The sequence below is a fragment of the Tiliqua scincoides genome, chromosome 8, assembly GCF_035046505.1.
Source record: "Tiliqua scincoides isolate rTilSci1 chromosome 8, rTilSci1.hap2, whole genome shotgun sequence".
NCBI lineage: Eukaryota > Metazoa > Chordata > Lepidosauria > Squamata > Scincidae > Tiliqua > Tiliqua scincoides.
The window spans coordinates 47,704,122-47,771,508 of NC_089828.1; the positions used below are offsets into that span (position 1 = coordinate 47,704,122).

The 67,387-nt window shown below is 50.0% G+C and overlaps 4 protein-coding genes and 1 pseudogene across 4 annotated transcripts in view; 4 read left to right on the forward strand and 1 right to left on the reverse strand.

Annotated features, from left to right (window-relative positions):
* The window catches only part of LOC136659325 (apoptosis-inducing factor 3-like), a 15,370-nt gene extending 7,493 nt beyond the window's left edge, over window positions 1-7,877 (reverse strand). Inside the window, exons 1-8 of the mRNA XM_066636462.1 lie at window positions 7,819-7,877; window positions 5,745-5,854; window positions 4,715-4,824; window positions 3,350-3,394; window positions 3,156-3,237; window positions 2,949-3,061; window positions 2,277-2,363; window positions 496-587 (exon numbers count right to left, since the gene is read on the reverse strand). Of these exons, the coding sequence (XP_066492559.1) occupies window positions 496-587; window positions 2,277-2,363; window positions 2,949-3,061; window positions 3,156-3,237; window positions 3,350-3,394; window positions 4,715-4,824; window positions 5,745-5,854; window positions 7,819-7,877 (698 nt within the window). The remainder of the gene's footprint in view (window positions 1-495; window positions 588-2,276; window positions 2,364-2,948; window positions 3,062-3,155; window positions 3,238-3,349; window positions 3,395-4,714; window positions 4,825-5,744; window positions 5,855-7,818) is intronic.
* A 10,835-nt stretch (window positions 7,878-18,712) lies between these two features.
* On the forward strand, window positions 18,713-26,083 carry TLCD2 (TLC domain containing 2). Its single transcript, XM_066636463.1, has 4 exons — window positions 18,713-18,882; window positions 19,242-19,324; window positions 23,116-23,198; window positions 25,715-26,083. Exons 1-4 carry the CDS (start codon window positions 18,713-18,715, stop codon window positions 26,081-26,083), a joined length of 705 nt encoding a protein of 234 aa, XP_066492560.1.
* Window positions 26,084-29,527: 3,444 nt separating this feature from the next.
* Window positions 29,528-56,101, forward strand: PRPF8 (pre-mRNA processing factor 8). The gene is made up of 43 exons (XM_066635267.1): window positions 29,528-29,620; window positions 33,640-33,754; window positions 34,542-34,710; window positions 35,498-35,662; window positions 36,366-36,584; window positions 37,272-37,484; window positions 38,088-38,213; window positions 38,297-38,402; window positions 38,737-38,927; window positions 39,364-39,483; window positions 39,578-39,767; window positions 40,886-41,005; window positions 41,425-41,559; window positions 41,655-41,784; window positions 42,312-42,508; window positions 42,607-42,813; window positions 42,910-43,073; window positions 43,868-43,994; window positions 44,108-44,300; window positions 45,412-45,599; window positions 45,760-45,998; window positions 47,056-47,202; window positions 47,337-47,547; window positions 48,047-48,163; window positions 48,255-48,502; window positions 48,591-48,770; window positions 48,964-49,099; window positions 49,322-49,491; window positions 49,597-49,726; window positions 49,912-50,058; window positions 50,295-50,455; window positions 50,573-50,764; window positions 51,210-51,447; window positions 51,540-51,668; window positions 51,826-51,939; window positions 52,128-52,301; window positions 52,439-52,632; window positions 52,804-53,043; window positions 53,371-53,512; window positions 54,254-54,394; window positions 54,751-54,890; window positions 55,054-55,256; window positions 55,714-56,101. Exons 2-43 carry the CDS (start codon window positions 33,655-33,657, stop codon window positions 55,866-55,868), a joined length of 7,008 nt encoding a protein of 2,335 aa, XP_066491364.1. The 5' UTR covers window positions 29,528-29,620; window positions 33,640-33,654; the 3' UTR covers window positions 55,869-56,101.
* LOC136659815 (5S ribosomal RNA) lies at window positions 50,796-50,919 on the forward strand (annotated as a pseudogene).
* A 2,359-nt stretch (window positions 56,102-58,460) lies between the features above and the next one.
* Window positions 58,461-67,387, forward strand: part of RILP (Rab interacting lysosomal protein) — a 15,980-nt gene continuing 7,053 nt past the window's right edge. Inside the window, exons 1-6 of the mRNA XM_066636026.1 lie at window positions 58,461-58,542; window positions 60,460-60,580; window positions 63,074-63,195; window positions 63,393-63,584; window positions 63,736-63,887; window positions 65,016-65,138. Of these exons, the coding sequence (XP_066492123.1) occupies window positions 60,463-60,580; window positions 63,074-63,195; window positions 63,393-63,584; window positions 63,736-63,887; window positions 65,016-65,138 (707 nt within the window). The 5' untranslated portion in view covers window positions 58,461-58,542; window positions 60,460-60,462. The remainder of the gene's footprint in view (window positions 58,543-60,459; window positions 60,581-63,073; window positions 63,196-63,392; window positions 63,585-63,735; window positions 63,888-65,015; window positions 65,139-67,387) is intronic.

Sequence of the window (67,387 nt, forward strand, 5' to 3'; positions counted from 1 at the left end):
CAACCCTACATATCTGATATGGGGATGTAAAGACTTTACAGGGTTGTAAGGATGACAAGATTCTACATGCAGAATATTACCTAAATGGTAAATATGATTCACTTCCAAGACCTCCCATGCTGCGTTCACCTCTGCCAGTGGAGCCTCATACAACCTCATCCTGCCTGACCCCTTGCATAACAGGGGCTTGGCACATCCACACAGGAAAAGGGGTGCCAAGACCCTGGCAGGCATTCCTGCCCTGCCTTCTCCATTCACAACTGCAGCCAGCCCTGCCAGTTTATCTTTTTCGTTCACCCATTGTTTGTGCCTTTGCCCTCTGGCAGGGAAGGCCTTGCCCAGTACTAGGTGGGGATGGCAAGCTGATCTGGGCTTTTAAGAGACCCAGGTCTCAGCACTGGGCACTCCTTTAGGCAGAGATGGGGGCGGCATTAGGCCTAATAAGACCTAATTGTCCACAAGGAGCGCCCCTCCTGCTTTGCAGTAGCTGCTTACCTGGCACCTGTGGCGATGAGCAAGTCGTCATACGCTTGGGACGTCCCATCACTGAATTGTGCCTTCTTGCCAGACACATCCACAGAAACTACCTGCAACCAGACAAAGTGTGTGCGTGTGGAATAGCAGATGTGCGGCCCATTAATCCCACAAGGGACCTGTGCAGATGAGTCAGTCATCCCTTCATTTTCCTTATGTGTCTCCTGCTCCTCACCAAAGTGCTTCATAATCTTGAAAATGTGCAGGGGTGAGGAAAAAGAGTCCAGGTAAGTCCTTCCTCACCAAACGGGGACTTTTGCACGTGTTTTGCACTGGTTAGACTAGTGTTGGGCTTCAGCTGGAAAGATCTAGGTTCAAATTCTTACTTTGCCATAGAGCAACCTGGGTGACCTGAGGCAAATCCCAGCCTCTCTGTTCTCACAGGCTTGTTAGAAACCAACAGCTAATTACAACAGTGAATTAATGTAAGCCACCTGCAAGGCAACATTCTAATAAATGATGATGGTGAAACCGGTTTCCTGAGAAGAGCTTGCATCTGCATTAATCTCTAAGATTGTCACTTATATCCCTTAAGGGCTCTTGGATGGTAGCAAGATCCTGGCCTGTGTGTTTGGTTAGCAAATCCAGCGAAGAACTCTGATGCAGGAGAGGGGGGATTTAACCCATTCTCTCTGCTGCAGGCTGGGGACTGCTGTTTGCTTGGGGAGGGAAGTGGCCATCGATGCTGAGACCAGCGAGAGAATTTGTGCTTATGCCAAGGGAAAGGGAACGGAGCCACTGAGTGCTAGAAATTGACTGCACTGGAAAGAGCAGGGTCTCTCAGCTGGGCCTTGGGGGAAGCATCATGGTCAAATAATGGTGGGAGGTTTTCAAGGAGAGGCTGGCTACATCTTGAGAGTCCTTTTCTCAGGGCAGGAGATGAAACGTGATAGTTCCAGGGTGCCCACCCCTGAGCCCCTCTCCACACCCTGCCTTCTCTTCATACCACAACTGAGAGTCAGGATGGTGTAATGGTTGTGGTACTGGACTTAGACCTGGAAGATCGAGGTTCAAATCTCTGCTTAGCCATGAAGTTTCTTGAATGGCCTTGGGCCAATTTCTCTCAGACTTAAATACCTCAAAGGGTTGTTGTGAAGCAGGAGTGGATCCAGGGGCTATAGGTGTGTGCCCCCCCACACACAAAAACTGACACCAGAAGGGAAGAGCACCTACCAGGATGGGAAACAGCCAAAGCACAGCTGGGAGCCCAGGTCTACCTGCCTGGAAGAGGCAGAATGGGAGCCCAGGTCTACCCACCAAGTAGATCTGGGCTCCAAGTCAGGACTCTCAAGTCAGATATACCCATCCAGCAAACCAGCCACAGAGGCCAATTCAAGCAGGAACCCAGGTCTACCCAGTAGATAGCTCTGGGCTCCAAGTCCAGGTGGGAGAGCAGGTCTACCTAGGCCCATGGAGGCCAGTTCAGCCGGGAGCCCTGGTTTACCCAGCCAGTAGATCTGGGTTCCAAGTCCAGTTGGGAGCCCAGGTCTACCCAGCCAGCAAACCTCAGCCATGGAGGATATTAAGTTCAACCCAGAGCCCAGATCTACCCACCTGGTTGACTTGTGTTCTGGAGTTAAGGTAGTACTCATGCCCCCCCCCCCCAGCCAAAAAAAGACACAAACACTGGATCCACCCCTGTTGTGAGGACACAAGGAAGGAAGGAAGAAACCATGTGCACCACCCTGAGCTCCTTGGAGGAAGGGTGGCATAACACTGAAAAACAAAAAATTCACACTTGCCTCCTTCTGCATCCAGACTTCAATGTTGTAAGCATCTAAGAAACTCTGAGGCCGCAGGTAAATGCTCTCTGCCTTGACTTCCATGTTCTGTAAGTAGCAAAGAACTCATTTTATGCAGTTCAGGAGTGGGAAAGAGCTGCCTTCCATCTGCCCCACTACCCACCACTACTTCACTCAGTGGCAGCACTCAAGAGCCACTCCATTTTTCCTGGCACCCTGTATTCAGAAAGAAGGAGAGGAAGGGGAAATGTGGAAGAGAGGAGACTTGTGGGCTAGAGCATCTCCCTGGTCTCTAGGGAGACATTCTAGCCTAACACCCTCCTTTCCTCTCCTCCACACTTCCTCTGTCACTCCTCCTCCCTTCTCCTTTTCCTGTGTGCAAAGGAGGAAAATGGTGGAGGGTGGCTCTTATCTGCCATCAGGCCAGAAATGGCAGGCAAGGGGCAGAAGAGGTGGTACAGCATTTGGCACCTTGTCACAGGTGCCCAAGACTCTTCCCCCCCCTCCATCCATGTCGTCTGTTTGTAATTGGCGCACTTTGATCCGGAGCCTCTGACCAGCTAATGGAGCAACTTGCAGTAGTTTCTCCAACCTGCTCACAAAGTATGCCTGCTCCTATGACAGTGCCACTGGTGTAGTGGCTTCATGGCCAAGCCCCTGCCCTGAGTGCACCTTGCTCAGTTGGGTCTTGTCATAAGGCAGGTTGTCCTCCCAGGTCACCATGATGATTCTGCCTGTGAAGTTCTCCTGGCGAAGTGTTTCAGCACAGGTCAGCGATGCAGGGCCTGGGAAGGAAGCATCTGCCTCGTGAGCCCCCCATGTCTCCTGTGGTCAGGAGGCCAGAGCAGTGGCTGCCAAAGAGGTGTGCCGTTTACTCACCCGCTCCCAGGAGCAGCACTGTCCGATGGTTGTCTTGGCTGCCTCTGCTCATGGGCATCACTCTGCGGCTACTTTCGAGGTCCTGCTCAAAGGAAAGGGGAGCAAAATGGAGTGAGCACCCTAAGGCAGGTGGTGAGGCCCTCGCCCTTGCCCAGGAGGTCACAAAGCAAACCTCAGGGGGGGGGCGGTCATACCTTCATCTTGGCGGTGATGAACACGTTCCCATTGTCCACGGTCACCTACAATAATCAAACTGTTCAGTCCAGAGTGGGGAAGGGGGACTTGAGCAAGATCTTCTTTGTTTCCTGTCTGGATTCTTTTTGGGGGTGGCGGTGTCTGTTTCTATGTGGCAACTTTTCCCAGAGGCGAGGAGTCTGTCTCCCAAGTTCTATAAAGTTTAGGTCTGCTCAGCCAGGGGTAGCTTCAAGGGTCTGATAAGGTTGGGCACTGGCCAAATGCCCGTCTCCATCAGAGGAGCCACACAGCAGAGCTGAATTCCCCCTTCCTGTACTGGTGGCAGCAGCTATAAGAACAGACCAGTGGTTCCCAAACTGGTGGGTTGTGACCCACCAGGGGAACCGGAAGCAGGGCGTTCTCCCTTAAGGGGATTGGCCCTGCAGTGATCATGATGGTGCCACAACCAAGGGGCTTCTTTACATACCTGGAGGGAACGCTGACCTTCGACAGGATGCGGAGGGTTTGCAGTCCCCCCTGTGGTCCTCCCTGCTGCTCCAAACAGCTCTTATCTCCTATCGTGACCCACTTCTGGTTTTACTATTGCAACTTGGAAGTGGGTTGCAATAGGAGATAAGAGCTGTTTGGAGCAACAGAGGGGACTGTGAGCCCCTCTGCACCCAGCCAAAGGCCAGCCCTCCTCAAGTATGTAAAGAAGCCCCTTGGTTGCTGCGGCACCATTGCCGCCCCCTGCTCCCCACCCCTTACAAGGTTTCAAACTCCCCTTTAGAAGTTTGGGACTCCTGGAATAGAATAGACCAAGAATAGACTGGAACAGACCAAGGGACTTGTACTACCACTGCACTCAGCACCCCATCTGCAAGTGAGAAGATCCCCCAGGACCCCTGTGCCATCACAGAACCTCTAAGGGATGTTTCCACTGATGGGGGGGGAAGAGGCAGAGCTGCCGCACAAGTCCCTTGGCCAAAATACTCATATGGCATCTCTTCCTCCTTCTCCTCCTCTCACTATCCCCACCAGCCAATGGACCTTTTGCCTGCATCTTTGCAGAGACTTTGGGCAGAAAGTCTGTTGGCCAATGGGGAAGGTGAAGAGAAGCCATCGCCCACTCACTGCTAGTGTGTTTGGGAGAGTGCAGGCCCTCAAAATGCCTTGGAGTTCATATACAGAGCTTTGCTCCAGGGCTCCCAGCAACCTGTGGCCCCCCATTATTGCTACACAGCAGCCCAGAGCAAACCCCAGGAGAGACAGGGTTACCCAAGTTCCAAGAAAGGCTGCTCCCCACCCCCAAAACACAGCCAACTCTTGGTGCAATGAAGAAGGGGCAAAGAAGGGCACAGGTAGAGAGACCAGCAAGTGTTCACCTTGAAAGTGGGGAGGCAATCCAGTGTGGGGTACTCCTCAATATCGCCAGTCTTGGTGCTATAGCATGAGCCGTGCCAAGGACAGCGCACCCTGCCCTCTGCGAAGACGCCTAAAATTCAGAAGGATATGCCAACTGGGGATGGGGCAGGGCAGGGCACTCAGAAGCAGAGAAGCAGGACCATTCAAGTGGCTAAAAAGGCACAAAACCAAATGGAGCTGCCCAGGCAGTTTTCTGCTCAACCTCCCACTCTATGTGCTACCCTGGGCTGGCCCATCCATGAGGCTAACTAAGGAGGTTGCCTCAGGTAACCTCAGCTGGTAAGCACTGTGAAGGAGAGGAGAGCAGGGTGATGGACTACTCTAGCTCACCACTATCCTCTCTTGCACACTTCCTCTTGCAGCCCACCCCCTTTTCCAATCCAATTTCAAGGGACTGGGAGGACCAGAGGCCGGCACAGCACCAGGTAAGAAGGGCAGTATATGGCACACACCACAGGTGCTGGGAGGTCTTGGTGCAGCACTACCTATCATAGTGCCTTGCTGCTCAAGGCTGGCCTGTCCATGAAACAACTTGAAACCATCACACAGAGCAGCAAAGTTGGAGGGGCAGCACATCGGCAAGTCCCCAGTTCATCTGTCTGCTGCCCTCTCCAGCCTGCTGTTCTAGGGGATGCTCCAACCCTCCTGTAGCTTGCTGAGAGTGATGTGAAAGAGGATCAGGACAGCCCCCTTCTCCCTCATGTGCTGCTGGAGGACGAAGGGGGAAGAGGAAGTGAAAAAGGCAGTCATGGCTCCAGATCGTTGCTCCCTGCCCACCTGGTGCTTAAGAAACACTGAAAGGGCAGGCAGAAGAAAGGACCCAGTCCCTTTCCCTTATTCAACAGGAGGAGTGAGGCTGCATGGTGAGTTCCAGTTAGGTGGAAGGAAGGGGGGCAGTGGTACCTGCACTCCAGTGGGATTAGCCTGTGCCCAGAGGAGGGACCTTGAGCCTGCTTCCACCTGCCCATTGTAGGGCTGCTCCCAGCTCACCTTCAAAGAGTGGTGCTCCAGCATGAGGACACCTGCTTCCCATGGCAGTGAACTGCTGATGCTCCTTCACTAGCAGCACTGTGTAGCCACCAACCTCCACTTCCCGCATTCTGCAACCAAACAACCAGCAGTGCTCTTAAGAAGCAACAGATCCCCAAGGCTCAAGCATGCGCTTCCCTCTTTTCTTTTTTGGAGGGAAAGGAAATGCAGTACTTCCCGGGGGTGGGGGGGGGGCACATATCACAGGCCAAAAAGCAAGCGCCACCAGATGGGGATGGTGGCATGGGCATGACAAGGCATGGGGGTGGCATCAAAGGTCTCGGGCTGGCCCTGCGCAACAGTCAAGAAACATTCACATCAGTGCAAACATTCAGAGATTAACTTCTAGGGACTTCTAGTGGAGTAGCTGCCCCCTCTGGCACCCACGGCTGTGCATGTCATCCTCTGTAGGATCCCCCTAGGAGTTAGGGTATGGTGCCAACAGTGGCCCCTTACCCAGACAGGCCCGGGAAGCATGGGGTTAAAACCTAGCCTTTTAGCAGTGGGTGTGCTACACAGCTGCAGCCACTAGAGGCCGCCAGGTGATTATAGGATATAAGTAGCACCTGGAACAGGGAGGATTTGTGGATTGAAGAAGAAGAAGAGCTTGGACAGACAGACTAGACAGGTGGATGGACTAACAACTTGGCAGACTGACTAATGGATTGACTCATGGACTAGCTAACTGACTAATGAAATGGCTAATGTACTAACTGACTGACTGCCAAATAGTGGAACAGAGACTGCAGGAGACTAGTGGGTGACTGCCATGCCCAAGAGCTGCTGCTTGGAGAAATGGGAGGAGGGACTCTGCAGCACCCAGGCAAGCTACCTACTAGTTACCTTCTTGTTGGTGCTGGGGTACTGTGGTAGTTTTTGTATGCTGATAGAGCTAGCTGTGTTTGAGCCAGGGGAACTTATTAGCTTAAAGTGGCATAAAGAACAAGCTTGAAAGGGGGATTTGGTGAAACATCCCCCTTCCCAAAAGTACTTGACCTGGAAGTAACTGTGGTGATGTGATGACAGCACTACCACTTCCAGGTTATACAATTTGGAGCCAACTGCTTTTTTGTGGAAAAAAAGTGGTTGGCCATTCAGAGCAGCTGAAAACTGCTCCAAGTGCCTGTAGGGGGTGTGAGCAGGAGTAGGTAGTGCAGTGTGGCAAGGAGGAATCCTCAAGCTGCAGTACTTTCTCCTGTGCATCTGCCATGGGCAGAGAGAGATGCAGACAGGTAAACTGCAGCTCTGCCTTGGGATCTGCCACTGGGGTTGTGGGTTGGCCCCCCTCTCAAGGTATGGTACCCCCTTCCCCCCCGTAGCTACACCACTGGTGGCAGAGCACTTGTGTTATATGCAGATACTCTAACTTTCAATCCCTGGTTGTATTTTCAGTAAAGGCTGGAAAGACTCTTGCCTGAAACCCTGGCAAGAGCCACTGCCAATCAGTGTAGGCAGTACTGAGGGAAATGGGTCTGTGGTCTAACTCAGTATACAGCATCTTATGTTGAAAAAGAGGGACTGCTAGAACATCTGAAAGCACCTGCTGTGCTCATTGCCCTGTTTTTAACAAAAGAAGGAGCTTATCTTGAGATGACATTAGAAGTCCACACAGAGGGTACCACCCATCTGATGACGCCATCTGATTAGACTGACCCCTAATTTCCCTGTACCTGAAGCAGAAGGCCAAATGGAGTGTGTGTGTGTGTGTGTCTGACTCTTACCCAGTGAGGAAGGGGCTCATTCATCACTCTTCCACCTCCTCCCATGCCCTGAATTTGAAAAAGAAGTTTGGAGGAGAGGAGAGTGTTGCACTAGAAGATAACAGAGTGAAAGAGGAAGTGTGAAGGAGAGGAGAGTTGTGTGCTAGAATGTCTCTAGCCTACAACTCTCCTTTCCTTCAAACTTACTCTTTCACTCCGTTATCTTTTCCTTTTGGAATCTAAGGAGGTGTGGGGGAAGGAGGATGGGCAGCCACATCTCCCCTTTCTGCCCACTTACGATTAGACCATTGGATGGTGAGGTCCTCAATACTCACTCTCCGTTACACATCTCTTCCTCCCGGCAGACCTTCTGCATGACAGTGACGCCTTCCATGTTTCCTAGCTGAGACCCAAAAGAAGCAAGATTAGGCAAAGGCTTTCAGGGTGACCTAGGTACATAAGAATGATGACAAAAAAGAAACTCTGCTTCATACAGACTTAAATAGTTTTCAGTAGCCAAACCAAAGGCTGAATTCAGAAGAGTGGGATAATTTCAATTTAATAAAAAAAAGAGCCCCACGTTCTCTGCACCATCCTCTGCCCCACTCATTCTCTGCCCAGGCAGGACAATCAAAGCCCCCTATCTTGTCCTTAAGCAGAAAGATCCTGCCCAGACACCATTAATGGCATGGGACAGGAACAACGGACTTTTGCAGAAGAAGGCAGATCACAGGGACAAGAGGTTCCACGGCAGTTGCAGGGGCAGTGGGGAGGGGAAGAGATGGAGAGGGAGCAACTGTTTTTCAGCCTTGCAGCCTTGTGACATGAAAAGCTGGGCTTGCTAAAATTCTTTGAGAAAGATGCCTTGAAGCCCTTTCTTACATTGCATCTGGGTATTGTAGTAGAAATACTGGCACTCCCTTCCTGGGCTTCCTGCTCCCTCCAAATCATTCCCCCACCAACTCAGGCATTCCGGGCCTAGGAGAGCAGGGTGGGCAGTTACCCCTACTCTGTCATTGCCCCAGAATGACTTAAGATGCACAGGGTGTGCCCTCGCAATCCATTTACTTCAGAGGAGTCCCATTAAAATCTGCAGACACTTTCTTGGGAGGAAGTTAGGTTGTGGACTATTGCAAGAGCTTCTACTCATTCACTACCTATCTGCAATATGGGAATCACAATACTCACAGTGCAATCTTATGCATATCTACTCAGAAGTAAGTCCCATTCTGTCCAGTGAAGTATATGCCCAGGAAACAGTGCATAGGATTGAAATCTTACTTACCTTACATGGGATGGTTATCAGGATCACACCAAGGTAATACATATGAAGTACTTTGTGCACTCATACAAGTGCTAAATAGTACAGTATTTTTATATCTTGGGGAAGGTGATGGGAGAGAGAAGAGGTTTTCAGCATCCGGGGCCTTTGGAATGGAATATTTATGAAATATTTACAGTGAAATTCCATGCATGTCTGTTCAAAAGTCCCACTGAGTTTAATGGTACTTACTGCCAGATAAGATAGAGGATTCCTGCCTGATAGCACAACCCTAAACGTACTTAATATGGAATAATATGCCTACTTCTGAGTAGGCATGTTTAGGATTGTGCTGTCAGGCTGCAAGCCTTTACACCAGTGTTTCTCAGACTGTGGGTCGACTGTGGGCGAGCCAATTTCAGGTGGGTCCCCATTCATTTCAACCTGTATGTTTTTAATATATTAGACTTGATGCTACCATGATATGTGACTGCTTCTGGGGAAAAGTGACAGATCTGTACTTTTAACAGGCAGCTATGTGTAAGTTTTTTACAAGGATAGTCAATGGGGCTTTCTCCTGGGTAAGTGTGGATAGGATTGCAGCTTTTGGGATGGTTGGGAAACTTTTGTTAACCCATTTCTGCCCAGCCCACAGCTGTATCACTGTCTTACAGGGATGAGTCCCAGAACCTGTTTTTGGACTCAGCCCTGCGTGATGAACATGAAGTGCCTGGGCATGTCTGAAGTAATCAGTAATCCTCGTTTGGGGTTAGTGAGAAGAAGTTGGGGAGGGGGGGGAGAAGTTTCTGGATAAAAGGTTTCCAGATAAAAAGGGAACTACACTAATTTCTAAAAGAAGGTCTTGTGTAGAGAAACACCTATTGCTCTGGAAGTCCCTAACCTCACAGTTGTGATTCTTTTAGTGGTGCAAAAAAGATGCTCTGAACATGCTCTAGAGACACATTTTTTATCTTTACATTGCATGTTCCAGGGCACGTCATGGAACCAGAGGGCTGTTGCTCAGCCCTGGAAAGTTCAAGATAAACCAGCCAATTTCTGAATCACATTCATGCAGCAGAGTCCATCTCAGGTGCTTTTGTGATGTGCAGCCAAGGAGGTAGGTGGGAAGATGAAGAAGCACCAGGGAATCAATCTAATTGGGAAGAGCAAACCCAGAGATTCTTGGGTTGCCACGCTTTTTTTCCTAGCCCTGTTCCTGTGCTTCCACCAGCAGCATGACAGAAAAGTTTAGCAGCTCTGGAAATTATTATTAAGAATATTGATATACCACTTTTCAATAAAAAAGTAGTTCACTAAGCAGTTTACATAGCTAAACAAATGGTTCCCTGTCCCTAAAGGGCTCGTGATCTTTAAAAAAAAGATGCAGAGAAGACACCAGCAACTGGAAAAGATGCCATGCTGAGTGAAGAGGGACAGTTGCTGTCCCCCGGCTTCAATATAAGGGGACATCATTTTAATTAAAAGGTGCCTCTTTGCTCAGTTAGCAGGAGTTCAAGTAACTGGAAAAGTAACTCATGAAATTAACCCGGTAACCTTGGGCAAGTCAGTCCCTTGCTCAATGTAGCCTACCTCTCAGGGTTGTTGTGCAGATAAAAGGGTTGGCATGTATGCTACCCTGGAGAAGGGTGGGAGAAAAATAGATACATAACAAAGTTGTGCATGTTAAGAGCTGCTAAGAGCCCCGGGCCAGTAAAAAAAGACACTGGCAACCCTGCCAAACTTCAAAGGAAGCCCCAAGTCCTGCCTTAAAGTACAGCCAGTGATAAGCACAGTGTAGCTCTGCTATCTTCGTAGCTGGAAACAGCAAATACTTACTCAGTCTCAGAAGACTTGGTTTCCCTGGGACACAGCTCGGGCAGCCGCCCTGTCTCCTGGAGCAGGAGTGAGTGTGAAGGAAAGCAGCCTGCCAAAAAAGGAACCGGTTTGTTCCCACCTCCTTCATCCAGCTCTCCCGGTCTATCTCCAAACTTACACAACATCCCAGGCGGGCAGCTCGTATCCCAGCAACCAGGCCCTGCACTCCTCCTACTCCAGCTTAGCAGGGATGGAGGAAGGAGATGGTGCATTGCTCTCACGATAGCCCTCTTTTCTGCTAAGTGAGTGCACAAGGATGGCAAAGTTGGCTTTGATGTGCTGAGAAATAATTGAGGCCAGAGAATGGGTGCAGTGCAAGCCCTGGCCACATGCTAACTAGCTAGGCAGGAGAATGGGGACTGTGTGATTTGGCTCCCTCAAGAAGCCATGTAGCCTACTGGAGGCAGAGACAGCCCAAGAGCAGGGCTGAGGTGAAGATTCAAGGGCCACCACAGAGCAACCACAGGTCAGAAGCTTTGGCCGATCAGACCAAGAATCTACCACATTTAGCATCCTGTCTCCAAGAGTGGCTTGCTGAATGATGCCCTGTAGGGCCACTTTCAGCAAGGCAAGATGTAATCACCAGGTCAAAGCTGGTTCAAGACCTTCCAGGGCCTGAGATGGCACCTCAAATGTCACTTCCTCATAGCTGACTGCCCCTGTCTTTGGAATTTTAAAGGTGCTGTTGTCAGCCCTGCTGCCTCATAAGCTATCTCCAGAAAGCTGCTGTTGTGCAGGAACGCATTGAGGCAACCCAACAGGAGGAGCAGGTCTTTGCTGATCTGGCTGAGTGTTGATGCTGGAATGACAGGAGCTGAAGGAAAGTTGCCAGTGAGCAGCTCTGTGTGTGTGTGTGGGGGGGGGGGGGGAGAGAACAGGCTGTGGACCTGCACAGTTGTGGCTCTATTCCACACCAACAAAATAGATCCCAGTCTCTTACAAGGCCTCTGCCCCCACCCTCTTAACAGTGAGTGAGCTAGCACGGCTATCTAAATCAGTGGTTCCAATACTGTGGGTCAGGACCCACTGCTGGGTCATAACCGGATTTTTGGTGGGTTGTCAAAGGGTGATGGAAAGATCAGATAACTAATTGCCTCAAGCCCCGAGGCTGTTCAAAAAATCAAATACTGTAGGAGCCAGTGGCGTAGCTAATGATCGAGTAGCCCAGTGCCAAGCTCAAAATGTTGCCCCAGAAGTGATGTCACAACTGGGCTTTTTAAAAAGTGAAAATTGGGAGGAACCCACCTCCTCCCCCCAGCAACTTGCCACTCACTTGCTTTGCTGCCTTCCTCCAGTCAGTGGCATAGCTAAGGTATCTATCTGCTACCTGGGATCAAAGAAGATTTGTAGCCCCCCCCTACATTGTCAACCAGGGTTGGCCCACCCATGAAGTCAACTGAAGCAGTTGCCTCAGGCAAGATAGGGTTCACCCATATCTGTCTGCTTACTTGCCTCCACTGCCCCTCCTTCTACTTCCACTCCCTGGAATCAAAAAAGAAATGGAAGAAGGAGGAGCAGCAGTGGAAGCAAGGGGGTGAACAGATGGCCACGCATACCCCACGAAACCGCTGCCTGAGGTGAGCGCTTCAATTGGCCTCATGGATGGGCCAGCCCTGGGTAGGGACACTGTATAGACTCAACAGATGCTCAGGTTCCAAAATGGAGCAGCCTGAGGGAAGGCACAGGAGCCTGTTTGGCTGCTCTGGTGGTGAGTTGCTCAAATTTGATGAGCTGGCTGGCCTGAAAGCAATAACTGTAGGGAGCTAGCCAGGCCCCTCCTGAGCACCCAAATCACTGCTCTGATGAGTCACAGTCCTCTGTCTAGGTGACTGCCATTCGAGGATTGAACAAAACATGCACTTTCATTTCAGAGAAGCATCCCAGGGAACCCACTGGAGCTAGAATTAAGAGTCTTTGTGCACCTCCACCCCAAGTGGTGATCCACTAGAATTGCTGGAGCATCTTCCAGGGCAATGAAGTGTTCTCAGGCCCTGGACTGGTTCTGCTGCTCCAGCTTGATCACTGGGCCCCCTCAAGCCCCACGCTAGTGTTATAAACTGCGTGGAGAGGGGAAAGAGTGGTGGGCAAGCCTGCCATGCTTCCTGCACCAACACACCACTGGCTATGCCCTTCACATGCATGCATTCAGTGCTTGCCTCTGTGATGTTTGGGGACAGGGCCAGTGTACATCAGCCGAGGGGCCTGGCTTGCTGCTGTTTTTTCATTCCCATCCTGTAGGCATCAGCTCCCCATACAGACAATTTATGGTGGTCCTCAATGTGTCCAAAAGGAAACCCACAGCATGCTCATGCCTCTGTTGGCAGGGCAGAGTGGTAAGGAGAGTCTTCTCTTCTCCTTGTCCTGTGCGGTGCTGGCCCACTCATTTTGCGGCTGCAGCATTGCTTTGCCCCTTCTTTCACACCAATTGGAAGGAGAGTTCGTGCAGCCTAAGGTGGGATGGTGACAGACTGAACTCCACTTGAGGTGGAGGGAGTGAAAGAAGGAGTGCGGTATGGGGCAGGAGGAGTGTTCTAGCAGGAAAGAACTGGGAGGTTGGTAAGAGGGGAAAGGGGTTCACTCAAGTCTGGCCCAGAGACACCCTTCCAAAGCCTCCATCTCCAATGGAACTCCTCTCATCGAGGACTGCTACAGCACAAGCCTATGCATGCCTACTTATAAGTAAGCCCCACTGAGTTTAATGGAACTTACCCGCAGGTAGGTATGCGCAGGATTGCAACCCTAGCCTTGCTTGTGCAGGTTGGAGCCCCCAAAATAATAAATGGTAGTAGAGACATTGCCACGATCCACCTGAGATCAGGTCATGATCCACTTCTGGATACCACCAACAGACCTTGGGAAGACCACATTAGAACCATTATGTCTGCAGAGGGCTTTATGCAGGAAGGCCTATTTAAACAAACTTCCTCTTAGGGATGAAACTTTGGCAGAGCAACTTCCTCACCCCAGCATGTTTTGGTGTGTTCATCCCTCTGACTCCCTGGCACATCCCCGGGTTCCTGGCTCTGCTCTGACCAAGCTGCTCAGCTGACAGTGCTGAGTTAAAGCACTTACAAGTTCACTCATGCAACAACAGAAAAACAGAGGTGCTAAGTTATGGTGCCTACTGCCATGGAGGTGACAAAGAGGGACAGGGTTGTAATCATGGGGGGCTTCAATTATATTGACTGGGTCAATTTGTGTTCTGGTCACGAAAAGGAGACTGGATTCCTTGATGTGCTAAATGACTGTGCCTTAGAGCAGCTAGTCATGGAGCCCACCAGAGGACAGGTGACTCTGGATTTAATATTATGCGGTACTCAGGACCTGGTTAGAGATGTCAATGTTACTGAGCCATTGGGGAACAGTGATCATGCTGCGATCCATTTCAACATGCATGTCGGGGGAAGAATACCCTGGCAAATCTCTCACAAAAACCCTTGACTTCTGACCAGCGGACTTCCCTCAAATGAGGAGGCTGGTTAGAAGGAGGTTGAAAGGGAAGGTAAAAAGAGTCCAATTTCTCCAGAGTGCATGGAGGTTGCTTAAAACAACAGTAATAGCAGCCCAGCAGAGGTTATACAACCAAGAAAGAAGGGCTCCACTAAATCCAGGAGGGTGCCCGCATGGCTAACGAGCCAAGTTAAAGAGGCTGTAAAGGGCAAGGAAGCTTCCTTCTGTAAATGGAAGTCTTGCCCTAATGAGGAGAATAAAAAGGAACATAAACCGTGGCAAAAGAAATGTAAGAAGGTGATTTCTTGTTATCTGTTGTGCTCCCTGGGGCATTTGGTGGGCTGCTGTGATATACAGGAAGCTGGACTAGATAGGCCTATGGCCTGATCCAGTGGGGCTGTTCTTATGACCCTGGAAGAGCCCCTGGAATTGGGGACAAGGCAGATAAGTGCAAGGAAAAGGCAGAGACCGGTATCCCCTGGATGCTTACGCAGAATGCCATGTCTCCAGAAACCCCTGCCAGGAATTGGACTCGGCACCCCTTCACAGCCAGAGGACACAGCCCTTCCCCTCTCCTTGGATTCAGAGGACATTGTCAAAGGAATTTGGAAGGGAGCCACACTGCCCCCTGCATCGTAGAAGTTAGAGAAATCAGGCAGGGGCCACAACTGGCTTCCCAGGAGAAGGGGCAGAGGTAGCTGCCTTAAGGCCCAATCCCATCCAACTTTCCAGTCCTGATGCAGCTCTAAGGTAAGGGAACACCTGTTCCTTACCTTGAGGAGGCCTCCATTTATTGCCCTCCAACCTCAAGATACAGCGCATGCCATGTTGGCACTGCTGCATCAGAACTGGAAAGCTGGATAGGATTGGGCCTTTAAACTCTTCAGCAGCTAAATAAGCCAACCTGACATCTTTGCTGGAACAATACCCAAGTCTGTTGAGAGTGCTGCCATCTGTGGTTCTGACCTCTGGTGCCTGCAGAAACCCTTGAATCCTTGCAGGCTCAGCTCACCTGACCGAGCTCACAGCATGTCTTGTCTCCCTCATGTTGCCAGGCAGTGCGCCACTATGCCCACAGAAGGATGGGTGCCTTTAGTCCCACACTATGAAAGCAGTAAACACCTTCTGCAGTCTTGCCTCTTGTGCATGACAACTAAACCCGAAAGCGTTCAACCCTTTCACTTGGGCCGTTCAGCTCCAGTCCACTTCCTTGGCTGAATACAATCAAGCTAAGGATATTATAATGACAACTTTCTCTTTCTCATTTGTTGCACATCGGGAAAATGGCACACATTAGTTGCGACAGGCTATGGGGTGGGAGTGATTGAGGTGGAGAGAGAGAGAGAAGACTGGAGGCAGATGGGCAGTGGGACAAGTGTCTCTTTCATCAGGAGGCAATGCACAAGTCAGCAGAAGAAAGGAGGAGGTGGATAAGTTCACAATGAATAAGCATGGACATGCTTGGCCTTACCAACAGGGCTGGCTCTGTTTAGAATGAATTCATTACATCTCTAGAATTCCCAAGCACAGCAGAGCCAGACTGAGGTTCCAATCAGCTGGAAATCTGCTGGGTTTACTTTTGGGGTAAGCAAGCAGAGGACTGCACTTGGCAATCCCTGCATTCTTTTGCAAGAGGTTAACGGTGCAAATGAAAAGTTTAGATTTTAAAAGCATGTGTCCTATACAGTGGCCTTACTAGGGTTTGCATCACCTGGTGCGGGAGGCCAGTGTGTCACCCCTATGATGGACTTCCTTCCATGCAATGGGCAGGACAGCACCTTGGGTGGTGGGCGTGGTAACGTACCATCGCTCCCCACTGGTTTTTTGGCTATAACGTTTTATAGAACAGAAATATTTCAACGCAGTTTGTTTCATTGCATTCTGCATGAAATTACGCATTGATTGATATATAACATGATGGTATTTAAAAATTAAAAAATTTTGGCGAGTTGTGGTGACACTCCCCTGTGTGTGTCACCCGGTGTGACCTACACTCCCCTAGCAATGCCACTGATCCTATGAAAGACCTTAAAATCATGAATCCTATTAAAAATCGATACTGCACTGACCCCAACACAGCCTTTCCATTTGACTGAGCTGACTGCCCCTCTTTACCTGATGAGCGTCTTCTCCTCCGACTGCCAGCATCCTCTCCTCCCACTCTCCAACATCTGTCCCCTCCACATTCCTCTTCCCTAGGCTTGCTCTCTGTCCCCCTTGCCTGTCTCTGAGGAAAAGGCTGGGGGCTGAAAGACTTGGAGGGAGGTACATGAAGGCCCTTTTGGAAGCAAGCACCTGAGACTTTGAACCCAATCTTATGCATGACTACTCAGAAGTAAGTCTCATTATGGCCAATGGGTAAATGGCCATTTACCCATGAGTAAAGTGCAGATAGGATTGCAGTCTGAGGGCCCAATCCTATCCAACTTTCCAGTGCAGCTGCACTGCAGCCTTGAGGAAAGAGAACAAATGTTCCCTTACCTGGAGGAGACCTCCATGATTGCTGCCCCCCCATGCAGCACATGCCCCATTGGCACAGATGCACCAGCACTGAAAAATTGGATAGGATTTGGCCCTGAATCATGTCTTTATTGCTTACATGACTTGGAAGTTATGGTGGGCATCTAAACTTACATGCTTGTTGGTGCACGAATGAGTTCATTTAGGACAACTGGTAAAGACCACTTTGTTGCATTAATTTCTAAATGATTACTATAAAATTGGGGAGGTCTCTTTACACTCTTTTACTGTCATTACAGAATAAGGGGCCAGTGATACTTTTAGCTCCTTCTGCTATCAACAAGTGGTCCATTGGTGAGCCATTCTGTTGAAATGAAATCCAAACTTTCAAAGTTTCATTTTTCAAGTAACTATGAGCCTGGGAATGGGGGAGGTTCCAGGTAGCTTTATAATCTAAATGAATTATATAAAGTTTATATAATTCATCACTCAGAGGCACTGTGAAGCACCCAGCCTTGGGGGCAATCTGTACTGCCACAAGGACCAGCCCATCCAGTCCAACTCAGGGCAGCAAACTGGAAGGGGATGCCCACTTCCTATTCACCTATTCACCTCCACTGCTTCTGCTCCCATTCTCTGGATTGGAAAAAGAAGAGGGGGATGGAACAGAAGTCTGGGCTGATGAAAGTGTGGAGGCCAGTGTTTCTAACCAGCCTCCTTCCACTTCATTCCCCTCCTCCCTCTCAAATTCATGGATTGGGAGGAGGCATGGTGGAGGTAACAGCAGGGGTTCCACTGGGAAAGAGGGAGCAGGCCTTAGAATGTCACCTCCTTCACTTGGTGCACTTTAGCAAGTCCTGCTCTGACACATCTCCTATTCATGTTGGTGGGTTTGCGGTGAACTTTTCTGTGCATTTGTTGTCCATTATTATGCCCAGAGGAGGAACTTTGGGTTACCTGCCCCCCCCCCCGCCCAGTACCAAAATCTCTTGGGCTGCTTGAAACCAGCTTCTGCCACACCAGAACTAGGGGGCATCCACTAAAATTGTTGGAAGTTAGAATAGACAAAAGAAAGTATTTCTTTACCCAGCATGGAATTAGTCTGTGGAACTCCTTGCCACAATACATGGTGATGGCATCTGACCTAGATGCCTTTAAAAAAGGGGATTCGACAGATTTCAGAGGAAAAGTCCATCATGGGTTACAAGCCATGATGGGTATACGCAACCTTCTGGCTTTAGAAGTAAGCTACCTTGGAATGCCAGGTCCAAGGGAGGGCACCAGGATGCAGGTGTCTTGTGCGCTCCTTGAGGCATCTGCTGGGGCACTGTGGGGTATAGGAAGCTGGACCAGATGGGCCTGATCCAGGAGGGCTCTTCTGATGTTCACACACTCACTGCATGACCCTGGCCAAGTTTCCCTGCCTCTCCCTCAGGCTGCAATTCTACACACATTTTCCTAGGAGTAAGCTCCATTGACTTTAATGGGACTTACTTCTGAGAAGACAGGCATAGGTTTGGATTCTCAGTTCCTAAAAATGGGCATCATTTTTAGGACGGAAAGCAGGAATATATTCCTATGAAGAGCCCAATCCTATGCATGGCGACTCAAAAGTAAGTCCTATGATAGTCAATGGGGCTTACTCCCAGGTAAGTGTGGTTAGGATTACAGCCTAAAAGAAACATCTGGGGCAGCAGGGCCAGCAGCCCGCCCGCGTCACAAGCCTCTTCTGGTGGGCACGCGCATCAATGGTCTCCAGGCAGCCTGCAAGGGCCAGGAGGCGCCGTGGGTCTCCGCCCCGCTCCTCCTCCACATACCTTCACGTCTGCGGGGACTGGCCAGCGGGGGGCACACGCAGCCCCCCCAGCTCTGGAGGGAGGATGGCAGGGGGCTCCAAGAGCCGAGCCCATTTTCCTCCCTTCCCGGCGAGGGGAGAGGGAGCAGGGACCCCCACCAGCCCCGCAGGCAGCCTGGAGGGAGGGCGCCCCCTCCCCTCCTTCCCAGCCGGGGGGAGTGGGCGTGTCGTGTCGCCATGGAGACGAGAAGGCGAGCCAATGGCAGGCTCCGGTGTATCATTTTTGTCCGCGGACTGCACGAGACGGGGGGAGAGGAGCGCGCGGGCCGCGCCGTCGAGGGGTTGAGCGGGGTGCGGGAGCGGGTGCGGGGTCCCGGCCGCCCCCTCGATGGATCTTCTGATCCTGGGGGGGTCGCTGGTCGCCTTCTGCCTGCTCAACGCCGGGCTGGAGCGCCTGGTGCCTCCGCCGCCCCCAGCCCAGCGCAACCCCTGGAAGTGGCGCAACATCTGGACCTCCTTCGCGCACAGCCTGCTCAGCGGCTCCGGAGCGCTGATCGGGTGGGTGGGAGGGCCAGGGCTTGGCCGGGGGCTGCTGGGGGGGTGCAAAGCCTGGAATGGCTCCGAAGGGGAGAGGGAGGGGCCCCCTGCAAAACTTAGTGCTTTGCACCCCTCTAGCTACGCCACCGCCCCCAAGTCTTGCAGGGAGCCTCACAGCAGCGTGCAAGGGACCCCTCCCCTTCGGACCCTCCGTTTTGCTCCCACTCCCTGGAATGGCTTCGAAGGGGGGGGTCCTTTGCACGCTGCGGTGAGGCTCCCTGCAAGACTTGGGGCTTTGCACCCCCCTAGCTACGCCACTGCTGTGGGGCATCTTATTGCGCGTGGTCTCACCCTCTCCTGCTCCTCCCGTCCCGTCGCAGGTTCTACCTCCACCCGCAGATGGCCGAAGATCTCATCGACACGTACTCGCCTGGGGCGCATCGCCTGGTCGGGATCTCGGTTGGTGAGTGGCTGCCCTCCACCCTCGTCCCTTCACTGTCCTCCGGCCAGTGGCGTAGCTAGAGGGGGGGTCAAGGCACTAAGTTTTGCAGGGAGCCTTTGCAACGTGCAAGGGGTCCTCCCCTTCCGAGCCATTCCGGGAGGGGGGAGCAAAACGGAGGCATTCGCCAAAGGGGAGAGGGAGGGATCCCCTTGCATGCTGCGGTGAGGCTCCCTGCAAAACTCAGCGCTTTGCCCCCCTCTAGCTACGCCACTGCGTGAAACTGATGCCCGCACAGAACCTGAGCATCATGGGCAAACAGAGAGGGTCCAGGGTTCAAGTACCACTCCTAGCATTTGTGAGACTGGGTTTGGGCTCTCTGCTCATGCTCAAGGGCACTTTTCCCATGATTGGCACCTGCCATTTTTAATGGTTGAGCTCTGGGATGGGAAAACACGTTCTGGGGCTGAGTCCAGCAAGGCACATTCCTTGTAAGCCTTCTGGGTTGCACCTTATCTCATCATGACCTTAAAGTGAACACATAGTTTTTGTGGCCCAAGATAAATCAGAAAAGAAGTTCTTTCTGCAGGGTCGGGAGTTAGTTACCTGGGTTCCCAGCTGGGTCATCTTCCACAGAGGGACAGTGCCCTCCCCTCTGGCACTCCAAAAGGACCATCCAAAGGACCCTTTCTTTCCTTTAAATGTTTGAATAGCCTCAACCAACCAAGCCTAGCCCTGCCTGGTTGCAAGGCACAGTCCTCAGTGTATGGCTGCCCTCTCTCCCTTTTGTGCTCTAGGGGAGCTGCTTCAGCAGCTTTGTGTGCCCAGAGACCAATGGGGAGGCAGCTGGTGCCAGGAGATCCCAGGGCTGTGCCTCTCATCCTTTTACACACATACACTGTGATAGTGGGGGCATACAATTGAGCCTATTCTCATCCCCCTCAGCAAATTCCTCTGCAGAGTTCAGCCTCACGACACCCCTTCCTCGCCAGTCCAGAGAGATTATTAGTAAAGCTGTTTTTTCTTGCCTAGACTAGAGGACTGAACAGTAGATGATCATGATCGTACACTTGCACAATGAAGACATGCACCCAATAGCAGCCATTATGCCAGTGAGCTTCTGCAAAAACTGCCTCAAAACTTTTCACCCTGGAACCAGTGGCGTAGCTAGAGGGGGTGCAAAGCACAACGTTTTGCAGGGACTTAGCACTTTGCACCCCCTTTAGCTATGCCAGTGCCCAGAACAGATCCATGTGGTTGCGATGGCCTTGATCCAGGGAGGGAGAGAGAGGGAGAGAGCCTGGTGTGTGTTGTTGTCATCCCCCCCAGTGATGAAGCCCTGGGTTAAAGATAGCAGCCACATCATGTGGCACCCTATGGACTGAGACTGCAATCCTACCTACATTTTCCTGAGAGTAAGCCCCATTGAATACAATGGAACTTACTTCTGCGTAGAAATGCATAGGATTGCACTGTAACCATTTCATTTCTTGCAGCTGCAGTCTTTGCAGATGCGAAGAGCTGCATTCAAGTTTTTCAGCCCAAAGTATTGGATGGCTCAAAGCGGATGTACATCAAATAATCTGATGAAGTGGACTTTGCCCCCACAAGCTCATGCCCCAATAAAGGTGAAATTGGGAAGCTGCCTTATGCAGAGAGAGTCTGTGTCGCTCCCTGTTGCCCACGCTGGCTGGCAGCAGCTCTCCATCGTCACAGGCTCAAGGAGCCTTTTGCCAGCCCTACCTAGAGATGTTCTAGCATGGATGTTCGTGGCATCTGCCAGGATGTTTTGACATTGATGTTCATGGCATCTAGGATGGGGAAAGGCAGGATAACTAAAGGGAATGTGTTTAGTGGTTAGCATGCATCCACCCTTTCCTCTTCTCCACTTTTCATTTACTGGACCATCAGCTGAACAGGAGATGAAACTGATAGTTCCTATCCATTTTCACAGGCTACAGAGAACGGGCCGGGGGGGTTAACCTGTGGGGAGAAAAACTTCCCAGGAGAGCACTGAGCCCCAGGAGTTCTTATTAAAAATCAAAACTGCAGAAGCCTCTGTAGGGCAATCAGATGTGACAATCCATTGAATTACCCATGAGCATGGACTAGGCAGGCAAAGAGTCAAACAGTATCAAGTTTATTAAAAATATGAAATAAAGGGAATTAAACCAAATGAGAAACTGGAGGGGGGGCGGTAGACAAAGTATAAGCAGGCTGATGGGGAAATGCCTGAACTCAGCTAGATGGACCCAAAGGAAAAACTTGATCAAATGAATGCAACAGCCAATGGAGCTACGGTGCTATTCAAGAACAAAGCCTGCTCTCATCCCCATGCTCCATACCTGGCCTTGCTGAACTGGTAAAGTTTGTTGCTTGGCTTGGAAGTGAAAAAGGCAAAACAAAACAGAATAAATTGCTCAATGCATCTGCCTAAGATAATAGTCCCTATTGCTAGTTACCCACTAGTTGTCCAAGGAATCCTGGTCCTTGCACTTTCTGAAATAAGTAGGTTCACCTTCCGCAAACCAGGGCCCAATGTCATGGCAGACCTGGTAGAACACACACAAGGGTTCCTGTACTTGAACTTAAATAACTTGGACTTGATGGTGTCATAGAGTTACTTGAGTGGAGGTGTGAACCCACCTGGGTTCTCCATCCCACCCCTTTGCCTAGGCAGACAGGTTTGGCTGCCCAAGTGGCCGGACATGCCACTCTCTCAGCAGACTAGCTATCCCAGACAGGGAAAAATGATTCTGTATCCACAAACACATGTGATTTGCTGACCATGGAGTTTCAAACAAAGGACAAAAGGCTGCTGTAGGAGGAGGTTCTAGCCGCTTTTAGCTGCAGAACCTGCACAGGAGCTTCTGGTGAGTTACAAGTGTCCAAATAAGGAAGAATGGGCAAAAAAAGAAAGGGGAAAAATGGTATTCATCCCACCTGGCCAGCAACTGCCCTTTGGGGGCTGCTTTCTGCTAGGATGGTAAAGAAGCTGTCCTTGTGAGTAAGGAGGGAGAGTCAATGAGAGGGAGGAGAGGCTTTGCACTGGGGCTTTGACCAAAATCCGAGTTCAGTTCTGGGGCTCAGCCATGGAGCTGGAACTACTAATAAAGATGAGAGTGTCTCTTGAACATGTTCAGAGTGTCTTTCCTGAGCCACGGCAAGGGTTCAAATCACAAGGTGCAGCTTCCAGGCTTGCTTAAGTTCTGGCCCCTGGCTGCGCAGAAACAGTAGCAGTCTTCAGGCACCAGGGTGGACCTACTGAAACTCAGGTGCTGTCTTGGTGTGGGAGACACTCTGCCGCTCAAAGAGAGCCTGGGGAACGGGCAAGACTGGCAGCTTTCTTGGAAACAGGAAAATACACAATAGCACTTGGAGCCAAATCCATTCTGAACCAAAGGTCACCCTTTGGCCCATGTTTGATTTGGAGGGGAACTGCAGAAGGATCTTCATCAAGGAGAAATTCCCAGGCATTGGTTGCCAGGAGTCTAAAAATACATGGCTGCCACACATGTGGCTTCCCCCCACTGCCATTAGTGTACACACACTTAAAAATCTGATACTGATCAATACAGACTTGATTCTAAGGAATAAGAAAAAGTGGTTGTGAAGCCAGGGATCTGAAACACTTTCCATCTTTGATGGAGTTTGTCTTATTTATGACTACTTTGTTTATTTAAAGCCACGTAGCCGTATAGGACACAAAGCCACTTTCTCTACAAGCCGTTAGGAAGAAAATCCTTGTATTTTGCTGAGGAGTGTGGGATGGAACAAGGGGGCTTGCTGATGCAGGATCTTCTGTTCCCCTCCAGGGTATTTTGTGCAGGACTTCTTGGATATGATGTGTAATCAGAAGCTGCACCAGTGCTGGGAGCTCCTGTTCCATCACACAGTGGTGAGTTGTTGCCCACCCTCCCTCTGATGGAGAGCAGGTGAAGATTCTTGAGCAGGGTGGGAAAGAGGGAGACTCATGATCAGTCTCAGAAGAAGCAGAGATCCCAGGAAAGGTATGTGGAGAGGTGTTTTGAGGTTGTGCGCACTAACCAGTGGGCACTGCCAGCCCGTCCACAAGGCCACCTGACATAGGTTGCATCAGCAGCAGATTTTGAGGGGTGGGCAGATTTGGGGTTTCTTTCTTCCCTAGTCTGCCACTGCCACCGCCCTCCACATGCAAGTCGCAAAGACCATTCCTCTCCTTACTGTATTCCTCTAGTGCTGTCATGAAACCCAGAAGTGCAGGAATTCTGGTTTCATTGACAGGGGCAGTGTGAACTGGTTTCATGTGAGGAGCACGTTAACAGTTTTGCTTCTGTAGTTCAGAGACAGCAGACATGAGGCATCATCAGGCAGACTTTCAGCTCAACACTGCCAAACTACAAACATCTTTTTTTTTTGGCTTGTACTCAGATCGCTATCTATTTGGGAGTTTGGCTTAATTGCCTGGGAACTGTGCCCTTGCTTTCACTATGTGTTTAGACACACCCTTGAGAGGTCAGGATACACAAGAACTACATCAGAAACATGCACTGCTGGCCCACTGGAAGTGTGAAGGCCATGAGCTAGGAGTGCGTCAGATCTATCAGAGAGATCCTGGGCAGTGACATGGTAGCAGCAGTGTTCAAATCCATAACTGGAGCTGCTGGGGGCGGGGGGAAGCAAGCATGTCTAGGTCAGTGCACTAGTTATGAGCCGACAAATTGTGTGCCGTCTATTTTATGTCTTTTCAAATGATGTAAAGAGGAGCTGACTTGTGTTTTCTTGGGGCTGGCTGGACTGGGTAGGGCAGGTCTTGGCCTACCTGCTACACTTGGCTGCTGTTCAGGAAAGGTCTCTGATGGCTTACAGCACAATCCTGTCTATATCTACTTAGAAGTAAGTTGCATTGTGTTCAGTGGGGCTTACTCCCAGGAAAGTGTGGATAGGATTGCAGCCTTAGACTTCCTGAGCTCCTGCCTCCAGCCTTTACATACCACCCTTCAGACTGTTGAGAGCTGGGTAACAGAAAACAGCCCCATTGCTTTCTACCTTTATTGGAGACATGTTGAGAAGCTGGTGGGGGAGAGGCTGGTGCTGTGTAGCCACAGTTCTGTCCCCATCCCAAAGCTATTACCAAGGACATCAGGGCTCTGAAGTGGATTCTGGTCTCTTTGCAGTCAGGAGCAGTGATGAAAATCTGTAGGAGCAGTTGGGGGTATGGAAAGCAGCAAGGCCTCCCTATTTTAGTCCCAAAGCTCAGCCTCACCACCTCCAGGAATGGTGCAAGATTACATCTACATGTGTGCAGATGATCTCTTGTTTACATAAGTAACCTGAGTAAGCGGTAGCTGGTGCACCTGATAGAAGCTGGTTGGCAGCGTCTTTCAGACAGGGGTTGGCCAGGAGCTCCCTGCTTCCCACCCTTGTGTGGCTTTCCACCCATTTGATCCTGTGGTGAGATGGGATCAAACTGTTTAATGAAATATTTATTAAACATTTATATCAAAATAATATTTAAATTTGGGCAGGGGCAAAGGGCTTAGTCTGCGGGAAGCAGCCAAACCCATTAGAATAGGGGTGCCACAGACCAAAACACTACTCAGTGCCGACTTGGATCTGCCCTCCCACCCCCTTAAAAAAACCCAGCACCCTGACTGAAACTTGGAAGTGCAGGGTTTCCAGTGAAACCATGTTTCTGAGTTCCAGGCAACACAGGAGGAGCACAGTAAGGGGAAGAATCTGCTTGGCATTAAGAGTGAGCATGTAGCTGGTCCTTCAGTTTAGAGAAGTGGTGGTGGCAGTTGGAGGGAGGCAGCAACAATGGCAGACTTGGGGTGAAAGGCGCCCCAAGTCCACTGTCTCCACAGACCCCTTAGAATCTACTGCTCTGTGTAGCTGCTTCTTGTGGCTGTATGGATGGGCCAGTCCTGCATTAGAAAGTCTATACGTTCTTTGGCAACATTCTTTGGAAGTGCTTTTTTTTCAGTTGAACATTTACACTGTTTTGATCTGTTTGTGTTTAGCTTTTCAAAGTACCCTGATGTAAAGGGTCAGTCTTCTTGCTGAGGACCCCAGATGTTGCTCCATCCCAGATGTTCGGCTTTAACGGCGGCCCCCAGCCCTTGGTTCACCTTGTTTCTTCAGCCTTCCACAAGGCCCCACTTCCTAATGTCTTGGCTGTAGGGAAACAGTGTTGAACAGATGGGGCTGGTAGGACTTGGTGCCCTTCTGAGGGGAAGGACTTTCCTCAGAAGAGGATGGCAGAGATGCAACAGCTTAATCAAGACAGATAGCAACTGTGGGTGGATCAAAGGGAGCCAGATTCAGCTGAGAAGCTGTGAGAGGGTTGGGAGAAATAATTGCTTGGCTCACTGTCTCTGCTATGATCATTGAACGGCCAGGGCCCAGCCAGCTAACCACCCCCCTCTCTTTCAGGTGATAGTCTGCTTGGGCATTTCCTTTGTGGTCCACCGCTTTGTGGGGTTTGCCCTGGTGGCTCTGCTGGTGGAGGTCAACTCCATCTTCCTGCACCTGCGGAGTATCCTGCGGATGGCCGGCTTGACACACACCACGAGCTACCGCCTCAACAGCCTCGTCAACCTGGGCACGTACGTGGTGTTCCGCATCACAACGCTGGCCTGGATGACCCGCTGGCTGGTACTGAACCGGGAGAAAATCCCACCAGCCACCTACGTGGTGAGCACAGTGGGCATGACCATCATGACCCCCATGAACATCATCCTCTTTTACCGTGTGCTACGCAGTGATTTCCTCAAGTCCAGCCAACGTGAGAAGGAAACATAAACGCCGTCTGGTTCCCTTCCAGGAGCTGGCTGTAGGCCATGGAGAGAGCAAGGGGGCAGGGCAGAAGAAGTGGTTTCAGACTTTACCTTCCAAGTAGCAGAAAGGCAGCAGCTACCAAAAGGCAGGGAAAGGGCAAAGGGATGTTTCTGGACAGCCTTGTGAGACAGGGTTTTGGTGCCCTTTGACTAGCGGGCTCTGCTCACCTAAAGGAGAAGTGGCCTGAGGGAACTGGGCATGGGAAGAAGGATGTGATGTGCTTTCCCCTTGACGTGGGTGCTAATTGAAATGACTTGGCCCTGCACAAACGTGTTCTGAGCTTTGCTTCCGGCACTTTTTCCACTGCAGCAGGCAGTGTGAATTTCCTTGTGTTAGGGGAGTATTGTCAACCAGGCCAGGCCCACCACCAACTTCCAGACATTGGCCTTACATGCTTAAGGTGGTACCGCAGATCCTGGAAAGACCGGAGGAGTCCTCAACCAGTGACAGGAAACCAGGATTTCACCTTCCTTTCTTGTACCTGTGGCCTGTTCTCTATGGATCTCTCTGCAAGACAGCCACTTCTCCATGCTTGAATGAGGGATTTTCCTGGTCTCTCTCCCTCTCTCCAGAATATAACCCTTTGAAGGACCTATAAGTTGGGCTGCCCTTCCACTCTCTCAGTAACTAACTGTTGATAGGTGCATTTCTCCCTGGGCAGGCACATGTACCCTTTACCCAGTGTTGGGGGGTAGGAAGGTCTCTTTATGAGGCTTGAGCAGTGATGCAGTAAGACCTTGGAATTTCTTTCCTGGGCTTCTGCTGAGCAGTGGCACTGCTCCATTCAGACCAGAAGCACACCAGTTCACAGCTGTTCTCTTAAGAGCTCTTGCTCATGTGTGGTGATAGAAGAGCTACAAGCAACCTTGTCCTGCATCTCTGGCTAAGAAAAGACCCCTTGAAAACAGGGACAGTGGTCGCTGCCAAATTCTTCCCCTGTTGGCTGTTCTCTCTGGAGGGAAAGTAAGGCCACCTTTCCAAATTATTGCAAGGCACTTTGTATAACTCCCCCAGACCCTCTGCTGTACTGGATGCAGAGAACCAGTGTCTTTGGAGAGCCAAGCAGTTCTCTTTGAGACCTTGGCTACTGAAGAATCATGTAGAATTTAAAGGGAAATGCACTTACGTTATTTTATCATTTTTGTAACAAACGGTACGGATGTCTATGCAGAAAATAACAATAAAAAGTATTTTAATGGTGCTGTTTGGCCCTGCTTGGATGTGCCCTGGCAAAAGGAAAGAGCCTGTAATAGTGTGGGAAGAAATTTAACTTATCTTAATTTCACTATTTGTTCCACTCTTTGTTGTACTGGTCTGGCCTGGATCAGTGTAGTCCGACACTAGTCTGACACAATCTTACATTGGGCACTTCCAGACAGTGTTTGGTCTGGGAGGGTCACATTTGATCACCAACACTTCCTAGAACGTAATCATTCAGCCAGTATCAACCTGTTGTTTTCCCTGTGCTTCAATCACATTTATTAAGTCACAAAAATCCAGGGCTTTTTTTGAGAACAATGACTGCATGAGCAAACTCATTAACACTAGTGTTGCCCTTTTTGAGAAATGCATGCTCAGATACAGCAGACCACAACAGCCACCGAAGGACTAAAAGAGAGGTCAGTCTACCATACCTCACTAACACAATACCCATTGCATTGTGGAACATGCAATTGAAGGAACATTGCAGTTCTTCCTGTGACTGCAACAAGTGGCTGATGTGACATCTGAAAGTACCCCGTATTCATAATGAGAATACAGTAGCGTAGCTGTGATGGATCTAGTACAGTGATTTTCAACCTTTTTCGTCTCATGGCACACTGACAGGGTACTAAAATTGTCAAGGCAGCATCATTTTTTTTTTTTTTTTACAATTGACAAGGCACACCATGCTGTTGGTGGGGGGCTCATATCCCCCAATGGTCCTACTGACCCTCCCCCAAACTCCCGTGGCACACCTGCAGACCATTCATGGCACATCAGTATGCCACGGCACAGTGGTTGAAAATGGCTGATCTAGTGAAACGTCTCTAGACATTGGAGACAGTCCTTCCTGAATATCATTAGGAACATAGGAAGCCACCTGCATCAGACCATTGGTCCATCTCTCTTGGTGTCACACTGACTAGCAACAGCTCTCCAGGATTTTAGGTGGGGGTCCTTCCCAGCCCTGCCAGGGGCTGAATTTTGGATTCTGTGCATGCAAAGTGAGTGCTCTATCAGTGAGACAGGCTTCTTCGAAACCTATGATCCTGCTGCTCTGAGGCATCAGGCAGCCAAACTGCAAAGCTGGTGTTAAAGCGGAGAAGATACAGCCTCCAGCCCCCTGCTGTACACCCTGTTCTTCCGTTTAGGATACAACAAGCACCTTGTACTCTTGCAGGCATTAAGATGTAGGAATAGGACACAAAAGTAGGTGATTTAACAGGTCACACACATAACAGGTCACAAGCCATGACGGGTGGGTATAAGTGATTAACCTGTGGAACTCCTTGCCACTGGATGTGGTGATCGCACCTGGCCCTGGATGCCTTTAAAAGGGGGTTGAGACGGATTTCTGGAGAAAATGTCCACCACCTGTCACCAGCCAAGGTGGGTGGGTGCATGTAATTAACCTGTGGAACTCCTTGCCACTGGAGGTGGTGACAGCACCTGGCCCTTGATGCCTTTAAAAGGGGAGCGGGACGAATTTCTGGAGGAAAAGTCCACCACAGGTCACAAGCCAAGCTGGGTGGGTGCATTCAATGAGTCTGTGGAACTCTCTGCCACAGAAGGCGGTGACGGCACCTGGCCCTGGATGCCTTTAAAAGGGGGTTGGGATGGATTTCTGGAGGAAAAGTCCACCACAGGTCACAAGTCAAGCTGGGTGGGTGCATGTGATGAGCCCGTGGAACTCCCTGCCACAGGAGGCAGTGATGGAGCCTTGCCGGGTGCCTGGAGGGAAGGTCCACCGCAGGGGAGAGCGTGCAGGGCGCTCTGCACATGCCCAGAGGCACTGTGTCCCCCAGGAGAAAGGCACAGCGCTTCTGGGCAACCCTGGGACTGGCTTCCGAGGGGCCTCCAGGGAGCACGTCGAAGGTGCCTTGTCCAGACCAGCCGTCCTATGAGGCGCCTTAGTCAGAGGTAGGCCCCGCCCCTGCCTTCGAAGGGGCGGGGCCTACAGCGCCTCTGGGCAACTCTCGCTTCATGAGGCGCACTGAAGCGCCAGAAGCCCCTCACCCGGAAGTACTACTGCACCTACTGAAAGCGAGGAGGGGAGAAGAAGAACCTTGGCGTTGTCCATTGGCTACAGCCTCTGTCCATCTCTGCAGCCAGCCGCCGATTGGACAGTGCACACCATCTACGCCCGCCCCTCAGCATCCGGTCTCGGGGACCCGCGCCTGCGCAGTGGCGACGGCCTCCGGACGGAGTGGCGACGGTGGTGGAGCGGCCATTAGAGAGACGCCCGCCCGCGGCCGCGGGAAGAGACGGAGCGGAGGCGCGCCTTCCCCGCGGGGACAGGTAGGGCGCACTGAGAGCCAGGTCTACTCAGAAGTATGCCCCATTAGAGTCAATGGGGCTTACTCCCAGGAAGGGGGGTGGCACCCTGAGAGCCACTCCTCTGCAGGTCTACTCAGAAGTGAGCCCCATTGTAGTCAATGGGACTTACTCCAGGTAAGTGTGGAGAGACTGGCAGCCTCAGAGCCCAAGCCTCTGCCTGTCTACTCAGAAGTAAGTCCCACTATAGTTAATGAGTCTTGCTCCCAGGAAAGTGTGAGTAGGACTGCAGCCTGAGGGCCCAATCCTGTGCTTGTCTACTCAGGAGTAAGTCCCATGATAGTCAATGGGGCTACTCCCAGGAACGCATGGACAGGAAAGGCTGCTTTAATTTCTGGGTGGTTAATTCGTATTGGTGTCTCCAGTTGCTGGTCCAGGTGTGTGTTTGCTAATCCAAATTGAAACCCTTTTTCAGCCTTCCCTTGTAAGTACAGATGGAGGGGGTCGGAGGGGGAGCGCTTCCTTCCCTTGCCTTCTGGATACCTCTGTGTTGTACTTTTCTTGTATGTAATATGCATACTAACTAAGGTTGCAATCCTGTACACAGTTACCTGGTGTAAGTTCGACTGAACTCAATGGGGCTTACTTAGGTGTAGACCTGCTGTAAAGTAGTGGGTTGCATCGTGGCTTGCTTGTTTAAAGTTGCCTAGAGCAGTGTTTCTCAACCAGTGGTATGTGTGGGTACCAGCAGTGGTACTTGAGGTAATGTCTGGTGATACCCATGGCATCCCTGGACACATGCTGCTCTGCAGCAAGACCAGGAATGCAACACAGCAATCAGTGGTACGGGGCTCAGCTCAGCACCAAAGCATGCTTTTCTAAACAGGGTTTAGCCTGTGGAACTCTAAAACAGGGTTGTCCAAACATTTTGGCAGGAGGACCACATCATTTCTCTGACACTGTGTCGGGGGGGGGGGCAGGGAAAAAACAATTTACATTTAAAATATGAATAAATTTACATAAATGAATTTATTAGAGATGGAACTGATATGAATGAATGAAGGTCTTGCAATAGCTCATGACCTATAAAAGTTCTTGCACAAAGCAAGGCCTGCCTTTCCTTCACTGCCACTGCTGCATTACAGATGTGAAACAGCAAGGAGTGGGGGGAGCCTGTCATGATTATGTACATGTTAGGTCTAGGTTGGCAGTGAAAGGCTGAACCACACTAAGACAGTGCAACTGAGAAGTTGCTAGCAGTTCCTAGCTGCAAGAATGTGAGTAAATAAACAAAAAGATTGTTGTTTCTCCTTTGCTGGCCAGAAAGGACAGACAACAAGAATTACAACCCTTTGGAACGTTTAACACCTTAGTAGACTGAGGGGCGACTGATCAAGCATGATGGAGTGCAGCTGTGGATCTCTGGTTGGGAGGGATAAAGAACTATGAGGGGCTAGCAACTAGGCCAACTTTAAGAAGGTTCTGCCCTCAAAAGTTTCTGATTGGACAGTCTAAATAAGTATGAAGTCACCTCAGTACTATTAGCATGAGAAGTATAATGATGGGGCCCAAGGGGTGTGTCCAGGTCCTTCTTGAACAGAGTTTTTGGGGTGCAACATCCTGCACGCTGCGAGCTCCATTGTCTACCATGGGCACCTGGCCTCATAGGTAGCCTTGGGGCTAAAAGATCTACAAGAGTAACTGACCCAGGTGAGAGATAGGGATTAACAGAGATAGCCAGCTAGCTTTATTATTTTATTGCTGATATGTTTCCTAGATGTTTATGCCTCTAGCATTTGCTGCCTTACTGTAACTTTATGTAACCTTATGTACTTAATAAACTAAAATCTCTTTTACTAAGTTGTTTCATTGTCTGTTGGGGACAAAAGTTCAGAATCCTGCCTAGCCGTTCAGCAAGCTACCAAGTGCTCATTGAGGTCTGAAGCTTTAATTGGAGAAAGCGCTCAGTGCCTGTAAGGGATAGAGTTAAGCCTAGAGGATCTCAGTGTCCCTGGACTGAGGCACTGGCACATACAGGGTGGTGGCAGTACTACTGGACGGGGGGGCCTTGAGGGCTTAAGGGTTCGAGAACCATGAACTCTGAGCACCCCAAACCTCCCATAGTTTGCGACAGAGTCCTCATCCCACAGCTTAGGTGAGAGGTCGAACAGTCGTTCTCATGCTGAGAGCAGTTGTATTGGGCCAGCATGGGCTCCAGCAAGTCTCCGGAGGACCAGAGGCTCATTGGAGACTGAGAGTTCCCCGAGGGCCAGATTGGGAGGCCCTGAGGTCCGCAAGTGGCCCCCAGCCGGAGTTTGGGCACCCCTGCTCTAAAAAGCCTTCTTGTCCACCCTGAGCCTCTTACTGGTGTTTATTGCATAGTATTTGGCCTCCCAGTCCAGAAGTAACTTGTGATGTTGTCATCACGTTACTTCCAGTAATGCTTTGAATAGATGGACCTTGTGAAGTGGTATGACAGGAAAAACATTGAGAAACGCTATCCTAGGGGAATGAAATTTTTATATGCATATCCTCACATATGTCTGTAGGTGTAGGTAGTGCACTCACACACACACACACACACACACACACACACACACACACAGAGTCTGAATTTCCTTCCCTCTCTGCTCTCTTCATTTCTGGGGTATGTGTTTGGTTTCTAGATATGTGGACCTTAACACCATGCTTTTTCTTGCCCCCTTTGAGAATCGTACTGTAACATAGCATCAAACCAGGTGTCACTTTAAATGCTTTGAAGCTTTTTCCCTAGTGTAGATAGTATGTGGGGGTGAGTATGTGGGGGTGAGTGTGTCAACTGAATTGAAGCAACAGAGTGTCAGAGTTCTGACCTCCTGATGCATCCCACGAAGCGCACACACAGGGCAGCAACAGACAGATCCTAAGTAATATCTATTTTGGCATGGTCAATCCATTAATACCCTTTTGAGCCAATTTCCTTGAGCATTTAAAGCAGGGGTGTCCAAACTTTTTGGCAGGAGGGCCACATCATCTCTCCGACACTGTTGGGGGCCAGGAAAAATACAATTAATTTGTATTTCAATTTTGAATAAATTTACATAAATGAATATATTAGAGATGGAACTTATATGAATGAATGAAGGTCTTGTGATAGCTCAAGGCTTTTCCTTCACTGCTGCATCTGCTTCACACATGGAGCAGCAAACAGCAGAGAGAAAACTTGACCCACAGCTTGCACGAGAGAGGTCGAACAGTCACCCTCATGCTGAGAGCAGTTGCCCCAGGCCAGCATGGGCTCCAGTAAGTCTCCAGAGGGCCAGATGCTCATTGGAGACTGGGGGCTCCCTGTGGACTGGATTGGGAGTCCTCGAGGGCCACAATGGCCCCAGGGTCAGGGTTTGGGCACCCCTGATTTAAAGTAAACAATAAATATGATTACATGCTTCTCCTACGCATTCAGGTATAGATGTAGTTGAGAAGATTGGGGGTAGAATAGATTAATTCTAGTCAGTGTGGGATTATAAAAGGGTGTGCCTGATCTTGTACTGTGTATGGTTTTTAGCCTCAGGTTAGGGGTCAGACTCCTATTTGAGCCACCTTGAATGGAAAAAAGGAAAAAAAAAACAGTCTTAAAAATGGCATGACAATTTTGCGAACTATCTCCTGGCCCCTCATAGATACTTTGTAGAAGAATCCTACCTATGTATATTTATATACATGTGTATATATGATAGGTGGTAGGTGTAGCGAATGCATTGAGAGCTGTGATTTGGGGGGCAGGGGTACGTGTATGTCTTTCTGAATTCCCACTCCCCCTTGCTTCCTTCACTTCTGGGGCACAGAACTGGGGTTTGTGTTTGACTTCTAGGTAAAGAGAACTACTTTTTCCATGTGCAGCGCAGCATCCTAACTGTTCTGACTTCTATTCTCACCTCTTTGTTTTCCTCCCCTGCATGAGATATGGGAGGATGGGAGATTGACTGTTTGTGGTTGTTGCTTTGCTGAAGGGGAAGTGTGGTCTCATCTCTCTCTAATGTTTTGCCCCTGTTTTCTCCATACAGCCCTGATAACCAGCCATGGCAGGTGTTTTTCCATTCCGGGGGCCCTGTCCCCCAATGCCTGCTCCCATGGCTCCACTGCCTGACTATATGTCTGAAGAGAAACTGCAAGAGAAAGGTAAGATCATGATGTATTTAGGGGGTGCAAAGGGAGGGGCTTTGAGCCATTCTTCTGCATAGGTCTGGGGTTTGAGCAGCAATTTTCTACCTTTTTCATAACACAGCACAATGACAAGGCTCTAAAATTGTCAAGGCACATCATTAGTTGTCTGACAATTGACAAGATACAGCCATGTTGCTAGTGGGTGGCTCACATTCTCCAATAGTCCTACTAATAAATGACCCTCCCCCAGATTCCCATGGCATACCTGTGAACCATTCTAAGCTCACCAGTGTGCCATGGCACATTGGTTGAAAATCACTGGGCTAGACTGTTAGAGATGTTTGGTGTATATATATGAAGAAAAAACGTTTTTAAGGTGGTTTACATTGCAGGTGAATTAGAAGATGATTCCTTGTCCCAAAAGAGCTCAAAATTTAAAAAGTTCAAGGGAGAGAAGTGGAGGCAGGGGGATTATGTGTGATTTTTTTTTTTTAATGTACATGTCCTTAACCTTTAGTTACGGTGTTATACGGTGTTATATTGGTCTGTGCCAGGCCAACTGAAGGAACCTTAAGTTGCCTCTCTCTACTGTTGCTGCTTGGTGGGGATGGCTACAGGGACCACTGGTTCTTTGTGCAAAAGAGCAAAGTAGTATCTGGTCTTTGTCAGGCTGATGGAGGAGGCCTTGCTCTCTTACTGCTGCTAGATCAATGTGCTAAAATGTTGGGGGTGATGCACTGGTGATGTCCTTTATGAGCTCTGGCTCGAGAGACATTGCATGTGGGGTCTTGTCCTCTTTCAGCCCGTAAGTGGCAGCAGTTGCAGGCCAAGCGCTATGCTGAGAAGAGGAAGTTTGGTTTTGTGGATGCCCAGAAGGAGGATATGCCCCCTGAGCACGTGAGGAAGATCATCCGTGATCACGGTGACATGACCAACAGGAAGTTCCGGCATGACAAACGAGTTTATTTGGGGTGAGAAACAGAAACCTCTGCTTTGTTCTATCTGGAATGCTAGGGGTAGATGGGATGTTAGGAAATGCTCCAAGCCGTTTGAGTGGCAGGAAGCTGGTTCCAGGAGTTTTCAACTTCTTTACTGACATGTTCCCAGTCCAGCATGTCGAATTGCAGCCTTGAGCTGGAACTCACCTCCTGGAAGTGACTGTGTATGGAACACACAGGTCTGAGAACTGGAGCTAGTGAAGTCATTGCTTAATGTAAAGGAGGTAGACGGGGAGGGGGAATTTGGATGGTTTTGTAAGGGATTTGGGTGCAGAGAGCAACTGGAATCTGACACTATTTGTGCTCTGTTGGTGTTGATGCTACTTTCAGGTTCAAATTTGTAACAAACATTTTCCAGGCAACTCTTCCTAGAAAGCATGCGCATGACATATGCATGTAAAAAGAACAGCATGACTGTTGGGAGTGTTTTAAACTTAATATGTTGGCATTTTTTCAGTGCGTTTAATTTTTCTTCCTTAAAAACTCTGTGTGCTCTCGAGTTGTGTAAGAATATTCACTAGTTTTCCAAGAAAACATTGACATGTTTTCATATTAACATTTATTCCATGTTCAATGTGCTTTATTGATTTCATGTAATTCATCAAGCACCCCAGTTTGTATAGGCTTTGGTTCTGAAATGGAAATGGTTTTATTGCCAGTCCTGGGCCTGCATTTTGGGATGTACTGGCTGTGTCGAAAGCAAGGTAGTAGCTGGTGAGGCCCTTGAAACCTATTGAAACGGATTCTGTTTTCTTTCCAGTGCCCTTAAATACATGCCTCATGCAGTCCTGAAGCTCCTGGAGAACATGCCAATGCCCTGGGAGCAGATCCGAGATGTGCCTGTTCTGTATCACATCACTGGCGCCATCTCCTTTGTGAACGAGATCCCATGGGTTATTGAGCCAGTGTACATTGCCCAGTGGGGGTAAGTAAGCTTTGCTGACAGTTGTAGACCTGCAGTTACTGGGCAGGGACACATGTGATTGATCAGGAGAGATCTAGGGGGTGGTGGGTGAACAGTTCAATGAAAGTGTCAACCCAATGCACCACAGCTGTGAAGAAGGCCAATTCCATGCTCAGGATAATTAAAATATGAATTGAGAATAAAATGGCCAATATTACTATGCCTCTGTACAAATTGATAAGGCCACACATGGAGTTTTGTATCTGGTTCTGGTCACTGCATCTCAAAAAAATATATGGTGGAACTGAAAAAGGAACAGAGTAACCAAAATTATTAGTGGGCTGGGGCCACTTTCCTTACAAGGAAGGCTACAGCATTTGGGACTTTTCAGTCTAGGAAGTGGCTGCAGAAGAGGGTGGGATGATTGAGTGGTTAGAGGAAAATTCTTTTCCCTCTTGCACAACACAAGAACCGGGGGGCTAGAGTTGATTGGTGGGAAAGTTTGAACAGGCAGAAGGAAATGTTTCTTTACCTGTTAATCTGTGGAACTCCTTGCCATAGGATGTTGTGATTGCACCTAACCTAGATGTCTTTAAGAGGGGATTAGGCAGATTTATGGAGAAATGGCCCATCACAGGTTGCAACTCACGATGACTGTATGCAGCATCGGATCCAGCAGGGCTCTTCTTATGTTCTTACGCCTGACTCTTGCAATATGTTCCAGGTCCATGTGGATCATGATGAGGCGGGAGAAGAGAGACCGGCGCCACTTCAAGCGCATGCGCTTCCCACCCTTTGATGATGAAGAGCCACCCCTTGACTATGCTGACAACATTCTGGATGTGGAACCCCTAGAGGCCATCCAGCTGGAGCTGGACCCTGAGGAGGACGCCCCTGTCCTGGACTGGTTCTATGACCACCAGCCACTGAAAGATAACCGCAAGTGGGTATCCTACCACGCGTTGTTGGGTGGGAGAGTAAACATCAGGAAGGGCTCCTGTGCTTAGGAAGCCAGCATGTGTGCTAGACCCTATACAGCAGTGATTCTCACACATTTAGTGCCGGGACCCACTATTTAGAATGAGAATCTGTCAGGACCCACCAGAAGTGATGTCTTGACAGGACGTGACATCATCAAGTAGGAAATCTTTTAACAATCCTAGGCTGCAATCCTATGCACACTTACCCAGCAGTAAGTTCCATTTACTATCATTGTTCAAAGAAGTACAAGTCTATAACATTTCCCCAAATGCAGTCACATACCATAGTAGCATCCAGTCTAATATATTAAAAATAAAATATTGAAATGAAAGGGGAACCACCTGAAACTGGCTCGCGACGCAACTAGTGGGTCCTAACCTACAGTTTGAGAAACACTGCTGTAAAGAATACAGAGTCTTTGTGACTGTGTTGAGACTTGAATAATTGTTATAGAGCTATGGAAGTAATAAACCTGCACGTGGAGGTGTGGTTACATTTGATTCTGTGTGCCTGATCATTGTAGTTTCTTTAGGAGTAGCAGCTGCTGCTAACTCTCAGCTCTGCACAAGAGCAACCAGGCAGTGTGTTTGAGGCCTGCTGACTGGAGAAGGGGTTTTTTGAAAACTTGGCTCTCTTTTCTGGGCTACAGGTACGTAAATGGTTCCACGTACCAGCGCTGGCAGTTCACTCTCCCCATGATGTCTACACTGTACCGCCTCGCCAATCAACTGCTCACGGACCTGGTTGATGACAATTACTTCTATCTGTTTGACCTGAAGGCTTTTTTCACCTCCAAGGCCCTCAACATGGCCATTCCAGGGGGTCCCAAGTTTGAGCCGCTGGTCCGGGATATTAACTTGCAGTGAGTATGGGATGCTTGCTTTGGGGCACTGATTTGCAGGCCAGAGTACACCGGCCAATTGCTGCCACCTTGTTGGATCAAGATGTACTTCTTTATCTCACAGCCTTGTCGCCTCTTAATGCCTTTGTGCATATACCGTTGCAGTTGTAGCTGGAACTTTGCACAGTTTCAGCATCCCCCTCAGCTCTTAACAGGTTGCTTTGTCAGCTCACAAGAAACTGACAACAGCAGTATGGGTGAAAAGGGAAATAATTCTCAAATGGCTGGCTAAATTGGCTGAGACCCTTTTGGGTTCTAACAGCAGTCTCTCCATACGTTTTCTGATAGCTCCAGGAAGACCACTGTGGCAGGCCCTTATATGTGGGGATTAAAGCTAGCCCTGTCCAGCCACAACATCTCCTTCTCTTTTGAAGTACTTGGACATGGGAAAAATCAGTCATTGTGCAAGCTCTGTTCTATGACACGGCACCCCTAGGAAGAGCCAGAACATGCTACTTTTGAAAGGAACTCTCCATTTAAGGCCAACCCAGGCTGGGTCAAGAAGGAAGCTGCCAGACTGCCTTTTCTCAACCAAGCGTTTTTTCCCCTCTCTTGTTCAAAAAGGGATGAAGACTGGAATGAGTTCAACGACATTAACAAAATCATCATCCGTCAGCCAATCAGGACAGAGTACAAGATTGCCTTCCCATACCTTTACAACAACCTTCCCCACCATGTCCATCTCACCTGGTAAGATCTTGGGAGCTGAGCTGAGGTGGAGGATGGGAGAGGCAGCATTCTTCAGTTCTACTTAACACTGTGTCCTCTCATAGGTACCACACACCTAATGTGGTCTTTATCAAAACGGAGGATCCTGACCTACCAGCTTTCTACTTTGACCCACTCATCAACCCCATTTCACACAGGCACTCTGTTAAGGTAGGGAAATTCAGTGGTGGAAGGCCTATGAATGAGGGTAGGTGTGTGTGTGTGCTGTGACTGCTTTTATATTGACTACAGACACATTATACTCAGAAGCTTTTTAAAAGGGGGGCACACGTGTTGTAAGCTTTGATTGCATTTCTGCAAATACCAAGAGACCCTGGAAACACTGTTGTCTTGCCAGAGAAGGACATTTGTGAAGGCCAGTCAAGAATATACTAATATTTTTGGCTAGTTCTGGGTGGGTTTTTCATGTTTTCTGCTTCCTTTTTCAGGATCCCTTAGGCAGGTGGGTGGGGAAAAGTCACTGACTTTGGTTCCTCCATTCCAGAGCCAGGAGCCCCTCCCTGATGATGATGAGGAGTTTGAGTTGCCGGAGTTTGTAGAGCCCTTCCTCAAGGAGACGCCGCTCTACACAGACAACACGGCAAATGGCATTGCACTTCTGTGGGCCCCTCGGCCCTTTAACCTGCGTTCTGGCAGAACCCGCCGGGCTCTAGATATCCCTCTTGTCAAGAATTGGTAAAAAATTTTCTATTGGTGCCGTTAAGGCAGGGGGTGGTGGTAGAGGTGGAGAGATTCTATGTTGCCTTCACAACAGCAGTGCAGAGCAAGCAATATTTCCCCAGCACTCTGCAAAACCTGATCAGGTGCAGGCAGCTAAGGTCAGAATTGTCACATAGACAGAGTTGGCCAGCCCTTTCCTCTTCCTCGCAGAGATAGCAAAGCCTGTGTGTCTTCTCTTTCCTTACTTAAAGAACCTCTGGAATCTTATTGCTTTCACAAGGTACTTTTTAGGAAGTTCATAGTATTTTTCCCCCTTTCCTTCTTATTCCGTTAACACATTTTCACTGATTTTAATTGTAAATGCTTAAAGTGTTAACTGAACTGTGTTGTAAATCTGCCAGAACTCTCATTGGCTAGGATGGCTATCAGAATAAGTCTTCGTCATCTTCAGGTACCGGGAACACTGTCCTGCTGGGCAACCAGTCAAAGTCCGGGTCTCTTACCAGAAGCTTCTCAAGTATTATGTCCTGAATGCACTCAAACACAGGCCTCCCAAGGCTCAGAAGAAGAGGTGAGTGACCAGCCCCCCTTATTGTTTCTCCTGGGAAGGAACTGCAAGCCCTATGGTGACACCCACCTTTTCCCTTCTGTCCTCCCACCTCCAGATATCTCTTCCGATCCTTCAAGGCAACCAAGTTTTTCCAGTCAACCAAGCTGGACTGGGTGGAGGTGGGGCTGCAGGTCTGCCGCCAGGGCTACAACATGCTCAATTTGCTGATTCACCGGAAGAATCTCAACTATCTCCACTTGGACTATAACTTCAATCTCAAACCTGTCAAGACCCTCACCACCAAGGTACCAGCTCTTTCGTCCTGCCTTTGAGCAGAGTTTTTGCCTCCAGCTAGGGTCAAGGCTGACTAGCCCACCAGAGGGGTGGTGGGGCAGTGGCATTGAATGACAGACGGGGAAGGCAGCACCCTGTGCCCACCATCCAACTGTATCATTGGCCATCTAGCCACTCTCCATAATCTCTCACCTGCTGGCAATGGTGGGACCACCACTCTTCCTTCCACTCAGCCTTTTCAACAGGCAGAGGACTGGAAGTGTGGAGAAGTAGAGAAGTGGTGGGCTAGAGCATCTCCAGCCCATGGTCACTCCACTCCTCCTCACTTCCTTCTTAGCTCTTTGCTTGTTGAAAAGGCTGAGTGGAAGGAAGAGTGGTGGTCCCACCATTGCCAGCAGCTGAAAATTGGAAGGCAAGGGGAGAAGATTGGGGGGTTAGGATAATCTGACAGTTTGCTTTGTAGAGATAGGAGTTCATTTTATTTTTAAAATTTCCTTTATTAATGATTAATAAAACTTTAATTGCTGGACATCAAAATATCAAATGTTTTTATATATATATAAAATATGTGTGTGTGTGTGTGTGTGTGTATGTATATGTATATGTACATGTATATGTATATATATAAGTAAACATACAAATAATCATAATGTTATATGCATAGAATCTATACATAAATTTCCAAGGACTTCAGGTATCCACAAATGTAACCATTTGTATTTCTCTTCTGTAAGCCATAGATACAAGTATTGACTGAGTTAAAAGATCCTTAGTCAATTGAAAAATAGTGTGAGAGATGGGGGTTCATGTGTCATGGGGGTGTGTGAGCCCAGTGCCTTGCCCGACTGCCGCAGATGCTGGTAGGGCTTGGGTCAGGCATGTCTGGAGCCAACTTTCACAGCCTGAAAGGACATTGGGGAACTGCTGCTGGTCTGACTTTTCTTGTAATGCAGTCCCTCATGATGGGAGGGCTTTCACCCCACATTAGTCTGCACTCATTTGGGTCTCCACAGCACATCTTGCAGGGCTCCTCTGCGTGCCTGGCACCCCCATGCTGTAGGTGCTGGTAGGCTGGTGTTGCTGTGTTTCGCAGTTCCTGCATGACATTTTTCCACCTCCCGCCTTGCAGGAAAGAAAGAAATCGCGCTTTGGCAACGCCTTCCACCTGTGTCGGGAAGTGCTGCGTCTGACCAAACTTGTGGTGGACAGCCACGTCCAGTACAGACTGGGGAACGTGGATGCATTCCAGGTAAGCAGATGGTGGCCATGCTGGCTGCTGTGTGGGAAGATGAGGGACCCTTCATATACAGATGGTAGCCACTGCAGATCTCCTTGCCACAGGATGTGCTAATGGCATCTGGCCTAGAATCCTTTAAAAGGGGATTGGACAGATTTATGGATGAAAAGTCCATCACAGGTTACAAGCCTTGATGAGTATATGCATTATCCTGGTTTTAGGCTGTTCTGAATGCAAGATGCAGGGGAGGGACTGCAGGAGACAGTCTCTTGTTGTCTTGTGTGTTGTCTTAGACATCTGGTGGGCAACTGTGAGATACAGGAAGCTGGACTAGATGAGCCTTTGGCTGATCCAGCAGGGTAGTTCTTATGTTTAGAGGTCCTATAATACAGTGTACTCCCCCCTTCTTTTTCCCCACCCCCTCCCACAAGCTGGCAGATGGTCTACAGTACATCTTTGCCCATGTTGGGCAACTGACTGGAATGTACAGATACAAGTACAAGCTGATGCGGCAGATCCGGATGTGCAAAGACCTGAAGCATCTCATCTACTACCGCTTCAACACGGTAAGGCCACTGGGGAGCCTGGCTGTAGCGCAGTTGGGTTGGGGGAGAGTAACTTTGGCATAAGCTGCAGGCTTATGCTTGTTCTTCTCTACTAGGGTCCGGTGGGGAAGGGTCCTGGCTGTGGTTTCTGGGCTCCAGGCTGGCGAGTGTGGTTGTTCTTCATGCGAGGCATCACTCCTCTGCTGGAGCGCTGGCTGGGCAACCTTCTGGCCAGGCAGTTTGAAGGTGAGTGAAGGCTCCATGGTGGATGGGGGGGCGGGCAAGCTTTTCAGTCTTCCTGTGTTTTGGGGAAGGGTCAGCAATATCCAGAAATGGCAACTCTTTGGTTAGTAGCATTCTCTTTCTGAATATCAGGTGGTGTAGACATAAACAAGGGAAAGGTTGTTACCTTTTATAACCTGTGCATGGATTTTCCAGTGGCATTTGGCCTGAATCATAGGCTGGATGAAATGGCTGGGTTTGGTCCAATCCGGTTCTTAATGTCCCATTCCCCAGAATTGTCTCTTCTCCAGAAATTGCCTCATCTTTGCTGACAGTTGCTGAATGCCTTAGCTGGAGAGCCAACTTCTCCTTCAGAGTCTGCCCAGGGTTGCTAATGGGGTTTTCTGAGCCTTCTTCTATCCCAACTCTCCGGACACACCTGGGAACCTTTGTGCTCTCGCTGTAGGCTGCAGTTGGTTCTGGGGGCTGTGGTTGACCATTCACCTTGGTGACCATTCCTCTTGGTGCATCCTTTCTGTTGCCTTCCCCAGGCCGTCATTCCAAGGGTGTGGCCAAGACGGTCACCAAGCAGCGTGTGGAGTCACACTTCGACCTGGAGCTGCGTGCAGCTGTGATGCATGATATTCTAGACATGATGCCGGAGGGGATCAAGCAGAACAAGGCCCGGACCATCCTGCAGCACCTTAGTGAAGCCTGGCGGTGCTGGAAAGCCAACATCCCTTGGAAGGCAAGTTCCATCCGATTCCCTCTTCCTCCTCCAGGAAGGGCTGCCATGTCATACTAGCTCTCCATAACGAGCCAGTATCTCTTCTTCCCTGCTGACAGGTGCCTGGGTTACCAACTCCCATCGAGAACATGATCTTGAGGTATGTGAAGGCCAAAGCCGACTGGTGGACCAACACCGCCCATTACAACCGGGAGCGCATCCGCCGTGGCGCCACTGTGGACAAAACAGTGTGCAAGAAAAACTTGGGACGCCTGACTCGATTGTACTTGAAAGCCGAGCAGGAGCGGCAGCACAACTACCTGAAGGTAAGATTTGTGGGGCAGTCTGCTTGCAGAGTACACGTGACCCAGCCTGGGTTAGAGAGGGGCACACTTAATGTTACCTTTGTGGCTTGCCTACAGGATGGTCCATACATCACTGCAGAGGAGGCTGTGGCTGTCTACACCACCACTGTGCACTGGCTGGAGAGTCGGCGGTTCTCGCCCATCCCTTTCCCTCCGCTGTCCTACAAACATGATACCAAACTGCTAATCTTGGCCTTGGAGCGTCTGAAGGAAGCCTACAGGTAATATGGGCAGGTGCAGGGACCACAGGCGCTTCAGGAGCCAACAATAACATGGGCTACTCATGACGACTGGCATTTGTTTGGTGCTTTGTGAGTACCAGGAACAGCACTTCCTATGAATTACGGTGATGCACTTCTTACAAAAGTGCCGTAAGGGGAGTAAAGGATTGTTATCCCCGTGTTGCAGCTGGGAGGCTCAAGGTGACTGAGCAAGTGGATGGCTGAGCTTGCAGCCCAGTCCTGTTGAAAGCTGCCCGTCGGCAGAGAGGTCGGGATCCAGGCAGAAGTACCGAGATCTGATGTGCGTTTCATGACATCACACTTGCGATGCTGCCTGTGCAGGTCGGCAGCAAGGCCACTGTCCACTAGCGCCAGGTGGGAGGGAGGGTCAGAAACACTCCTGTTCCTCAGCAGGGAGAGAGATGGAATGGGGGCAGAAGGGGGTGGGGTAAGTGGCTCTTGGCTGCAGCCGTATCCCATTCCCTTCCCTCTCTTACTCTCCTTGGTTCTGTGCCAGCAAAATAGCCGGTGCAGAACCAAGCAGACCCATAAGGAAAGCAGAGGCTTTCCCCAGGGTAAGGGAATGAAAGTTTCCCTGCCCTGATGAAACTTCTGGAACTGCTCCCCCCACTGTAAGGTGCATTACATGCCTCCTTTGGTGGCGGAGGGGGATGGATTTGAACTGTATTGGGGCCTTAGTCTCTAACCACTAGGGTGGTGCGAGGCTTCCTTTCCTAGACATGATTTGGCAATCCATAGCAGGCCCTGATGGCCTCTCCCAAACTTTCTTTCAGTGTGAAGTCCCGCCTCAACCAGTCGCAGAGAGAGGAGCTGGGACTCATCGAGCAGGCCTATGACAACCCCCACGAAGCCTTGTCCCGTATCAAGCGACACTTGCTAACACAGCGAGCCTTCAAGGAGGTGAGTCTTGGGAAGGAAGCACAAGCTGTCCGCAGGGCCCACTGCCCATCTTCACAGCAGCTCTCCACGTGCTGGCCTTGTAACGGACCCTACTCTGTCTCCTCTTTGGTCAGGTGGGCATTGAGTTCATGGACCTCTACAGCCACCTCGTTCCTGTGTACGATGTGGAGCCCCTGGAGAAGATCACAGATGCCTACTTGGACCAGTATCTGTGGTATGAGGCAGACAAGAGGCGGCTCTTCCCTCCCTGGATCAAGCCAGCTGACACAGAGCCACCTCCCTTGCTGGTATACAAGTGGTGCCAAGGTGTGTTTGGGAAAGCATGACCTTTCAAGGCTCAGGAACTGGGAGCTGGAGTTTCCCTCTAGACTAGAGCAGCAGCGATTTTCAATCTTTTTCATCTCATGGCATACTGACAAGGCGCTATAATTGTCAACGCGCACCATCAGTTTTTTGAACATTGACATCACTGAGCCACAGCCCATGCTGGTAGGCACATCATTTTGCTGGTAGGGGGCTCAAGTCCCCCAACTGTCCTACTAATAAATGACCCTCCCTAAAGTCCCATGGCACACCTGTGGACCATCTGTGGCACCCCAGTTGAAAAATCGCTGCTCTAGAATGTTGCTTTTTTGAAGCCCCGGGCCTGTAGCCCTTGCAGCTGAGGTTGCGTTGTCTGTACTCTGGCTGGCCACTAATGTTGCTGTCAACCACACTAAGTACACAGTAAGAGTAGTGGGGCTTGGAGATGGCTCTTGCTACTAGCTTTGGCCTACTCCTTGTTTTCGGTTATTCCACTAGGTCAGTGGTTCCCAAACATTTTCTACTGGTAGCTCCCTTGACTTGTTGGGTTATTCACCATAGTTCCCAATTGGGGCTGCACTACATTGTATAGGGTGCTGGGTTTACATGAGGATTTTGTGGCTCCCCTGGCTAGTTTCCCTGGGGAGCCATAGTTCAGTTTGGGAACCGCTACAGGAGGGGGTGGGATATCATTGGCTGCAGAGGTGTTTGACTCTGGAATATTCATACATATCCTATTTTCCCCCACCCCTCAGGGGGCACCCAATTATACAATGGGGTTGATACAATAAATTAATCTCACTTTTCAACTAGGTTGTCTGCAAAGCAACTTAACAATGGATCACAGTAATTTAAAAACAAAACCTACACAAGCATAACGTAGCAGTTCAAAGCCCAGTGGTTTCCCCCTACTGCTGCAGTGCGTGCTGCAGGGGGTAGAAGCATGGCTTGCTGCAGCTGCTCCTTCCCTAGCTGATGGATGGAACCAGGCTGGTAGTCCCCTTGCTGCAGTGGTCTTTCCTAGAGGCAGGAAATGCAGTGTCCTAGTGCTCTTTTGCCCTCGAGGGCCAGTGTCCAGTAGGAGGAACCCATGCATGTTGGTCTGTGTCCATAGGCATAAACAATCTGCAGGATGTGTGGGAGACCAGTGAGGGGGAGTGCAACGTCATGCTGGAGTCGCGCTTTGAGAAGATGTACGAGAAGATCGATTTGACCCTGCTCAACAGGTTGCTGCGCCTCATTGTCGATCACAACATTGCTGACTACATGACGGCCAAAAACAACGTGGTCATCAACTACAAGGTACTCCTGCCTGGTGGGGATGGGGTGTGTGTGTCTGCACACATGTTGTTCCTAGCTGTTCCTTTTGTGCGTTGGGTGTACTGCTTCCGGGCTGCGAACTCTTAGAGCTGTGCGCCGAGTGTCCCCACTGACCTTCATCCCCTCTCCCCCTCCACCCCAGGACATGAACCACACCAACTCCTACGGGATCATCCGGGGGCTGCAGTTTGCCTCCTTCATCGTTCAGTACTATGGCCTGGTGATGGACCTGCTCGTGCTGGGCCTGCACCGTGCCAGTGAGATGGCTGGCCCTCCACAGATGCCCAACGACTTCCTCAGCTTCCAAGACATCGCCACTGAGGTGGCCCACCCCATCCGCCTCTTTTGCAGATACATTGACCGCATCCACATCTTCTTTAGGTACTGAAGGCTGGAAGAGGGAGCAGGAGGAGATAGGGCTCTGGTGCACAGTTTACTGACTGTGGGATGCAGCAGGGCTGAGAGGGACAGTGACGTAGACTCGGGTTGAAAGCAGATCCTGTAACTCGCCTAAGGCAGCGAGATGTAAAGCATCCCCTGCAGATATCTCTAGTTCTTGGAGAACTGCACGGGCTTCACAGCCTCATTCATGGTTGTGAAAGAACCACACAACCTTATTCTCCACTGCTGAGCTATCTCCACAGGAAACCTTTCTGGCTGTTTAGTCTAATTCTGCCACTTGCCAGGTTTAAAGCAGTTGCTTTTTGTTCTTGAAGCCGAGAAGGGCAGGACTTCCCTGCCTGATGTACTTTAATCCAGACATGATCCAGCCTTCTACTCCTTAACTTAATTTGTGGAGGTAGGGCTGTGGCTCAGTGATGGAGCTCTTGCTTTGCACGCAGGTAGTCCCAGCTTCAATCCTTGTCAGCAGCTCCAGGTAGGGCTGGGGAAAAAACCCTGTATGAGCCTCTAGAGAAGCAATTTTCAATCGCCATGCCATGACATTGGTGAAAGGCCTGCAGGTGTGCCACAGGAGTTTGGAGCACAGTGGTTGAAAATGGCTGAAAAGCACTTCTGGGTTCTGTTCTAGGGCAGCTATCTGCAGTGACGAATTGTCTGCCCCTCTTTCTCCGTCAGCAGAGTGGAGGAGTATTCTGCTGGTAGAGCGGAATGCTATAGACAAGCACTACTGCCTGTAGTATTCATTACTACAGAAAGTTGCCCTAGAAACAGAGCCACAGAACCCAAAGGAGTCTCCTGGAAGCCAGAAGTGACATCACAAGAGATGAAGACCATAGAGGTCAGTGTGCTCTAAGAAGAAAAAGGTTGAAAATCGCTGCTCTAGAGGGCCTCTGCCAATCGCTGTAGCAGATGCAGAACTAGACGCACGAAGGGCCTGTCTTGGGATAAGGCAGCTTGCTATGTTCTCCTGTGTAATTCCTGCACATTCTGTCCAGAATTCTGATGAAACACCCTGATTTTTCTCTCTCTGCTTTAGGTTCACAGCTGATGAGGCCAGAGACCTGATCCAGCGCTACCTCACAGAGCACCCAGACCCAAACAATGAAAACATTGTGGGCTACAATAACAAGAAGTGCTGGCCTCGAGATGCCCGCATGCGTCTCATGAAACACGACGTCAACCTGTGAGTGACCAGCCAGGGTGGGGCAGGGAGAGGGGCCTGTGTTTTTTCCTCCTTCCTGTACTTTGCAGGTGGCGGGAACGCAGAGCCCGGGCAAGGGGTTTCATGCCCATCTCCTCCCTTCCCCTCCCCCATAGTGGCCGTGCTGTGTTCTGGGACATCAAGAATCGGCTGCCTCGCTCAGTCACCACAGTGCAGTGGGAGAACAGCTTTGTGTCGGTATACAGCAAGGACAACCCTAACCTGCTTTTCAACATGTGTGGCTTTGAGTGCCGCATCCTGCCCAAGTGCCGGACCAGCTATGAAGAGTTCACCCACAAGGATGGAGTGTGGAATCTGCAGAACGAGGTGAGGAACGGTTGGGAGAATGGCCTGGCAAGCTGCTGCTTCTGCTGGCTGGCCTGGGTGGGAGGCAGGGAGCAGGCAGGCGTTTGGAGCCTGCATGGCCAGATCAAGTATCTCCGTGACTGAGGCAGTTCAGGGAGTTGCTCGTTCTCCCCTTGCACCTGTTTCCTCACCAACCCCAGTGCTGCATCTTTACATGTTTTGGACAAAATAGAAGGGAAGGGTGGATGAGAGCTAGGGAGTGGAAGAAGAAATGTGGTGAAGAACTGTGGCCTGCAGTGTCTCATGGGAGATGCTGTGGACCACCACTCCTCCAGACATGTCCTCTTCTGCTCCCTTTCAAATGTTGATAGTAGGAGGAAGAGGAGCAGTAGCTGATGTGTGGCTCAGCTGGACAGAAACACAGTCTGTGGCAGCCACTTCAGGCCTCATCAGGGGGTTAGTTCTGGGAGTCCCCATTGCATCGTGATGATGCAGTGGTCCCGTCTGCTGCCATTTGCAGGTGACAAAGGAACGTACGGCTCAGTGTTTCCTGCGAGTAGATGACGAGTCCATGCAGAGGTTCCACAACCGAGTCAGACAGATCTTGATGGCCTCTGGATCCACCACCTTCACCAAGGTAAGGAATGGGCAGCTCTGTACACCTTGAACTGCTGGGGCAGCACCAGCCAAGTAGCTGAAGCCTTCCCTTCCTGCGGTTTCCCTTTCAGATTGTGAATAAATGGAACACGGCACTGATCGGCCTGATGACCTACTTCCGTGAGGCTGTTGTGAACACCCAGGAGCTGCTGGACCTGCTTGTGAAGTGTGAGAACAAAATCCAGACTCGAATCAAGATTGGCCTGAACTCCAAGATGCCGAGTCGCTTCCCACCAGTCGTCTTCTACACACCCAAGGAATTGGGGGGGCTGGGCATGCTGTCTATGGGCCACGTCCTCATTCCCCAGTCCGATCTCAGGTGAATGCAGCTCTGTTGAGGGAGGAAGCATTGGAAGAATGCTACGCCTTCCTGCTTCCTTACCCTTCCCATGCCTTATGCTGTGCAGGTGGTCCAAGCAGACAGATGTGGGCATCACCCACTTCCGATCGGGGATGAGCCACGAGGAGGACCAGCTCATCCCTAACCTGTACCGATATATCCAGCCATGGGAGAGCGAGTTCATCGACTCACAGCGGGTGTGGGCAGAGTATGCTCTGAAGAGACAGGAGGCCATTGCTCAGAACAGGTGCGTCTCGGGCAGGATATGAGCTGCTTTCTTGCTACCTTTGTAGGAGCCAACAGTTGCCTGTGGAACCAGGAAGCATCTTAGCTTCTTGGGCTGGCTGCAGAGTCCTCCTTCCTTGTGTGCATTCTCAGTTGCCTGGAGGAGGAGCAGTGCAAAGACGCTAACAGGAGTGGCCTCTTGGCTGTCATTTTAGGCGCCTGACTTTGGAGGACTTGGAGGACTCATGGGACAGAGGCATCCCTCGTATCAACACCCTTTTCCAGAAGGATAGGCACACACTTGCCTATGACAAGGGCTGGAGGGTCAGGACTGACTTCAAGCAGTATCAGGTATGAATGTTTTGTGTGTTAGGGTGGGGAACTGTAGTTCATAAGCATCCTTCCTTCTCGCCTAAACAGTGGTTTGGCCAGATCATGAGGTCTCCCCATAGTGCTGGGGGGGGGGCTCTTGATTGTTGGCCCTGAGCCCCACTGCACCTCCCCGGAGAATGTGAAGTCTATAACCTTGTCTTCATATCTCTGATGTTGGTTTGTTCCTTTCTCTTTCCGCAGGTCCTGAAGCAGAACCCTTTCTGGTGGACACACCAGCGTCATGATGGGAAGCTATGGAACCTGAACAACTACCGCACAGACATGATCCAAGCACTTGGTGGGGTGGAAGGCATCCTGGAGCACACACTCTTCAAAGGGACCTACTTCCCGACATGGGAGGGTCTCTTCTGGTAAGGAGACTGAAATGTATCAGGTTGGGAGTGTGTTTGTGGGAGACTGAGGGATCCTCCCTTGCCTGCATTTCCAGGCCTGACGGGTCTCATATTCTTGTTCAGGGAAAAAGCCAGTGGCTTTGAGGAATCAATGAAGTGGAAGAAGCTGACCAATGCCCAGCGCTCGGGTCTCAACCAGATCCCTAACAGAAGGTTCACCCTCTGGTGGTCTCCTACCATCAACAGGGCCAACGTGAGTCTTTATCTTGAATGTGGCCTCCCCGATCTGTGGTATACTTCTGTGATTTGTCCTCCTGGGTTACTTTTCCCTACTGTCCTGGCCATTCTCTTTAATGCATAAGCTTTCACTCTGTCCATTTGCCAGAGTGGCTCTGAACCCATTTACCAAGCTTAGCCTGAATTCCCTTCTCTTTGCAGGTATATGTGGGCTTCCAGGTGCAGCTGGACCTGACAGGCATCTTCATGCATGGGAAAATCCCCACTCTAAAGATCTCCCTCATCCAGATCTTCCGTGCCCACTTGTGGCAGAAGATACATGAGAGCATCGTCATGGACTTGTGTCAGGTGAGGAGGAGAGGGAGACTAAGTGGGTGAATGGGTGCTGTAACAAAGACCAGTCTGAACAGTCCCGCTCTTCCCTGTGTGCTTCTCATCCAGTTCCAAGTCCTGGGGCAATTCCTTTGCTTGCTCTGGCAGCTTGACAAGCCTCCATATCCTGGGAGCTCAGGTCTGTTCCATAAGTTGCTGCCTTTTCTGTGGATCTTCTTTCACCCTTCTGAAAATTCCCTGTCTGCTCACAGGTCTTTGACCAGGAGCTGGATGCCCTGGAGATTGAGACGGTGCAGAAGGAGACAATTCACCCCAGAAAGTCTTATAAGATGAACTCCTCCTGTGCAGACATCCTCCTCTTTGCCTCCTACAAGTGGAACGTCTCACGGCCCTCATTGTTGGCAGATTCCAAGTAAGTCCACCTTGCTTTGGACAGCACTAATGCCAGCAAAGGTGGGAACCAACTGGCTTTAAGGTATCTGTCCTGTGTGTGGACAGCAATGTGCTGATAGCCATCTTTCTTGCTCAGGGATGTGATGGACAGTACCACCACCCAGAAGTACTGGATCGATATCCAGTTGCGCTGGGGTGACTACGATTCACATGATATTGAGCGCTATGCTCGGGCCAAGTTCTTGGACTACACCACAGACAACATGAGCATCTACCCATCGCCCACTGGGGTTCTTATCGCCATCGACCTGGCTTACAACCTGCATAGGTGAGGAGGAGGTGCATGTGTGAGTTTTCTGGGTTACACCAAGCTTCTGGCTCCCTGCAGATGCCCGATCTCGTCTGATCTCGGAAGCTAAGCAGGGTCAGGCCTGGTTAGTACTTGGATGGGAGACTGCCTGGGAATACCGGGTGCTGTAGGCTTATACCATAGTCTTTTGAGACTGAAGGTTGCCATTTGGCTCCTATGGTCTCAGCAAACCTGTGAATAATGCTCTGAAACTGCAGGAGAATCCTGAGCAGAGGTCAGCTTCCTTATACATTCCCATGGCTGCTCAAAGCAGAATACATTACTAGCAGATGTACAATATCTGTTCAGGCTGTTAAATGTTGGCTTTCCTTGGTACACATCTTGAGATGTGATAGTGCAGCCAGCTGTGGGGAGGGCAGGGCTGGGTCTTGCCTCCTGTCACTAATGTGCCCTGCTTTCCCAGTGCCTACGGGAACTGGTTTCCAGGGAGCAAGCCACTGATCCAGCAGGCCATGGCCAAGATCATGAAGGCCAATCCCGCCCTGTACGTGCTGCGGGAGCGGATCCGCAAGGGGCTGCAGCTCTACTCCTCGGAGCCCACTGAGCCCTACCTGTCCTCGCAGAACTACGGGGAGCTTTTCTCCAACCAGATCATCTGGTTTGTAGATGACACCAATGTGTACAGGGTCACCATCCACAAGGTGAGAATCGTGCTGTGAATATGGAGTTGAGGTGGAGGGTGATTGGTTGGTTGGATGGATAAAAAGACCTAACAATTAACTCTTTCTTCCAGACCTTTGAAGGAAACTTGACAACAAAGCCCATCAATGGGGCTATCTTCATCTTCAACCCCCGTACTGGGCAGCTCTTCCTGAAGATCATCCATACCTCTGTGTGGGCAGGGCAGAAACGATTGGGCCAGGTGAGGGTGTGCTGGAATTTGCCTTGGAGCCAGCTCTGTTGCTCCCTTGCCTCGATCAGACTTTTCATTGGGCTTGGAGACAAGAAGGGGTGGCAGGTGAGACACGGCCTCCAAACTGCTCACTTGCTCACTAACTTGGAACCGCTTTCTCCTCCAGTTGGCCAAGTGGAAGACAGCTGAGGAAGTAGCGGCCCTGATCCGTTCTCTGCCTGTGGAGGAGCAGCCGAAGCAGATCATTGTCACCCGGAAGGGCATGTTGGACCCTCTGGAGGTGGGCAAGAGGGGATGGGGGTTTGCCTATAGTGCGGTTGACTAGAAAGAGGCAGAGGAGCTCATTTGTAGACTTGACTCTCTGTTGGGAGTTGGAGGTGCCTCTGCAGTTGACTTCTTCCTGGGTATTAGACGTGCTTGAACTGGTGCCACGCTTGCATTGCCTGACTTTGCACCTCTCCTTCTCAGGTGCACTTGCTGGACTTTCCAAACATTGTGATCAAAGGCTCAGAATTGCAGCTGCCCTTCCAGGCCTGCTTGAAAGTGGAGAAGTTTGGAGATCTAATCCTGAAGGCTACAGAGCCCCAGATGGTTCTTTTCAACCTTTACGATGACTGGCTGAAGACCATTTCTTCCTATACGGTAAGAGGACACTTTCTCATGAGTAGATCCCTGGCTTTTTGGTCTGCCTCAGTTCACTGTGGCAGGTGCTCAAAGGCTTAGCACCAGGGAGGCCCTGTGACTGGGCTTCACGCTGTCTCATTTCTCCTGGCCTCTAGGCTTTCTCCCGCCTGATCCTAATCCTTCGGGCACTGCATGTGAACAATGATCGAGCCAAGGTCATTTTGAAACCAGATAAGACTACTGTCACAGAGCCCCACCACATCTGGCCCACCTTGACAGATGAGGAATGGATCAAGGTGGAGGTGCAGCTGAAAGATCTGATCCTGGCTGACTATGGCAAGAAAAACAAGTAGGTAGTCCTAACAGAATGGAGGCAGTGAGATTGGGATGTCCTCCACTCACCTTGCAGCCAACCAACATGAACGTTTGCTTCTCCCTGCCAGTTTAGCAGTAGGACTTTTCTAAATTCTCCACTTTGCTCTTGAATTTAATCTCCCCTTCCCTCCCCCTTTCTTGCCAGTGTGAATGTGGCTTCCCTGACACAATCTGAGATCCGAGATATCATCCTGGGTATGGAGATCTCAGCTCCGTCGCAGCAGCGGCAGCAGATTGCAGAGATTGAAAAGCAAACTAAGGAGCAATCACAGTTGACGGCCACCCAGACACGGACTGTGAACAAGCATGGTGATGAGATCATCACATCCACCACCAGCAATTACGAGACACAGACCTTCTCTTCCAAGACAGAGTGGCGGGTCAGGTGGGGAACCATTGCTTTTGGCATTCTGGGCTTAGCCAGGGGTTGTGTTTTATCCTGAAGCTTCTACAGTCATTGATTAGAATATTTATAGATAATTTTTAAGCCAATTGTCAGAGCAGTTTACATAGCAAAGGAGTGAGAAGACAGTTCCCTGACTCAGAAGGATCTCTTAAGAAAGACACAAGTGAGACAGCAGAGGGAGACGGTCATAGGTGCAGAAAAATCGGGGAAGAAATTGTGATTATGTGATATACGTTTATTTAGGCTTAATTCCAGTATTGTCACTAATACCCTCTTCTCTCCTACCTCCCCCCCCCCCCAAACCAGGGCCATCTCTGCTGCCAATCTCCATTTGCGGACAAACCACATCTATGTCTCATCGGATGACATCAAGGAGACTGGATACACCTACATCCTTCCCAAGAACGTGTTGAAAAAGTTCATCTGCATTTCAGACCTGCGTGCTCAGGTGTGCCTTTATTGGGTGGTAGGAGAATGGGGTGGTCCAAAGCTTGGGCCTGTCTGATCTCTTTTTTTTTGAACTTCCCCCACCTCTGGCTTTCCCAGCCTTTCTACCATCTTGCTTATCAGGTTGACTACCTTGTTGTCCACCAGGCCCCATGAGAGGGGGGTTCAGGGGGTACTTCACACCTGGGCTGGGGTCAAAAGGGGAGGGCCCCTTTCCATGTGCCCCATTGATCCTGTCTGCTCCCAATACATAATTGCTCTCTTTCCTGTCATTATCCATCCTTCTACCACTTAATCTGAGTCTTCTTTCTTCTTACCACTTCCTGTTCCATTCAAACATGATGTTGTTTACCCTGTTCTCAGACTGTTAGGTTAGTGATGGTAGGGTTCCTCCAGGTCACAGATGTGTTGTCTTGCATGTTTTAAAGCACTAGGCTCATTCATGACTCTGTATAAATTCATAGTAATGGGAGTCATCCTGGTCTCTTTATGTAGCCCCCTTGATTCAAGTGGACTATAGGGCTTCTGGAACATCTTACAAAGGCACCTGAATTTGTTACTATTGCTGAGTTTGGGGAAAATCTTTAAAAATCTTTAAACTCTGTATTGTCCCTTTTATGATTTTGCAACCTATTGCAAGCATTCTTCTTCCCCTGCTTTGGGCAGACTGAGCATCTCTTCCTGTGAGCAGATGACTGCTTCCTACAGAACCACACTTATGTGGACCGTTCCTCTTCTTCAGATTGCAGGATATCTGTATGGCGTCAGCCCCCCAGATAACCCTCAGGTGAAGGAGATCCGATGCATTGTGATGGTGCCTCAGTGGGGAACTCATCAGACAGTTCACCTCCCCACCCAGCTTCCACAGCATGAGTACCTCAAGGTGGGTCTGGTTTAAGTAGGGCTGTCTCTTGGGATGAGCCTTTATTTTGTGTCTCCAGAAGAGGAAGTTGGTGTCACATCCAGACCATTCTCTCCTTGGACCAGTCACCCACCAGCAGGAAGAAGAGTAGAAATGCAGCTGGGGCAGGGAGCACAGCTTTGGAGTCTCCTTTGCAGAGAAGGAACCTGTCTACCAATTACATCTCCTGGGAGTTCTGGGAAAATTGTCCATCATGTTGAAATGTCAATTTCCTTTCCTTTCCTCTGTGGCCTTCTCAAGGATGAAGATAATTTGAGTGGCCACTTTGAGGAACGAGCTAATCACCTTGTCCTCTCACCCGATCTCACCCCTTTTAGGAAATGGAGCCTCTGGGATGGATTCACACACAGCCAAATGAGTCTCCCCAGCTCTCTCCACAAGACGTCACAACCCATGCCAAAGTCATGGCTGAGAACCCCTCGTGGGATGGAGAAAAGACCATCATTATTACCTGCAGGTGAGTTGTGGGGCAGGTGAGTTGTGGATTTTGGGGTCTGGAACTATATGCTGTGAAAAGGCATTGGTTGATTATTCCCTCTGAGGGTCGCAAGCTGTAGAGGAAGGTGCCTGCATTTGTGCTTCCCCTTCCTAGTTAGCTTTTTTCTTCCCCTCCTGCCTAGTTTCACACCTGGCTCCTGCACGTTGACGGCCTACAAGCTGACTCCCAGTGGCTACGAGTGGGGCAGGCAGAACACAGACAAAGGAAACAACCCCAAGGGCTACCTGCCCTCCCACTATGAGCGGGTGCAGATGCTGCTGTCCGATCGCTTCTTGGGCTTCTTCATGGTACCTGCCCAAAGTTCCTGGAATTACAACTTCATGGGTGAGTTGGAGGAGACGTTGCTTCTGGGTCCATCCGTTTTCCAAGGGCCTAGTTAAGCTGATGTTTCTTGCCGATTGACTTACCCAAGACGTGCAAGGAATCTTCCTGACTCCTTTTCTGCAGTCAAAGCTCTTCCTCCTTCTGTATTTCACTTGTACTAACTTCTATCTTGATACAGTCCCTTGAAGTGTCTGTGCTTTTGAACTTTTATGTTACCAGCTTCTTGCCTAAGAGAAAGAATAGATAAGGATTCTGGGAAATTGTTTGCTGGCCCTGCTTATCTCCTGTGTCACTTATCCTTGCTTGCCCAACCCATTTGCTCCCAGCTGGGCAAGATGCAGTCATTCCATTGAGCATCAGTATCTGCCTGGCTTTGTCCCTTGAAGTGTAACTGACCACTTCTGGCAATGAAATACACTGTTTGTGGGTGTGATGTCATCTTGCTTCTGTCTTCCAGGTGTGCGTCATGATCCAAACATGAAATATGAGTTGCAGCTGGCTAACCCCAAGGAATTCTACCATGAGGTCCACCGCCCTTCCCACTTCCTCAACTTTGCCCTCCTGCAGGAAGGGGAGGTGTATTCTGCCGACCGGGAAGATCTCTACGCCTAGTGTTGAGAAGCAAGTTGACAGACCAAAGACTGTAGACATTCAACAGCACAGTGCCTGCTGTTGTCTTTCCCCAAGGATTTTTGGAATCGATCCTCCCACCTCTGCCAGTGCTTTGTTCATCCTCTTAGGTTTCTGTGTTGAATCCGTTTCCAGGACTTTTGTAAAGTGTGTGTGTAGTGTGTGCATCCAAGTGTAGTTTCACAGTTGTATTAATAAAATTTTTATAAATGGGACTTTTGTGCAATTTCTTCAATGAATAACTAGAGTATGACTCTTCTGCAGGAGCAGGATGTTGGCTGACAAAAGTGTCCCATTAAATCTTCATTGGTTGGGGGTGAGGGACACTGGCTAAGGATGGTTTTGCCCTCAAGTGATAGCTACTGGTCAACTTCAACAATCCAGGCCATTTTATTTAGACAATTTCATAGCTTCATCGTGGGTCCCATAACTAATTTTTTGTAATTGATAAACAATACAATAAATAAGTCAAACCAGCCAGAATATTTCAGCATCTTTTTTGAACTTACTGGCTTAAATACAGTGAGGTTCTGTCCCCTAGAAAGACTGTTCAGAATTCTACACACCCAACAGCCAGAAAACAGTCTTTTGGGTATGGAACCAGTATTTTCCACTCCTGTACCATTGTGCCCAGAGCTGAGTCAGTACCTCCCATGCTTGAGGTGCAGTATTGTACTGCCCTTCTCCTACCTAGTGATATGTGAGCTGCTACCTCCACTACTACTACTACTACTACTACTACTACTACTACTTCCACTTCTTGGAATTTGGAACAGGAAGTGTAGAGGAGCAATGGCCTAGAGCTTTGAAGATGCTCTGACCGAGCACTCTTTCATAGTTCAGTTCTGTTTCTCTCTTGAATTGGGGGAGCAGTGGAGGTGAGCCAGAAGCCTTTCCCTTGCTTCTTGCGGTGGAATTCTTTGTCTTGTGTTAATAACAACATAACCTTATCTTGGAGCTACACCAGCTGGACAAGATGAGATTGCTATGAAGGTCTTGGCTGACTCCAGACAAAGCATAAGGAAGTTGATACAGCTGAGTGATGTTGTGATGCCATCCTAGCCTAAAGTCAATAATTTCTATATTGTAGTGAAGCTGGTGAAAGAAGCTGTAGTGCCCTCTGGGTTCTATTCCCATGGATGGACAGATGGCAATGTACTGTATTTGAGTAACCAACATGTGCATGCTCTCAGGCAATGGCCAATACTATGGCCAGTTGTGGCATCTCACCAGCAATATACAGTAAAAGGATTCAGCAGGAGAACAAAGTGTGAGGCTACATCACCTTGATCCCGTATCTAAAGAACTTTGGAGTATACCACTGAGAACTCAGGGTGGGCAACTTCTGTACTAATGCGAAGCAACACAGGACAACTTTTTACCTGTGTATTGTAGGCAGGGTCACTTTTGAAAGGCTCCTTGAAGACTAATTGGTGCAACTGCTTGGTCTTGGGAGCAAGAAGCATACTGTATACATTGGGCCAGTGCTGAAATGGGTCCCTGTTTGCTGGCTTAAACCTTTTAGAAACTCCTTACAGTCCCCTTCTCTCCTCAGGCCTGGTGGGAGGGCAGCATTTAACATGCAACCTCAAACACCAGGAGGTCTTCTTGGGCCACCCAGGGGAGCAGGTAGCAGAACTCTAGACCTGAAGATGCTTTCAGAGGGAACACCTATGAGCAACAGAAGCCTGAGTCAGTCCTTTGATCCGTCTCCAGCTCAATACTATCTACTGATTGGCAGCTGCCTCCCCAGTACGGGCGGAAAAGGACTGCACTGCAAGGAGCCCCTCGCATCAGTGGCATAGCTAGAGGGGGGGCAAAGCACTAAGTTTTGTTAGCGGTGTACAAGCGGCTCCTCCCCTTCGGAGCCATTCCTGGGAGGGCGGCGCAAAAGGGGGGAAGATGCAAAGCACTAAGTTTTGCAGGGAGGAGGGTGCAAAGCGCTAAATTTTGCTGGGTGGGGGGCAAAGCACTAAGTTTTGCAGGAAGCCTCCCCGGGGCGCGCAAGCGACCCCTCCCCTTCGGAGCCACTCCGGGAATGCCTCCGTTTTGCTCCCTCCTCCCGCAACGGCTCCGAAGGGGAGGGCGGCCTGCCAAACTTAGCGCTTTCCCCCCTCTGGCTACACCACCGCTTGCCGTCGCGCTTGCTTGGTCGCCTGGAAAGTGGGCGGGCGGGGCGGAGCGGGGCGCCCGACGCCTGCAAGCGCCTCCTCTTGGCCGCAGGTGCCCTCCGGGCCAGGGGGGCTGTTCTCCCCTCGGGGCGGAGCCGTGGCGCAGAGGCTTTTCAGCGCGCCGGCCGTGCGCTCGCTCGCAGGCGATGGAGGGACCGGGGCTGCAGCCCGCTTGTCCCGCGGCGGCGCTGGCGTACCTGTACCGGCTGGCCGGGGCGCTGGGCTCGGAGCTGCAGCGGCTGTCGGAGCGCTTCGGGCCGGGCGCGGTGGCCGGGCTGGTGCCGCAGGTGGTGCGCCTGCTGGAGCTCCTGGAAGCCTTGGCGGCCGCGGAGCCTGGGGATGAGCACGGCCGCCCCCCGGAGGCGCAGCTGGCGCAGGCTTTGCACCGCGCCGTGCACGCCAAGCAGCAGCGGGAGGCGCCGGCGGGCTTCCCCGGGGGCGACGGTGGGGAGCCCGGCCTGGGGCGAGCGCGCAGTTCTCATCAGGTACTGGAGCAGCTCGGGCTTGGTCCCCCTCCCGGCTTCTTCCTAGTCCTGGGGGGCTCTGGCGTAATCAAAGGGCGCTCTGTACATGCCCAGAAGCTGCCTCTCCTGTACGCTTGGCAAGCAGATGCTGGGGTTGCAACAAGTTTACTGGTTCCTGATGAGGGGCTGCCAGTCGATCGCTCCTGGGGAGGTACAGAGTTTCCATTGGATCAGAATTTCTGCCCAATCCTAGGCATGTCTACTCAGAAGTAAGCCCCACTGACTCCAATGAGACTTACTCCCAGGTAAGTGTGGATAGGATTGCAGCCTGAGAGCCCAGTCCTAGGCATGTCTACTCAGGAGTAAGTCCCATCAGAGTCAGTGGGGCTTACACCCAGGAAAGTGTGGGTAGGACTGCAGCCTGAGAGCCCAATCCCATGCATGTCTACTCAGGACTAAGTTCCATTATAATTAGTGGGACTGACTCCCAGGTAAACGTGGTTAGGATTGTAGCCTAAGGTACAGAAAGCTTTGAAGGCTTTCACAAAATGCTGGTCTTCACAAAATATGTGCAAAAGGCTTCTGAGATCCCAGGAAATTTCTGGCTCCCCTCCTTTGGATCCCGGGGCCCTCCCCTTTTGACCCCAGCCCAGGTGTGTGAAGTACCCCCTGCACCCCTCCCTTCTCATTGGCCCTGGATCAGAATGCTGTGTGCTCTGATTGTTCTCCTTTGGGTGCTTGCAAGATTTGTGGACAGGCATCTGAATAGAACTGGTCTGAGGCTAGCAACTCAGAAGCCTCCCCCTGTCATGTGAAATAGATTTCTAGGTAACTGAGGACATTCCCAAGATGCTAGTCCCTGCTTTCCTAGGGACACTCTTTCCCTCTATAGCTGTCTTCTTGAGGTCTTGGATTAGGATGACTAGCTGAAGAGGCAGAAGCAGTAGAGCTGGACTGATCAGGACAGGTGATAGTGAGACTTTGATCTTGGATTATCCTGTGAGGTGGGTGTGTGTGTGCCCTTGGCATACAAGACTGGTTTTGTGCCTCCAAATAGGGTTGGGGTAGCTTGGCACTTAGGTGGAGTCATGTGGCTGGTCTTCTTAGGCTTCTGGCATGAAGTTCCTGGGAGGGGCCTAGGTGCCATGCCATGAGTGATCCTAAAATTAGTACAAGCCGTTCTCATATATAATGCTGCCTTAGTCTCTCCTGAACTCCTGTGGTTTTTTGCTCTGGCTCTTGTGGGTGCTCCTCAAACTGAGGGACTGCTGGGAGAGTCCCTGCTGGGGACTGTCAGGAGAGTTAGGACAGGCAAAAGAGAATTTTTCCTTACGTAATGTATAATTGGTTTGTGGAACTCCTTGCTGCATGATGTGGTGATGGTGTCTGGCCTAGATGCCATTAAAAGGGAATTGGACAGATTTCTAGAAGAAAAATCCATCACAGATGTCAGACTGATGGGTTTGTGCCACTTCCTCGTTTTAGAAGTAGGTTGTTCTGACTGCCAGATGCAAGGGAATGGCAACATAAATAAATACATGACACAGCCTCTTGTGTGTTCCCATCTGGTGGGCCACTGTGAGATACAGGAAGCTGGACTAGATGGGCCTTTGACCTGATCCAGCAGGGCTCTTCTTATGTTCTTATGATAGCGGACATGATGGGCTGGTGTTTTAATCGAGTTTAAGGTTTACTGATCCATTGGGGTTTGTCTTGTTTTTTTGGGGGGGGGGGCGGGGGGAATTTAATTGTTTTTTAACATCTTGATAATGTGTTTAATTGTGTAAGCTGCCTTGATTTGCCCTTACTGGAAGAAAGGTGGGATATATATTCTTTAAATAAATAAATCTCTCTTCAGTTTTACATGTGCACAGCCCCTTGCCTGGCACTCTGGGCTTGATTCGAGGGCTCTTTGATTCCTCTTCCTCCTCCTTGCAGGTGATGGAGCTGAAGCTGTCTGAGTCTCAGAAAAGGGAGCAGCAGCTGCAAACCCATCTAGCCCAGCTGGAAGAGGAGAACCAAAGGCTCTTGGCACAGCTGGCAGGCAGCCAATCCCAGGGTGAGCGACCTTGGCGAGCGGATGAACTGTGGCATGAATTGGGCATAACGGGTTGCTTTCCTTTGCAACAGCGGAGGCACACTCGTCTGTTTGTTTGCTTTTTCAGAGCTTCACAAGGCCATGTCCTTGTGAGCAGGTGATGCCATCGTGACGCTCCTGTCTTGGTCAATGGCCGTTTCTGCCTTGGCACCTCCTTATCATGTGTGAGCTGTGCTGCTTTTGCTTTCTCTTCTGTCTGTAAATCCAGTTTTCCAGCAGGAAAGCAAGTGAAACTGCACTTAAAGGGCCTTTCTAGGCGGTGTCATGTGAGAGCACAGTATTGTGGTGTTGACACCCAGTTTGCGTGGCATCCCTCTATCTTGCACATCTGCTGTAATGAGAGGCTATTCGCCAGTCCCAAACTGAATTTTGAAGTTTGGTTGGAAAACAACATGACTTTGTGAAGATGTGGAATATGACTGTATGTGTGTTGTTGGCTAGTGCTTGTGACGTTGCTGGGAAGTGAGCAGACATTTGTACCTTGTGCATGTGCAGTTCTTCAATTTGCCTGTTTGGATTCTCCTTTTTTAAGAATAAGGTAGATAATATGAGCTTGGGAATAGCACCAGCCAAGATAACAAAGACAGTGTGCCAAGTACCACAGCCTCAGCTTACCCAGCAACACAGTCGCTTCCCTTCTCTGAACTTGAAAAAGTGGAGGAAAGAGAAATGACAGGCTATACTTCCTCTTTCCTTTCGAATCCGGAAAGCAGGTGGAGGAACAGTAGTACCAGTGACAGGCAGCCCCTGCCACTGGAGATGGCAACTTCTGTAGGCTTCGAGAATGGCCCAACCCTTACCGAGAAAGCTTTTGTAGGCCTTAGGCCTCGCCATCAGTGCATTGTGCATTTTGAACAGCAAGGAAATTTTCTTGATTACATGTGGCCAAGCTAGGGCTCTCACTCTGTTTAAAACAAGAAATGAATTCGTTAAATACTTTGCGTTGGAATGATGCTTGCACCTTGTCATAGCCGGTCCGACCTTGGAAGAGGCTTTCATCCTCTTCCTTACACTGGGAGGCGTTCCTGAGAGAGTGCAAAAATAAACAAGTTTGCCTGACTGGGAATAGTTTTTTTTAAAACATTAAAATGGTTTTTTACTGGCTTGGCTCAATGTAGCTCTTGTATGTAGTTTATGGTACAGCTGCTCTTGGTTGGAGCAGTAAAGGGCCGTAGCTCAATGATAAAACACTTGCTTTAGATCAGTGGTCCCAAACTGGGGGTCCGGACCCACTGGTGGATCACAACCTGATTTTTGGTGGGTTGCCAAAGAGTGATGGAAAGAGACACCTGAGGGGGGACATGATTGAGACATACAAAATTATGCAGGGGATGGACAGAGTGGACAGGGAGATGCTCTTTACACTCTCACATAACACCAGAACCAGGGGACATCCACTAAAATTGAGTGTTGGGAGAGTTAGAACAGACAAAAGAAAATGTTTCTTTACTCAGCGTGTGGTCAGTCTGTGGAACTCCTTGCCACAGGATGTGGTGATGGCGTCTAGCCTGGAAGCCTTTAAAAGGGGATTGGGCAAGTTTCTGGAGGAAAAATCCATTACGGGGTACAAGCCACGATGTGTATGTGCAACCTCCCGATTTTAGAAATGGGTTATGTCAGAATGCCAGATGCAAGGGAGGGCACCAGGACGAGGTCTCTTGTTATCTGGTGTGCTCCCTGGGGCATTTGGTAGGCTGTGAGATACAGGAAGCTGAACTAGATGGGCCTATGGCCTGATCCAGTGGGGCTGTTCTTATGTTCTTAAAGATCAGTTAACTAATTGCCTCAAACCCTGAGGCTATTGAAAAATCAGATACTGTAGCTACTGATTACCCTGCAAAGAGTTCAGCTCTTGCAGTTTGCCAGATAGCTTCTAATTGCCCTGCAAGGAGCTGAGTTCCTGCAGTTTGCAGGCTTGTGTAAATACAGAGAGATAAAGTTTGAGGGTCTTTTTCTGGTTATTACTTATAAATAAACAAAATCTTTCTATAACTCCTTTTTAAAAGGTCTGCTAAACCGAGGTGCGTTCTGAGAGTACTGTTTTTAAAAAGTGGGCCCTGATGCTAAAAAGTTTGGGAACCACTGCTTTAGATGCAGAAGATCCCAGATTCAGTCATGACAACATCTCCAGGTAGGGCTGGGAAAAACCTCAAAGTCTGAAACCAGTGACTGGCTGTGGCTCTCCAGGCAGACAGTATTGAGTTTGATGGATTGAGGGTCTGACTGGTAGCAGGCACTTTCCTGTGTTTCTGAACATAGCCCATCTTTTCCTTGCAAGTCTCCCTGTTACATGAACAGGTGCTCTCTCAGCAAGTATACAAGTCCTGGTAGTGTTGAGATATGAGAACAAGGAGTCCTGCTTCAAGGGGCTTTGGTGAGTCCCATCAGAGCTGCTGGTATATGTTGGTTTGACATTTAGGAATCGCTGATCGGTTTTCTTTTGGCTGGATTCAGACAGCACCTTGCGCAAGGAGAGGGAAGTGATGCTGCGGCTCAAGGAGGTGGTGGACAAACAGCGGGATGAGATCCGTGCCCAGGCTCATGAGATCCTCCTCAAGACCCGGGACACTGAAGCAGTAAGGCCATTTCCTGCCCTGGGGTGGGGGGTGACCAGATGCTGCCCTTGGAGATGCCCAGTAGAGGCCTTGAGGTCTTCCTGTGGTGACAGATGCTCGGGCAGGGTTGTGCCTATTGGTTGGCATTTCACCAGTGCAGCCCCTTTTCCCCTTTCCCCGCACAGCTGAATGTTTCTCTCTGTGTTTGGCTTCCCCAGCTGCAGGAACAGCTCAACCGCTTCATGTCCATGAATGAGGAGCTCCGCCACAAGCTGGCTGTCGTGCAGATGCAGCTCAAGAGGGCCTTGGAGAAGACGGAAGACCTGGAGAATGTGCTGCTGGAGACCCGCCAGGAATTGAACAGGCTGACCAAGCCTGGGGTGGCCACGGAGCCCTTGACGATTGGCATGGTGAGAGCCGTGGGGGGCGCTTCTCACTGTTGCACAGAGGTTTAGGCTGCTTGTTGCTTGCTTGCAGCTGTCTGCATTCTCTGCTTCTGTGACCATTACAAGGATGGGGGATAGCAAGTCACTTCTGGATCTCTTCTCTTACCTGTCACAGGAGGTGGGTGCTGCAGCAGCATCTGGTGACCAGGGCCCTCCTCCAAGAGCCATCTCCTACTCGAAGGAAGAGTTGCAGCAGATCCTTCAAGAGCGCAACGAGCTCAAGACCAACCTGTTCTTGGTGCAGGAAGAGTTGGCTTATTACCAGCGGTTAGTCTCATGGAGCCCAAGGGTGGGGAGGAGCAATGGGGAGTGTCTGTGTGAAACCAGGTGGTCCTCTTAGTTACCTGCAGATGGATTCCGGGTATATATGTTAAACAGACCTTGTTTCGTTTCTCTAAGCCCAGTTCAATGAGTGTATGGAAAGTGCAGGCTGGGACTGAGGTTTTTGGGGAGAGGGAAGAAGGCGGACACCATGCATGAGCTGAAAGTGCTTTGATTAGAACCCAGATGACATTTAGGAGGTCTCTTATTTTCCTTTTCTGATTGCTCTTATGCAGCAAAAAAGATGCTTCCTAGTTGTTCTATATCTATTGATTCTTGGTATTTTTGGTACCATTTTTCTGGGTAAACACTTTATTGTTTTAATCATGTTGGTCTCTGGAACTTTGCTTATCACCTCACACCAAAATGCCATCCCATTGTGTCCAGAAAAAGTAAATTTGGCTGGGTTACAGAAATAACTGTGGTCTGTTTAGTGGAGGCAGTGGGGCAGGGGAGACTTCATTGTAGCTGGAACAGGGGAGAAGCAAAAAGGGAACTGAGCAAGTTGTTTTACTTGCCTCCCCTCCCTGTTCAAGGTCCTGGTGCTGTTCTGCACTGTGACACCTTTCAGTACTGAATGTGGTGGTAGCATCTTTGCTAGATTGGAAATAAAAAGGGACCACCTAACAGACAAGGTAGAGTTTTAGGTGTACTCTGGACTCTCCAGGTGTGGAGAAAAATGTTTGTTTGGAAAACTTTAAAAGAGAGTCCTATCCTTGGGGCATTTTGGATTAGGAATGCTCAACCCATACCTTGTTGATAGGAACCATATACAAGAAAAATGGTCCCAGAATAGAAATCATATTGTTGGGAACTGATCCAGTTCAATGGTCACTCTGAACATCATGATCAGGCTGCTGTATCAAGATGAGGTAGGTCCTGCACCCTCTCCCTCTGTGTTTTTTTTTTAAACTAGCCTCACAATAAGTAGCATATTTTTAGTGTTAAATAATTGCTTGTTCTTTTTTGGTCAGGGAGAATGGATAATGGGACTGTGTGCACACTTGCAACAGTAAGATGCTCTAGGGATCTGGGGTGAAGGTTGTCCCTGACATTCTGCGGCTTCTCTCCCAGGGAGCTGCTCAACGATGAACGGATCCCCGGCCTCTTACTGGACGCCATGAAATCCACAATCAAGAAGCAGCGCAAGAAGATCCGTGCCAAGATGCTGGGGACAGTGGAGGAGCCGGTGAGCAGGTGAGTCATCTGCCACTGGCCTTCCGTGTTGCTCTAAAGGATGCCCCCCATGGCCTGATCTAGGACCTGTGTGGCCCTGGCGGGGTTCTGACAAAAGTGGCTTTGGATACCCAGGAATTCTTTTGGATCTGCCAGGTTGTGACTTTGGGAACATAGCCAACGTTACTGGGAAGGTGGCCGCTGTCTGCCCCGGAGTGGTGGAAGGCAAGATTTGGCCCAGCAGAAGGGAAGCACTTTCTGGGCTGCAGGGCATGGATTGGGTTTAAGTGGGAAGGCAGGCTCTCCCCGCCTGTGAGTCTAGAATGACCAGGGTGTGTGTTACACAGAGCTGATAAGACTTTCCTTGTTCTGATGTGGTGCTCCTCTGTCCCTCTCCCCTATGCACAAGCATGTTTGTTGTGGAAAGTGTATTGATAACTCGTTTTTAATGCGTCAAAGGTGTGGAACGGAGAGCAAGTGCTGTACTTCTCCAGTGCTGTCTGCCACTGGAATTGGGCTGGTGGCGGCTTGTATCTTCTCTGCTAGCTGTCTAAACAAAAGTGCTCCACCCTTGCTATTCTAACAAAGAGCAATCCTATTGTAACACTCGCACAAAGCACATATATGCACGATGTTTAGTTGGAGAAGGCTGTTTTAATTAATGAAGAAAACACTGTCAGTCAAACTGAAGTTTGTTTTGCTTTTGGTCTAAGTACTTATGCTCCAGCCCACCACACACGCCTCCTCTGCATTTTGTGGTCTGTTCTCTTCTTCCAATCCAGAAACAGGAAGATTAGCTCAGTGGTAGGGCTCCTTTCTTGCACATAGAAGGTTCACATTCAATCCATCTCCAGGTAGGCAGAAATTTTCTCTGCCCTAAAACTCTCCAAAGCCACTGCTGGACTGTGCTGACCATTACAGAGCTAGGTGGCTCAAGGGTTAGGCTCAGAAAGGCAGTTTCATATTCTGGTGAGATTTTGGAAGAGCTGCAGTGACCTGTACTGTATGGATGTGCTGATGACAAGAGTCAGTTCACTTTAGTGCTGTTGCTGCCATGGAGTAGGCCTTAAAATGGGCTTTATCCCAGGTTTGGTCAGCGCCACCTTGAGGTGTCTTCTTTCCTATGATACTGAGCCTCTTTACCTTTGTCACAAAAGATGGCAGCAATTCTAGAGCTAGTCTTGTCAGTGTCCACTTCCCCCCCCCCATATGCCTGTACTGGGAGGGGGCGTTGTGGGCTAAAGAGTAAGGTGGCCACCAAGAAGAGCTCCAGCCCAGTTTGCCAAAGTGTGCAAGGCTGCATCTACAGTGAGCTCTTCTGGCACCTGTGTAAGCATCTCAGGGCCTCGAAAAGCATAGAAGCTACTGCAGTTTGTGGTTTTCCTGTGCTATTTCAGTACTATGAGAAGCTCCAGTTATGCTGGAAGAGGCTTTACAATGGCTGCGTCCTAGCTTGAATCTTCTGTAGCTCCTCGAGGGGTGAGGCTAGGGAGCAGTAGCATACCAGAGAAAGGAGGGCTGTTCATTCTGGGTGCATGCTATAAGGGGTCACCAGCTGATCTGGCCTCCATTGTGGGGGATCTCAAGGTGGAGGCCAGGTCTTCCCATGGCTTCAAGCAGCCAAGGGCAGTCTGCCCCATACCAGTGGTGCTAGGGTACACCAATGCACAGGAAGGAGCCATCTTGTGAGCCTTGCCTGTTTAACATGAGACTTTCCAGCATTATCAGAGTGGTGGGGTTTCAGTCATGCCGCCTGACTTCCATGCTACTGAGTTCACATCAGAAGAGGTGCCTGGGCTGTTTGTGGCTGAAGTGAGATTTCCTGTGTCTCCTGCCACATGCCCTGCTGCTAAGGTTTTAGGAGTTTGCCAACAAGACTGGCACCCTGTAGCAATCTTTTTCAATCTGCTTCCCAGCCCTGCTCAAACTGCAGGTTTTGACCTTCTAAAGCCCCCATTTGTTTGGGACTTGGATACAGCAGCAGTTTTTTTACTGGTTAACAATTGGACCCATCTTGAGTTGCCAGCACGCAGGTAGGGACATAGGGTTGGTGCCCAACAGCAGTGGGACAGAGTGCACAGACTATGTGCAGCTATGATATAGGCATGTATGCCCCCTGCCCTGCCCCTAAGCAACATACCTATAATAGCAACCACCACAGTTATCCTTTCAAGGGCAAGTTGTGTCACTGGCACAAAGGAAGAACTAAGTGTGACTAAGGGCATGCTTCTAACCAACTTTCCAGCAGTGAGGTAAGGGCAATGCAACTC

Coding starts and splice junctions, on each gene's coding strand:
- TLCD2 (XM_066636463.1), top strand. CDS start 18,713: ATGGATCTTCTGATCCTGGGGGGGTCGCTGGTCGCCTTCTGCCTGCTC. Junction 18,883..19,241: donor GGCTCCGGAGCGCTGATCGG/GTGGGTGGGAGG, acceptor GTCCCGTCGCAG/GTTCTACCTCCACCCGCAGA. Junction 19,325..23,115: donor CCTGGTCGGGATCTCGGTTG/GTGAGTGGCTGC, acceptor GTTCCCCTCCAG/GGTATTTTGTGCAGGACTTC.
- PRPF8 (XM_066635267.1), top strand. CDS start 33,655: ATGGCAGGTGTTTTTCCATTCCGGGGGCCCTGTCCCCCAATGCCTGCT. Junction 38,403..38,736: donor CACACAGGCACTCTGTTAAG/GTAGGGAAATTC, acceptor CCTCCATTCCAG/AGCCAGGAGCCCCTCCCTGA. Junction 54,395..54,750: donor CACAGCATGAGTACCTCAAG/GTGGGTCTGGTT, acceptor CACCCCTTTTAG/GAAATGGAGCCTCTGGGATG.